Below are 71268 nucleotides of genomic sequence, written 5' to 3' on the forward strand. Positions count from 1 at the left end.
GCAGTTTATAGGAATAAAACCAAGAGGCACTTTGGTTAAGTATACATTTACATTTAGATACTAGAAAACTCTTGCAAAGGCTTTCTTTTGATACAATTTACTTAATTACCTAACTTGCATAAATCCTTCTGGTTTGGTTTTTATTTTCAATGTGTAGTCAGTACTCTTAATTGATCAGTAACTACTGAAAATATTTAGGTTGCTGATTTTCCTTGTATATAAAAAACTACGGAATGCAGTTTGCTCTTGCTTAAAGAAAAGGAACAAAAATATGCCYTTAGACTTACCTCTGCTTCCCTTGTGAGACATAAGTCTGTATAAAGGACATCTTTCCTTAACAAGTCAGACCAAGTGCTTGGGAGACAATGGGTCTGTTGTCATGGAAAGCTGAAATTTATTGTGGACACTTAAAGAAAAGAAAAGAAAAAGAGGGGAGGGGAGGGGAGAGAAAAAGACAAAAGAAAAAGAAAAAGACAAAAGAAAAAAAGAGCAACATAAAAATGATTTCCCTTAATGTTCAAAATTTGGGGCACATAGCTATTTATCCTGTGCAGGCAAATGTACTTTTCAGTGTCCAAACTATGGCATTCATATTCAGACTATCAAGCAGAAAGTGTGCAGTATAGATCAGTACTTTCAACTGGAAAGCAGCTATCAAAGTATTCCTTCCTAGAAGCTGACTCACAATTTAGATATTTACTGGCTTTTTAAATCATAGTAAAATATTAATAAATTGGGCAACCAGTGAAGATTGGAGAAAAGCATATAGGCCACTAGAAGAACTAAACTGACCTACAGGCAATAGTCAATTACAAACTGTTTCCTCCAGTACTATCATCCAATAGCAAGATACTGACACACGTGACATGTTACACACAAAGTTTGAAAYAATGAAAAGAGCAACAATTTTTCTGGAAAGTCAGTGGTTTTCTACAGCAAAACTGATTAGGTGAGGTGTGAGCATCTGGACTATAGGAATCTAACATGCCTGACTTGCTTCTCTATGTATATACCTGTGAATTCTCTTTGCATGTGTCTGGGACGTGTGTCAYGCATTTTAGGGAGAAGTCTTTTTTTATCAAGGGGGGGTCAGTCATTTCTTGGAAGGCAAAATWGGAAGTAAATGGTGAGACAAAAGTCAAAACCAATTACAAAGATCTTGCAAGTTTAAATGATGAAGTATAATAATGGACCAGCTGAAAATCTGAGCTCAGCACTTCCAGTGCGGTTCAAAGATATCATTTCGTACATCTCCATAATCTCTTTACCAGTTTTTCTATGAATGATACTCTGGTCCCTAGTTCTTAACACTCACTCAGGGTTTTTCAAAGACCTTAAGAGTTCATATGAACAGAGGAAGTCTGTCACCTCAATGTTACAAGGTTGTCCAAAGATACTTGTTTTCTGTCCATGAAGACGTGGCCTCTCTTATCATTCGGAAGTCTTTCAGCTTAACATGCACTGCACAGTGGACTAATAGGCCTTTAGAGCATGCTCTGTCTCATTCATGGCTTCCCTTGTAAAAGTCTGTTGGGATTTTTCAGAAAAAAAAACCAGAATAAAAAAAGAGCTGACAGAAAGTCCTGCTACCAATTTGTGTGCTGATCCTTTTGCTGTGATTGTGGGAACCACATATATATTATGCCATCCAAATTCTATCCTACATAGCAGCTCTGATTAAAGCACCAGGATTCTTGATACATTTCTGTAAACTAGAACATAGCATCACCATTTTTGTATCTTTAGCTTGCAAGTGGAATAGAACTYGATTCACATCGTTGAAATGTCCCTAGGGCTGCAAAGACTTAGATTTACAGATCACAAGGATTTCAGGATACTGTAGGGCTTTTCTTTCTGTTCTGTTGAGCAAAGGAGGAAGGCCAGCATCCAAAAGGGCACTGGCGAGATTGATCACAGCTTGCATGGCTATACAGAATATACAAAGCAAAAGAGACAGCGAGGTTCATCTGATCACATTCCCCAAGGACAATACCTACTTCTTAAAATAAATGAACAGAAGCACCTTCCTTTTATTGTGCAGGGCCACAACCTAGAACCTGCTGCTCAATTTTCTACAGTTCTGGCAGTTAAAACTGGGGGATGTACCATATGCAGCCTTCAGAAGGAAAATAGTGCAATTACTTACAGCCTTTTTATAACACTCTATTTTTCAACTGTTGTCTAACAGGAAAAAAATGAAAAGAGGAGCCTATTCACAGTATAATTAATCTAATAATTATAATTAATATAATTTGGCACATGCACTGACTTTGGCAACCCTGATCAGTCCATACCAAGTGAGTTTCGGAACCAGGAGTCTTATGTACTCTTTTTTCTCTCTCTCTTACTCCCCGGATACCTGGATATTGTTTTATGAAATTATCAAGACCAGCAGAAGAAACAGAGTTCTGTGTATGGGTATGACATGGTTTAGGAATGGTGGTCCAAAATTTAGTGCTCCCACTGAGATTCTCCAAAACATACGCCTTTYGCTCTTTTCCCTTTCCTGTTGCAGGATGGAGAGGAGAATTGTAGGCACAAAAAAATGAAGATTGGGGGTTGAGATAAGAACAATTTACTGGAAAGAGCAATGTGATAAGAAAATGAGCAGCAACAATAATAGTAACAGTGTTAAAGATAGGCAAACAGTTCACATGTGATTGCTCAGAATGTGTGTTGGCTGACGACTCAGCCCCAGAACCAGGGTAATATGACCGCTCCATCTGCCACTCCTTATTGACCAGAAGGAACACATTCTCCCCAGAAGAGACTTCCTTACTCCTGCCCCTGGCATGACTTGAGGTGATAGCAAATAATTTCTGGATCCTAACTATACCCATCCCCCAGCAACTGCAAATAGTTAACACAGCCTTGATGGGAACCAAGACATTATCCATCCCTTATCCTAAACTATCAACATCATACCTTGATCCTTCACCTGCCAACTATATACATATATAGAGACACATACACAAGCATAATTTCTATAGTCAGTGGCCATGCCTCCAAGGTGTCTGTCATGTTCCTTGAGTCCATGACTGTGTGTTCTGTCTGTTCTAGATGTCTTCCAGGGCTGGAGAGCTGATGTGCTGTCAGCTGGTTGCTGCATCACGAGCACATGACTGGTGTTATCTGGAGCAGTCCATATTCACTGTCCATGGTAGTTATGGCACACAATAGCAGGGTCATTCAGCTACAAACATTATACAATGAAACATTACAGACTGTTCTCACCTAAATATCAAATCCCCTTARCATATACATCATGTTTCCCCATCCATCAGCATTACTCACCAAGTACACCCAGGTCCTTGAGCAAAATGATTCCACAGATGGGTTTGCCTTTGCTTGAGGCAGGACTAATCCAAACTATCTTCCCAAACACGTTCAACAGATGCACCACACAAGGACTTTATCCCATTCTATGGTATATGAAGATTATTATTGAGCAGGGCCAGCTCAACTAAATTGGTGGCCTTTGCCAAATGAAGATGCCAGTGTGGGCATCTTCCCCCACCCAAGGCTTKCAGGGTGGTTTTTAGCAGTCCGTTATATTGTTAAACTTCCCAGAGGCTACTGTATGGTAACGAGTATGACGCCCACTCAATACTGTGCTCTTTACCTTATRTGTAACCTAAACCTCCTCTGATTCGGTTTCTTGATGTTTCCTTGAGTCCTCCCACTGCTCAGAAGAGGGAAGAGATCTGTACCTACTTCTCCACTTCCTCTCATCAGGATGTTGAAGACCACARTGAAATCTCCACTCAGATCTCCTCCAGGCTGGACAAACCAAGGCACCTCARCCACTCCTCATAAGGCTTCCCCTCTAGTCCCTTCAACAGCCTTGTGGCCCTTCTTTGGGTGCTCTCTAATATCTTACTGCCCAAAGCTGCCCCCAGCACTGGAGCTGAGGCCACCCCAGGTCAGAGCAGAGTGGGACAATCCCCTCCCTTGCCCGGCTGGCCATGCTGGGCCTGATGTCCCTCAGGACACGCTTGGCCCTCCTGGCTGCCAGGACACTGCTGGCTTATGGTCAGCTTTCCACTGACCAGGACCCCCAGGTCCCTTTCCTGGCACTGCTCTCCAGCCTCTCATTCCCCAGTCTATGCACACACCCAGGGTTGTCCCATCCCAGGTGCAGAATACTTCACCTTGTAGAACTTTATGTGGTTGGTGATTGCTCAGCATTGTTACAAGTCAAGATCTTTGCAGGGCTGTCTRGGAGTCGACAGCTCCTCTCAATTTAGTACCATCGGCAAACTTATTTAATATTCCTTAAGAGTTCTACATCCATATTGTTAACAAATATKTTGAAGAAAGCTGGGCCAAGGATGAAGCCCTGCAGAACCCCACTAGTGACTGGATGCCAGCCTGCTGTTTCCCCATTCGYTATCACCCCTTGTGGCTGACCCATGAGCCAATTGCTTACTCATCAGGTAACACAGTTATTCATCTTTGGCCTGGAKGTTTTGTCCAGAAGGATCCTTTGAGAGTGTCAAATGCTTTGCTGAAGTTCAAAAAGATTACATTTACTGGGTTTCCTGGATGAACTRGGAGGATTACACTCTTGTAGAAGGAAATCAGGTTGGACAAGCAGGACTTCTCCTTCATGAAGCTGTGCTGGCTGTCACTGATGACTGCATTGTCCTCTAGGTATTTTTCAATACTTACCAGAATAATCTTTTCCATTATTGTACCAAGGGCTCAAGTGATACTGACCTGTAGTTTCAATGCGTTGACTTCTTGCCCTTTTTGACTGCTCAGCTGGGATCTCTCTGGATTCACAAGACTGCTTGAGAATTGTCAAGAGAGGCTTTGCAATGATAACAGCCAGCTCTTTGAGGATTTATGGATGAATCCCATGTGGCCCCATAGATTTGTAGGGGTCTAGCTGTAGCAGCAGATCCTGCACTAGTTCATGGTCTGTTGGGAATTGATCATTTTTGCAGTTGTCCTCCAGCTCAGGGCACTCAGACCCGCCTTGGTCCATCATCTCTGCTAGGGACAGAGGCAAAGAATGCAGTGAACACCTTAGCCTTGTCCCTGTCCCTGTTAAAGGTGACCATCCTCATCCTGTAGTGGGCCAGTGTTACCTCTGCACTGCCTTTTGCTATTGAGCTCTCTAAAAAAGYTCTCTGTGTTGTGCCACACAATTCTGGCTAGAATACAGTTGATCTTTGGGTGCATGAATTTTCTCCCTACAGTGGCAGCAACATGTCCGTATTCCTCCCATGCCACCTGACCTTGCTTCCACTGKTCAGGTGATGTGCTTTTTTGCCTTATTTTTGAGACAAGATTCCTGTTYAGCCAAGGAAACCCAGTAGATGCCCCACCTGATTGACTTCGGACATTTGGGAATTTCTGCTCCTGTGCCCTTTGGAGGGGRCATTTAAAAAATGGCCACCACTGATGGTCCCCAGCACCTGCAAAAACATTTCCCCATGAGACCTTGCTTACTGATTCCCTAAGCAGCTTAAAGCTTGCTTTCCTTGTGTCCAGAGTTGAGGTTTTGCTGGCACTTTATCTTACTTCTACAGAGATTTTAAATTCGATCACTTCATGTGATCATGATATTTTAAATTCAGTCACTTCACTGTGGACAAGACTTTGGTGGTTGTGGCCAATCTTCACTTTGCTCCCAACATCCACCCTGTTGACAAGCAGTGGATCAAGGAGGGCATCTTTCATACTTAGTTCCTTTAGGACCTGTTCCATAAAGCTGTCATCCAGGTTTTTAAAAAAGTTTCTTCATGACCTCTCTGTGGTCACRCAGGAAAAACCACAGGTTACTGGTAGTGTGCACTCTCTCTCTCACACAGCGGGGTGTTTTGCTTCTGGTCCACACTGGTGGGCCCTGGGATGTTTCTGTCTTGCTCAAGTCCTTTGAATCTGTCTGCAGTCTTTCCACAGCCAAGGTGCAGCCAAGAGAGTGGAACAAAGATCTTGGTATTGCTGAAGTTGGGTAGGTACCCGACACGCTGTTCATTCTGCTTTCATTGACATCAGTACCAGTGAGTTGATGTGTGATGATAATTGCACTCYGTACAAACTCTGGCAAATGGAATGTGTACACTTGACCTCATCTGGGTCTACATTTGCTGCTTGCTCCCTCCCCCCCAGACTCTTCCCTTTCCTTACCCCCTCTTGGAGCTGGAGAGAAGAATTGAAAGCTCAAATGGTGAAGATCACAGGCTGGGGTAAGAGCAATTTACTGGAAGGAGCAATGAGATCCGTATTAATAACGAAGCGTACAATATAGACAAAGGATTCACGCGTGATTCCTTGGAAACAGCATTTCTCAGTTGCATGCTCCAGCTTAGAGCCAGCATTACCTGATGTATCCACTTGTCCTCCTTCTGCCACACTTAGYCAACCAGAAGGGAACCCTTTCTCCCTGGAAGACTCCCTTTCCTCCTCCCCCAGCAATGACATGAGGTGGTAGAGAATAATCTCCGTGTCCTATCCATGCCCTGCCTTGTCTACTGCAAAAATTAAATGTGGCCGGAGCCAGGACARGCTACATCTATCTTCTCTTAACAAGAGTCAGGTTGCTAGGTGGAAGTGAATTCCACTGTGCCTCTCTCCTGATCTCCACRTTTGTTATCTCTGAAGTGATGGCCAGGTTTGTTTTGCATTAGTGAAATAATTTTTACCTCAGCTGTCAGCCAAACCAGATTTTATCTACAAGAAGCTRAAGGACTCCTGAGCTATAGTAGTGCACAGGGTGGCTTCAGCAGACCATGTTGAGTATTTGTTACTTTTACCAAAAAAAAAGAAATACCCAATCAATTTTTTAATTTTATGCTTGTCTTTCAGCAGAATGGTGTTGGTTTTGTGGGAGTTTTTTACTGTACTTCTATGATCAGTTTCTGTGCAACAATTTTGTATAGTTTATTTTCTCTCTAAAGTGCTGGGATGAATTGTTTACATTCGTTATTTCCGTAGTTCATTCTGTGATTGTATGTGTTATAAAATACTATTTACTACTCAGCAAATTAGACTGATGAGAGAATTAACTCACTTAGGAATAAAGCTAATATCCAAATTGTTCAGTGGTGCCAAATTCCTTCCTTTTTTAATGTGGCAGTTTAAAACACAGCAGGATAATTAAGCCCACTCAAGMTACTCCCTTTCCCCCACCCTCTTCTGATAGTGGAAGAAACACTAGGGAAGATTATAAACTGGAATCACACTTCAGTGAAAAATCACAGTAATGACAAAARTATTAATAAAAGAATGTAAAACAGAGAGTTTTGCACAAAAAAAGGGTGTTTTCCACTGAGCAAACAAAACACTTCCCAAAGACAGCACCCAAGRTTTTCCCAGACAAAGTCAGAAATGGTGACTGGCCCCATGCTGGGCCACATGGTATATGGGAAAACAAAGGCAGTGTATGTCAGGGAGAGTCAAGGCTTAACCTCCCTCTCSCAGCACAAAAACATTGGAAAAGCAAGGACAAGGCAAAACCTCGTGGTRCCTGGGAGGGCTCTGTAGCAGGTCAGGGGAGCCTTGTCCTGGGCCTKGCTTCTTGGGAGCAGGAGTGGAGCTCTCAGCAGTTCTGGCTGCAGCTGCTGTGGTTGCAGCTCATCYGGACTCTGCTCCACTCTGCCGCTGTTTTCCTTTTCTGTCTTTAGCACCGACCTGAAAAGGTGCAGCTCAGAGGAACTGCAGTGGCAGAGGGGTGCTGGCTCTGCCAGGCTGACCCCAAAGCTTCCACAACTCGTCCCTTGAGCCCATGAAAGGACAGCAGCCCTGCCACTGCTGGCCCTGGCTCCCTCCTGCTGAAACCATACCCTTCAACGTGATATGGGTGGTACAGAATTAAACAGTGCTGGAAACTCCACCCTTTTTCTCTTTAAACACTTCACTCAAACATATTTATCATCTAGAAAAATAATCTTCCTATTGAACACAGGCAGTGTTTTGTCATGAATGTGCAAATAGGACTTTTCTATGCTCATTGCAGGAARTYTGGAACTAGATGACCCTTTAAGGTYCCTTCCAGCCCWGACTATTCCATGGCTCTATGGTCTATTTGTGTTCRAAGAGTTAAGAAGAAAGCTGGGTGCGTGGTGATCCCATTTACTGAGATTGTATGTTGGTTCAGGCTATTAAGCCAGCTCATCGGACAGTTTCGTGGTCAAAAGGAATCTTAAAATGCTTGGATTTCAGAATCTTAAAATGCTTGTTTTAATCTGTGCTGTAGATGAGTGGAGTTTTCATTTTGTATTTGTTTGGCTCTTGACATTATACTCTTCAACATAAAGTTTTTTCAACTGAGAGTCAGTGGGGTACATTTCTAGAAACAAAAACTGAATATTGTATTAGATTTCTGCAAGAGTTAAAATACTTACATKTTTTTCTGGGACTGAGGTCTCATTACAAAATGTAAATATTGATTAGACTTCTGCATCCAAATTCTGCCTGTCCTGTGTTAGGACCCAATTGTTAAGGGATGCCTCTGCCTGAATTGAGGTACAAACAAGACCATATACCAAAGTCAATTGTATGTATTTTTTTAAACCATAAATGTGAGGTAGAGGCAGAGATAGAAATAGAAAGAAGGGGGAAAGAGAGTGAGGGATTCAGTGAAAGATAGCACCACCGCATGGATTACTGCAGCATCCTGCTCATCCTTCTTCACACGCGTGTGCCGAATGCTGGGAGTTCTGAAATGTTCCGTGAGGTATAGATGCTGTTCCCATACCATGGGAAAGCTGTTCCTTTCTCACAGTTTGCCGTGGTGGGAATTTTGTCTGGATAGGTTACCCCGATCTGCTTCATCCGGCCTTGTGTCTTCTTCTTGTTGCCATCTGCATTTTTCCTGCAGTCTGCGGGGTGGAATTTGCCCAGTGTGCTAATTCCAAACCTTCACRTCCATTTAGGTCTGGTATTAATATCTCCCTATTTGCCATCTGTGTTTTTCTTRAGTTCCTGTTGTGGTGGCTTATTTTATGAGAACTTCCTTCTCTGACAGTGTTTGAGATAGTTCATTGTATTGAGTCCTTACACCCTGAAGCCTGTAGAGGCAGAGCACATCCAACAGGACATACAGTGGGATTTATTAGGGTGCTAGTCAAGTGATAGTTCTTGATCTGAAARCCTGTGTGTCTGTAATCACTGCTCAGTACCAGCTCAGTACTAAATCATGCATCAGAAGGGTATGTAGTATTTGGCAGCAATCTATTGGTTTCTTTCTGACTCATGCAGAACTAATTTTCAGTTACACAAATTAGAGAGGGAAAAGAGGGGAAAAAACCCACTTAAATATTGTTCATTTCTTTTGGCCATTTCTTTGATCCATGTGTTTTATCTGAGAGGAAAGCAGTGTGTCTAATGGGAAACTGTAATATTTTATGAAACAGTGAGACTTGAAGATCTTGTTAGGCAATCAGTACTTCAGCAGAATGAAATGCTGTTGCAACAGAAGGAAAATTATACACCAATTATTTACCCAGTCAAGAAAAATTATGCTCCATAACATCAAAGGGCTTCGATTAATGAAATAACGGAAAACTGCTTTTTACCAGGCCAGGAAATATTTATTCATCAAAATGCCACAGGCCAAGAGTTTGAGACTGTTTAAGATTATAAAGACAATTTAAGATTATAAACCCACAGCAACACATGTAGGCTATATGTGACTGGTTCTAGAAACAGACATGAAAAAAAGAGCTGTGTAATGCTTTTGCAGATTGAAATTAGTTGTTGCAAGTAATGAACTCATCCTGTTCTTTATTATCCCTCAAATAATGTTTTCAGTATTTTTGGGAAAATATCTTTTCAGCTGGAGTATTCCCAGCTCATGTGTTTGTTTTCTGTACATATCCCAATCTCCAGTAATTCTTCTTATTTTCATAAACTTCAAAACTCTCATYTAATACTTCCTTTTGCATTGGATTCTTTATTTAAAAATTTTTCAATTATGTTATCTAATCCAAACAAGCATTCAAAGCAAAGTGGCTGAGATGGCAGTTCTGAACTGTTTTTTTCCAGTAGTGTGCAGGATTAACAGTTTTCTGTATGTATCAGGTGAACTGAATCTTGAAAGTTAAGTCCTCTCTGTTTTATCTTTGGCACAAATTCCGAGGAAATGAATATGCAGCGTTAGTAAGGCAGAACTCTTAGAATCTGAATCAGCCCTTATTCCAACAGTTTCTTTATGCAAAAGGTTAGGGCACGAGAAAACGGATTAAAAAGGAAAGGTTACCTGGAAGTGAAGTAACAATGCAGCAGAATTGATATATAATGTGGAGGTGAAAGGAATTCTTTCTGAGCACAGAAAATGCACAGAGACTCAGAAGGGAAAAGTGAATTAGTGARAGGCAATGCATGTAACATACTAGCTTTCTTGCAGAAGTGGTCTCTTGTTATGTACTCTTTCACTTATTTTATTTTCGACAGAATGCCTGTGTAAAACTTGCATTGTATTCAGCTGCACCACATTTGGTCCATAACAGCCACAGAATGCCTTTGCAAGTGTAACACATGAACCAGGATGCAATTCTAGTCATCATAGAAGCCTAGGGGTGAAAAAAACCCAGTAGTTCCAGGCTCTAAGTAGCTCTGTTAGAGATTGATATGAAGAGCTTACCCCTAAGTTCCCCTTTTCTGTAAAACCTGAGGGCAGCTGGGATTCAATTAATATTCCTTTCAYGTAATGGATGTTCAACAGGAAAAAATCAGACAGGTCTGTCACATGACATTGGAAAACACTGGAAGAAAATCTACTTTTTAGCTCTGGCTGAAAGTATATAGGCAGGATATAGATGTCATTTCACAACATGGGGATTTTTTCTGTAATAATTTGGCATCTTACATCTGCCACTCTAATCCTCTATGTCATAGATATATTTGAAACAAAAACTGATGACAAAGGAAAGCTGAGATTTATTTTCAGAATTTCCAGAAAAAAAGAAATTTAAAATCATTGGACTGAAATAGGAAATTCATACATTAATAGAGTATCAAAAGAAAACATTRTTTCATTACTTAGTGCCTCCAGCAGTCTTCTTCCCTTCTTTAATGAAATGGAACAGTCTGTGCCTTATTACTTCCTCCATTTAATCKTGTTAATGCAGTCTGCTAAGACTCCACTTTTGCAACAGCACAGGTGTAATTGTGAATAAATAGGCTAGTAGGAAGACTACTGTTCTGCTYCTGGAAGTCTTATGTATTTACAACAAAATGTGTGATACTCAAACCAAAATAAAATCTGATGTAACTGGTAAGTTGAAATATTTTTATTCTTCACCTCCTTAACAATATGGGACATTACAGTGAAAAATAAAGAGGGAAATATTAAACATGTACAAGTCCACCCTTGAGACAACTGCACTTGGAGTGTTAGTAAAGATTAATTCTTCCAACTGCGTTTAAAAGATGGCAAATTAAATTGGTAAGTAGACAGCTGGTAAGTAGAACATTTTTTCAAACAGCGACAGATGCAAATCCAAGAATATCTCCAGCTGATTTAAATGCTTATCAAAAGATGGGGCAAAGATTTRAATAGGAATGTGCAAAAGTGAAAATCCATAGTGATTATCAAAAATATGAAGAAATATGAAGACATTAAAAAAGCTCTAAGAAGGCAACATCGGAATTATTTCAGAGTCCTKTCAGACTGAAATCACTGTTTTTGTTTGTTATTGCCTGTGTCTCTTATAATTTTGCCTTGTAGGAGTTGTAATATATCTAAAGGTATTGCAAGGAAAATGTATTGGAAACTGTTCCTTTGACTGTCTTGGCAGTCACACAAATCTCAGACAATGCAAAATAGATCCTTATTTTGCTGGGCTGATATAATCTTAACAGTGCAACAGTCCTCATTTTCCTTGGAGATTTTGTATGGCATAGAATTCTGCGTTTGAGTGGTAACTGGAAGTCTCGGAATTTGTGTATATCAAAACGAAACTGTGCAGGTAAAGGGGGAGGAGAGGAGGGATACAAAGGTTGTCAGTGTGCTGCAACTGCAGTCCAGTAGCAAAGAGCTGGAGAATGAGCATGCTGCCACAGGCAGAAGAGCTAAGAATAGCCACTACACCCTCCTTCTTCTACATGAATTAAGTTCTAAGTTAGTTTCCATCCCATTCCAGCAAGCAGTAATACTTGGCTGGTTGTGAGGAAAGATAAGGTTGTGTGTGACCCCACAGCCTGGAAAACAGATCTTCGCAGCATGTTCCTGCAGCATCTCTCTCTGTGTTGCTCRGCTTTGTGACTGTACAGCAGAGATCTGTGCGTATCTAACACAAGGAATTAACTTTAAGGTTCTGACTACTATACAACCATTTCAGCCAGGTTTGACAGGCAAAATGGATTGTAAATATTTATCATGGTGTCTGAACTCTTCTTTTGCAAAGTTCACTAGTCCATTTACCCAGAAAGGAAAAAAATACAGCCATGGATTGTTGTCTTCAGGAAAGAATAGGTCAGAAATACGTGTCACATTCTTAAGCAGCTTTCTGAGTAAGAAGTAAGGGGGGGAAAATAATTTTTCCTGCTAAATGCCTGATATATTATGAAAGAGTTTAAATAAAACATCCACAAATTACAACAAACAGTTTGCAGAGTAAATACTAAGTATAATTCTCRTAGGAAAGAAGTTTGATATGCAACATTTTCTGTATAGGCTGCCATTTTTTGGCTAAGTGCACTTTGACTGTTTAGAGTTGCGTGGAAAACATGGTCATCACTACTCAGTCATCCTGACCAGCTTATATAAACACTAGCTAAAGCTGCTGAAGATTATTTGCAGAACATTGGATCTGATGAGCTCAAATATAAGATAGCTTGGGTAGTATAATATTTGGGATTACCATAATAATCTCTTTAGGGAAAGTGTGCAGTATCAGCAGAACCATTGCTTGAGTCTTTGAGGGAAGCAGAAAGTGTACAGTAATAATTCAGCATATATTATATACTTAAACCTTTCCCTATGAATATGGCAAATTTCTGAGCTGTTTATGSGGTCCARGATAAGGCCTTGATCATTTGGTTMAGTAACTGTGGTTTAACTCACATGYGGAACCCAAATCATCAGTTAGGCAACATGTTTTTGTTGTGTAATAACCTGTGTTACTGTCGCACCATCCTTTGAAGTTACCCACAAAATTTCCATCAATTTGAGTTAGTAGGGAAAAGAGTTCATAGATTAATACTGAGAAGTCCACATTGAGAAGCAATGAAAGTGCTTCTATATGGATGTGCAGAAGGCTAGGTGAGCTATCAAAGTTTACTGGTCCTTTGACAGTTGCTCACCTCTGTGAGCACAGCCTTTCAGGGATCAWGTTTTGAGCCATAGCTTCTGACAAGGGATCTGAGTTCTGTTTTCTGGGATCTGGGCAATGGGCTGTACTCCATTAGTCATCCCTGCCCTGCAGATGATACAGGCAGTTCTGCTTCTCTTCTGCTTCCTTCCTTGCCTGTGAACCATTCCAAAAAATCTGGGAAAGCCCTGAACACTTGCACATTATGCACTTCCGCCACTCTGTTTTGTCCAAATTGAAGAAACAAATAAGCTTCTAGGCAGCAATCTGACCTTTGTCAGATTCCTAATATCTTTGGTGTTTCACTGAGTGCTGGGCTGACATTCTTGGCCTCAGAGCTGCACAGTATTTTTTTGGAGTCCAGGAAATTGCATCACACCACTGTCTTGTGATAACCCAATGGAAATCCATATTTTCTATTAATTTACAAATTATTTAAATTAAATAATTAGTTCTGCAGAAAATAAAAGATACCTAATACAAAAGATATCATTATCTTTACAACATTATATCACTGCTCTTAAGATCAGTACTTTTATTTTTGCTCACAACTACCTCTGCTGTACAGGGAACCATCCAGCCTTGGAGATCTTGCAGCTTTTTTAGTTGACCRCCAAAACTAATTTCATCTTGAGTAGTTATCTGTAATCTTTTTAAGCTTGAAGTTCTTTTCTCCTTTCTAAGRTATGATAAGAATCTAGGGGTCCAAAAGTATTTTAAAAAGAATGTAGCCCTTGGGAGCRAAAGCAGTTCTTTCAAAAAGAATGCATCCTTTTGTCTAATAAAAGGTTTTAAATCTGTCTGAAAATCTCATTTCATTTGTGTCCCTAGACCATCACAAACATAAGAACCTTTTACTGTTCATTAATGTTTAAATAATAATGTTGATCCAGCATAGTTACACTTGGGAAAGGAAATCAACAGTATTTGTACAAAACATTTTTTCTTATTGGAATGCATATTAGCAGTTATGGAAAAGGTTGGTTTACTGTGTTCATTTATCTCCATATAATTTCACCTTCTCTGCTAAATGCATCATTCTTTCCAGACTTGTTTCAAAATTACAATGTAACAAAAGATAGATAATGTGAACAATTTTAAACTACCTTAATCTTTGGAGCAACCATAATAATTTGAACTCACATTATTCATCTGTTTCAAACCTTTTGACAGAGGTCGGTAAACATTACTGCAGCCATGAAACTCATGAAGGTGTCTTCCAAAGTTTGTATTTACAGTTCACATATAGGTATGTTCCTTCATATGCAAAAAGGCTAATATGTAATGTAATTTTAAAACTTCCCATCACTCTACAGACATTTAAGGTTTGATCTTTCATTTTAATAGATTTTAAATGCAYACAATAAGATTTTAAATGCACACTATGTAAAAACTTTCCATAAAAAACCTTGAGATTTCAAAATATTCTTTTCCAATAGTCTTCAGAATACCCATGCAGTAAAAGGTAGAGTTCATCTGTGAGAAGAGTTGGTATACAATTTTTTGTATTGTATATATATATCTTACATTTTTTCAGGGTATGTTGTTTGTGGKTTTTTTTCTTTGTTTGTTTKGGGGTTTTTTGGTTGAGTTTTTTGATAAGTTTTTTATTTTGTTTTGGGGATTTGAGTTTGGTTTTGCTTTGGGGTTTTTTTGRTTGATTGCTTTGTTTTGYGGGTTTTATTTTTCAATTTCTCCCCATTGGAAAATCATGAAAGAGGAAGGGAAAAAGAAAGTGTATTACCAAATGRCCTTCCAAGTGACACTGGTTATAAACTAAAAGATCTTCAGCTAAGGGTATAGGACGATGAAGGAAATCAGACATGACAGTTGCATGCATTTATGCAAAAAAATCCCTTTTTTTTTGCACCAATGTATCCCATTTCTATTTTGAGCAGTGATCTATCAGGTTTCACRGTATCCAAATTCCAGGACTATGACTTACATTGATATTCATGACWCATTTTTGCATATCATGGACAGATGACATCTGCCTGCTCAGTGAGATAGAGAGCTACACAAGAACTGCTGCTTCTTGGGATTTGTATATCTGCTCAAGAGATGTAGGACTGGCATATTTGAGAATCATCAGTTTTGCTGCTCTAACAAAGTCCAGGGGGCAGATGCACAGTCAGAGTTTAACGTATCACCGCAAAAGTGCTAAGATTTTATAAAAACATTATTTCTCTGAGTGAATTTTGTCATATGACTTTATTCTAATGGCTCATTTGGGGTATAATTGACAGCTGATACATCTAAAGACACATTAATTAACATCATCTGGAGTTAATTAATTTGCTGAGATATTACTAACTATATAGGTCTCACTGTATAAAGTGTGACARAGGCTGTAAACACAACTAGTATCCTCAGCTGTTTATTTTCAGATTATTAAATACAAATGCACAGCACCTRAAGTCTTGCTGTGAAACCAAAGAACATCAATTCCAGTTGCAAAGAGAATGCCAAGATCTATTTGACAGCCAAACTTACCATGGAAACTTTTGTTGACCATAACTCGCAAGGAAAAAAAGCATTTCCTACTCACAGAGGTAGGATAAAAAAGACACAATTGGCAAGTAGGTAAAAATGCTGAATGTACTTAATTTGAAACCACTTAGGGATAGAAACATGAAAATTAACTAGGCCAATCTACCAGCATTTTTCAAGGAGCTCCAACAAAAGGATGATGAGAACTCTTGAAAGGTGAAGCAACTGCTTTTTTCACTGCCAGTTCKCTGATTAGGCTTGATGCTTCCAAGTGCAATCCCTCCTGGATCAACAAATTAGAGAAAGGACTTCCTTTTCAACGTTGATGCCTGACATGTTTTATTAACATTTTTGATCAAGAGCTAAATATTGAATGCTCTTTTTTCTCCCTTAAACCAAAGCTACAGAATAGGGAGATTATAATCCTGTCTCTYCCAAGTGAACTTTTTAGGTATTAAACTGAAATGATATAAAACATGAGTTTTGGTTTTTCCTTTTAGGCATCGTATGCATGTGAGTGACAATTCCCACAAATACACATCAGACACATTAGCTGCCTTGTTGACTCTTTCTTTCAAGAAGAATTCAGAAAATTAACTGTGTTCCATTATGGATTCATTCCTAATTCCCAATATAACATCTTTTGAAACCTGATCATTTTCCTACTTTTAGGATAATGAATTTTGTGCCCAGGAGTAAAATGTTTCACTGCTGAAGAAAAAAAAGAAAAAGACAGCTCAGTGTACTTTGGATTTTTCTTAGGGCAGCATTTGGGCTAATTTTTATTTGAAGATTTTTTAATTACCTATTTGTTTATGTCCAAGTGCTCAGTTCAAATATGTAAGACAATTCTGAATTTGCTTCTCTGATAGAATTCCCCCCTGCTTCCTGTTCTCCTGAGAGAATGAATTTGATTCCAGGTGATTTTCCCATTGGCTGTGGAATATAATTACTAATCATGTCAATTAATTTTTATTAAATTACATTACAATTTGTASAATGTTACATAGAACTGGAGGCAGTTCGCTGTCGTAAAGAGCTTTCAGCTTAAGTATAAATAAGAGACGAGTGCTGTGCATTCTATGGAGCTGAGGAAAGAAGCTACAGCTGGTGGTAGGGAGCAATGTATCCAAACATTATAAAYGTCTGTTTGAACATCTTGGTGATGGTGGTTTTGCAGGCTTTTACTGAGTGATGCATCTCAATGTGTTTATTGAAAAAACTGGACAAATGGACTTAGGCTGAAGCTTGCTCGAAAAGAGGCAGGAGCCACTTTTCTGGCTCATAGTGTCAGAGTAATAAGGGGTGAGAAGGCATCTGGAAAGCCTTTTGAAGTGGACCTAAGAAGTTTGCCCTTATTCTTTCCTCATGTTGACTGCATTGGGAGAAAGTAAGTCTTGTTCCTGTCCTTCTGGAAGTTACCATTGTGGCAACTCTGTTGTTGTTTCTTCATTCAATTTTTGCCTCAATAGGAAGAAAGTGGCTCTTAGTCAATACATTTTATATTTTTTAAGAGTTCAGAAGRAAGGTGCTTATTTTATAATAGCTGTAAAGAGCGACTGGTACACAGCTSCCTGAACTGTTTGTTGGTCTAATAGGTTGAGGGAATAAAAACAATGTAAGATCATAGGTGGACAAACAAAAATGGGATATGCACAAAGTGTAGTAGCTTGTGTCAACCAACAATATCAAAGTTGTGTATTCAGTCATCMTATGGGCCACTCACTTAAGAGTTGAACTTGATGATTCTTCTGGATCCCTTTCAACTCAGGGTATTCTGTGGTCTGTGACCTGTGATTATATCTGCAGAAGAAACATGGTACAGTGTTCATCAGAGTATCTCAAGACTCTTTTGGGAATACAGTGGCTGCTTTTTTTATCTGGCTTCTACAGTCAACATTTTTGTTATGAATCCTGAAATTGTTCTGCTGTTTTATGAAAAAAATACCTGGGGGAGAGTAGCAAAATATAATTTTCCAAACTTACTCATATGCCTTCTGTGTCTTAAGGATGTCTTTTCTGTGAGTTCTTTAAGGCGATATGGTAGGAATTTCCTAGACAATCTGTACTGTACTAATTTATAATGGTTTTGGAATAAAGGTTTGAATTAACTGAAGAGCCGCAAGTCTAAAACATTGTTTACATATTAATTGAAAGTCAGAGCCTAAGCATTTAGGGATTTGATCCACAAATGCAGAGCTTACAATTGTAACTCATGCATGAAATTATTGATTGAGTACAGTAAAAAGTACTGTGCTAACTGCAGTCAGTGTAACAGGATCAATTCATCTTGTTCTGTTCCTATCAGAATCACAAATGGTATATGCAGGTCACAGTAAAAGTATCTTCATATTTTTGTTGTGGTTTTTTCCTGTCTTGTCTTTTCCTGAAGATCATCTTACATTCTTATTTTAGTTCCTACCTCTGACATTGACATGTCTTTGAAACATAAAGCAGCACATGGTCCCAGAGCTGAGACATTGTCCATCTACATGAGTCTGAAGCAGAGACCTGTGAGCAGTTATTCAAACTGGCCTCACAAATAGCAGTGCCTGGAGGCACATGTCTGAATGTTTTTATTATCCCAGTGGCAWAAGGCGTAGGAATCTTTATGCAGGATCAACCTGGAAAAAATTCCAAAGAACTGCAGGTGCTTCTCTGTTAAGGAATTCCCTCTATACAGCATGTATTAGGAACAGTTTTAAAACTGGTTTGCTTGCCTGAGCAAATGGCTTAAAATGTGCTAGATCAGAAATAGTATGTCAGGAAAATGAGCTCACAGTGGTGAGCTGAAACCTCTTCTGCCATCCATGCAAGTTTTTCCTCCCTTGGGAAGTCCCTTGGGATATGCTGTCCCTTGGGATAAGCTGTCCCAAGGGAATAGTTGATTGACTTTGTGCAATAGAGGGCTTTCTAGTGTTCTCCTTGTTCAGTCCCCTATAAGCCTCTACACTAAATAGGAGGATGAAGGAGTAGGGTATGTGATGCACCTTTCAATGGGAACTGTGGTGGTGGCTCACTGGGACACTCTACTGGGTTTTGGTTGTTTAACCACAAAGTGATAGGTAGAGGGAAGTGGTAGGAAGGAAACTCCTGGCTACTGCGTAAAGAGACAATGTAGAAATCWGGCAGAGTCCAGGCTGTATGATCTTATTTTCACAGCATCCAYTGTACAAGCGTATTTAGTGCCTAACTTACAATGTGCAATCATTTTTAAGTATGGGTTTTTTCCAGATTTTTTTAATCTTTTCAACAGCCCAGAAGTTTGAAGTGGGATAGTCTTGGGATTAGCAACTGCACAATAATCTTGTTTTCCTCTCTCACTCCATTTTAGAGTTAAATGTGTCTCATTMAAGTACTAGCAGTTAGCTGTCCTAGTGCTTGGGGTAGCTCTACTAAAAAAGCTTTTCTGCCTGATGAGTGACTTGAGTTCTGGAGAGCTGCTACTGTTCCTGCCCTGGACATGGAGAAACAACATCTGCCAGGGGTACTTTCCAAGTGTAATGCTGCTTCCAAATAGGAGGAGAATAGCAGTAAGGCGTGCATCCTAAATAGAAAAGTGAATGAAGGGGAAACAAAATAAGTTTAAATATTTCTTCTCAATTCATCCGAGAAGGCATAATTTTTCCTTACATTTCAAAATATGTTTTCTGCCTATGTCACGAAAAGAAAGACACGAGATTCAATGTAATCGAGGGAATCAAACAGCTGTGTTAGTAAAAACAAAAAGTATGGAAAATAGTGARATGCTTTTTCCTTCTGAGAATTAAATGACCACTGTTTATAAAAGGAKCTGAAGCATGTCCATATTTAAACATTTTCAGATCATACCTGACTCTCCTAGTACACAGCTACTGGCTACCTGAACTCCATCTGTGGGCCTTGCCTGCCCATGACCGAGTGTTGAAAAAAATAGTTTGAAGAGATGGGGAGRTTGAGCAAGCTTTTACCAACCTGTCTCTGACAGTGCTGTTAGTGACTTTGTGTCTTGAAGATGCAATTTGAAGAAAGTAAAAATGTCATCTTCTCTACTTTGCTTTAAAAAAGGCTTCGAAATACACCATTTATTTCTACCTTAAGTAAAACAGAAAGTCACRAATATTTCAACTGTGTGAGAAAGGACAATCCTGATTATTATGCAGGACCACTGATGACTTGTCTTTAGCAACAACGATGAAATTAACCAGTAAAAAAAAATTATTTAAGAAAGGGAATATGAGGAAAAACTTAGTAATTGTTAGGCATCTTAAAATATTGAAGAGTTTTGTGGGATGTAGCAAAAACTACATAATGTGAAGCATTTAAAATTGGCCAAACCAAAATAGACATACAGTACAAAACAGTTTTGTATTTTTGGGGGTCAACTGATTATCTGCTCTCTCACTCTAAAGATCATCTTTTGGGAAAAAAAAAAAAAAAAAAAAAAAAAAGAAGTTAAATACAATTATATACCAAAAATATCTGTCTTCTTTTCTTTTTCAGCACAAATTGAAGTGATACCATGCAAAATTTGTGGTGATAAATCCTCTGGAATACACTATGGAGTCATCACATGTGAAGGCTGCAAGGTACGAGATTTTAATACAGCACAGTCATCATCATTTGCATTAGCCTCAGGCACCTGTGTACAATGATACACTCTTACCCGCTTTCAAGCAAGTGGTGCCAAAGGCTGTAAAGCCTACTGCTGATAAAGATACATTTCATGCCTAATTTTTCTAGTTGCTTTCCATTTTATCATATAGTCTTTAGAGCTACCCTCCTTGTTTGAAACATGAATTAATTGCATCTGATGCAGTGTAAGCTGAAGCTGGCATCTGTAAGTCACTCCTGTCCTACCTTAAGTCATCTTTGAGAGAGGTGGATTTCTTAACTTGTTTTCTGTACAGCCCATGTGGCATTACTGTTGGCATATGCATTTTAAGAGTTGAGAGGGTGTGCATTTGGTCCTTTTTTATCTTCTTTGCGTTATCTGCAGGCCAAATTGTAATCTCCAAAAGGAAGAATGCCTTACATTAAGAGCAGTATAAACGGATCCTTTGTCTTCTTCCTCATAGGCTTCAGTGCAGGGCAATTGCTGGGAATTGGAGGTTAAAAAAAGAAAAGGGAGCGGGAAATGCATGAAACTCTTCCATGCTGCTTAAATGTATTAATGAATTATCTCAGGCATTAGTTCAAGTAACAGAAATCAGACCCCAAGCAAAGAGAAGAAGAGCTTCAATTTTGATTTTARAAATTGTCTGTAATTTTATTATCAAAGGAATTACATTATTATTCCTRACAAACCAGAATTTCAAACTGCATGTTGGWATTTCAGTTTTAATTGTAAGTGGGAGATTACAAAGATGGAGAGGCAGCATCTCTGATTGCTTCTATGTGGAAATGTAAACTAGGACATTTGAAAATGGATGCCTATTTGCAGAGTGAAATRCAAGTCTGTACTTAATGCTTTACAAAGTATTAGCTGAAAAATCTGAAAATTTGCACCCATTGCAAAAGAAATACTTTAACACCAACCCATTGAAAGCCCATATGCTGGTATATGTCTGTTCTTTCAGGAACATTAACAATTGTAAGCAGAACAATTTACAATGTGTCTTTGTCTTTCTGTGGCACTGGACTAAAAATAAGCATCTTCTTACATCGATCACATGAAACAGGATTAAACTAATTGATCTGATACTTCAAAATCGGCACAAAAGCTACAGAAGAAAACTAAGCAGAAAATTTTCTCTCAGTACTCAGAGCCCAGAGAGTGTTTAGGGGTGTAGTCTCCCACAGAAGTAATTAGGGTTAATGCTGGCCCTTGTGTGTGCCTCAAGAGGAGATGATACCACTGTGCTGTGTGAGTAGACTGCTTATTGAGATAAAAGGATTCTCTTCCACTTTTAACAGTTTTAACCTTGTTGGGTTTGTGCCAGTTTTGCTGTATCAGATCAATTAGTCTAATCTTGTTTTGTGAGCCTGTGTGAAAAATATAGGTTGGTTTTTCACATCAGTTCCACTGGGAGGCATCTCAGCCTGTCAGAGTTGGGGTAAGCGCTGTTTCTGGCAGGGCAGCTCTGCTGTCCATTTAAGTGCCTAGCATTTAAATAACTRAGCACTCGGCCTGCATATGGGGTATCGCTGGATTTTTTTGTCTCAAGGTCTTAGAAATCTGAAATAATTGAAAGTGGAGGCCATGTGTGAAAGAAGGGGAGTTAGAATCACTCCATAAGCATGCACACATGTTGACCCAGGCACCACGCAGCTGCAGCATTTCAARACACAGCACCCCAGAATTACAGTGCCAATGGCAGGGCTACATGCTTCAAGGAAAAGGAAATCCTTTAACTCTGTGTCCCTGTGCTGCTTCAAATCAGTGTTATAAGTGCTTAAGGGCCATCATAAATATTCCTGTTGGTTTGTATGCATGCCTGCCTATGCTGAATGTGCACGTGCAGAGGACCTGCTGCACCCACTGAGTCAGTTTGCAGCTCTGACACTATTCYTCAGGAAGGGGTGAAACCTGAAGATGAGTTTACATCCCATCTGTCTGTGGCACMTTCTCTGCTAAGAAGCCTTTTGTCATTTCTTGTGCCTACATCCAGAGCAAAGTACTTTCTGCCACTCTTTGGTCATGACTTAGAAAGCAGTTCATTGGGATATTTCCTTTCTCAGACTGGCTGTTGGTGCTGGATGAAGTGATCTATTCAAGATGCAGAAAGACTTGCTGTCCATGTTGGAAGCACTGGGAAACCTGCCTTTAAMTCTTTAGCTCCTCAGTAATGTGCTACATCTTTCTTCATGCAAAACGGAATTATTCCATTATTCCATTTTACTACATTTTAGTAAATGTAGCCAAATCTATATAAAGAGACCATAAAAATGAAATTAAAGGATTGTGTATAGATCTTATGCAGGAGAATGAGAGCATCAAATTCTCCTCAGATGGATTAATTACCTCCTGTAAATTAATTTTGTTATGTAACCCYTTGATAGATAATATGGTCCTTTTTTCCCTGGGAGGGCAAATAAGAAACAAATTCCTCTGAGATGAGATCAACCTTAATGGGARCAGAAAGTACTGCAGGAGAAGGCACTGTCATTGCTAGATGGTTGTGTGTGTGTTTTTTAACCTTATTTAATGTTCTCTCAAATCCATATTGACATAGATGCTGCTAAAATCTAAACCTAGAAACAGAAAACCCTTCACAAGTCAAACCAAAATTGGCTGTAAACTTCAGTGAAGAGATCTGCAATTAGCATCCATTTATTCTTAAATTAAATACACCTCCACCATTTCAGGAGCATTTTGGTCAGCTAAGATCAATTAAGTTTCCATCAGAATTTTTCTGAGTTCCCCCAAAGGACACCTATTTTCTAAAAAGTGCAAATCATAAAATTTAATTTATGTTTTAKATACACTGTAATCATTGATAGAGCAAGCTTGAGCCGGTTCAAGTGTGTCTCTATGCTTGACTTCAAGAACTAGCACTGCCAGAGTCCTTGCTGGAACACCATGCCTGTCACCTGTTACTGACACCCCACAGCACCCTCATGCAGTTCGAGTGAGAGTTCACGTGTAACCTGTAGCAAGTGAGTTCAGCCTGTAGCATTGTCACCTTGTGAGTTTTTGCTCAGTATTAACATCCACCATCCTGTGCCGAGATACGCTGTTTTTTCCCCGATACATGAAGTCAGCTGTTGCTTTCTGACTTCATTCCAAGGTGTTTACAAGCCAGCCCAAAAAGGCACAAGAACTTTGGTATAATTTCTGGTGACTGATACAACTGCAGTAATCATATTTCTGCTGTTTTGCTACTCATGGCCTCCTGTAGTGGCCAGGCTATCCTTCAGCTTTCCCGCTATGCAACCRACAGCTGATTGCATTTAAAGTTGCCATACTGATTAAGGAGCTTCTCTATTTTGTTTTTTTTTTTTCTTACTGGACTTGCAGGTCCTCCTGACCTTCTTTTTTTTTTCTTTAATTTATTTAGTATATCTTTTTTGTTTGTTTGTTTTTCTTCATCGCTGGGTTCATTCTTCTTGTCACCTCAGCTTCTTCATGTTCCTTCTACCATAACAGTATCTTTTGATACCACTCTTGGCACCACCTCATAGCAACTGGAAGCTCATAAGGACTCCTATACTTCCCCTCTAGCCCTCAGATCTCTAGACAAACAGCCCATGGAAAATRCCATTACATTCTCATGGTAGTATCTAAAGGTGTTGCTTTCTCCTTTGTGTGTTGGCTTTACTTGATACAGTCATTATATCCTGGTGCTTTTGTGAAGCTTGTATTTGAATTACTTCACTCCTGAAGCATATGCCTGTCCAGATCAGATCAACATTTGCCAGGTTAAAGTGAAGCGCAGATTTCAGCTTCTCATGCTGTGCATAGCCAGAAATAGTTACTAGCAGTCTCTTCATTAAAGGGAGAAATTAGTCAAAACAAGTGCTTTTAGGTCAYCTTTTACACTGAAAAGCTTTTCCTATATTAGGAGCAAGCGTTAGATTATACATGGTCATTATTGCACAATAAAAATGCATTCTCTAACATTACGTGAGTTTTAACAAAATTATATTCTTTACCRAATAATGCACCAGTCTTACTGTAAGTAAATGTTCTTTAGTACAATGCCACCATATCTGCAGAGACAGCATAAGTAACAGTGCACTAAATAAGAGTTTACTGTGGTTGTTTGCATGCTTTTCWGTGTGTGTGTGTGTCCCCATGCACACATGTAAGTGCTCGTGGTAACACTTGGTCTTTCCTGCTCTCTTGCACCAAGGGGTTCTTTCGGAGGAGTCAGCAGAACAATGCATCCTACTCCTGTCCAAGACAGAGAAACTGTTTAATTGACAGGACAAATAGAAATCGTTGCCAACACTGCCGACTGCAGAAATGTCTTGCCCTGGGAATGTCTCGAGATGGTAAGGAGTCAAATTTGTGCCTCACATCTAAGCCCTTTGAAACTTTCTTCACTGCTGACTTACTTGAGCTCCCTGCAGATTTCTGCAAAAAGAGAGAGGAGAAGCTCCGTGCTTTGTAATGCGTGCACTGTGAGACAATCTTTGCCATTCGGTTAACAATGAAGGCTATTTTCATGGAGAGGGGTGGGGAAAATCACAAAATGGAGAACAGCATTAGTTTGGAACAGAAAGTGTTAAAAGCATAATATGTTACTCTAATCAAAAGCACAGATCACAAAAAAAATCACCTCTGGAGAGGTGGGTTTATATCAAGCATTATATTAAACATTAACATTTATCTTAAATATTGATGTCCAGAAGCATCCATTTCCCTGAGATCTCTGAAGGTCTGTGGTAGTATGTGGGCACAACCCTACACAAATTTACACCTTGATAGCATTAGGGGTTTCTGTTGTTTTTTTTTCAAAACACTTGACAAAGTATTTTGTGTTGGCAAAAAAACCCATTTCTTTTACCTGCACATTGCCTCTTGTCCCTGTCTGGGTCCATAGAAGAATGTTTCCTAGTTTAGCACTGAAAATGGATCCTACACCAGAGGAAAACTCCACAGTCTGTGCCATCAGAGGATCCTTTGGTCCTTATAGACCACAGCTGCAGGCAGTAGGAGGCTTGGRCAAGGCTGCCCACAGCTAATAGCCCTAGGCACCACTCCTCATGCAGGGCGTTTCCAGCTCACAAACTGGAGTGAGAAAGTATTAAAAGAAGTGGAAGAACACAAATGTTCTAATTTTTGAAAGTTTATATTACTTTCATTTGCCTGGAAGCAGTTTTCTGTCTTTAAAGGTTTACACAAAATGTGTATTTTGAAACTAACTTGTTGAAGGAGAAGGAACTTAAAGAGCTGTTTCTTTAGAATGTCCACAGATGATAAACTTATTTAAAATTTGGACCATAATGGGTCCTCTTCTGATTCAGTGTGTCATATGTCTCGCTGAAGTGACTTGTTTCCCAGTCTCACCAGACTGGGAGGGGCTTTGCAATCTGGCCTTTAATTTATTAATTCTTTTTGATCCTAGCATCCAGTTTACATGACACCTTAGCTCCTAATTCTTCGTGGTGATTAAAGTAGTAACATTTCAGCAATTTAATAGCGCATGCTTTCCTCTTGAAAGTAGTTTCTTCCAATACAGGGTCATTTTAATGTAACTGGCAGTGCTGTCTTCCCAGCCACTATTCTAGGGACCACTGCAGACAGACAAAATGAGTGATTCTTCCAACAGCATCACTTTATTCTCTCACAGTTTATGTGAGGGTCTTTATGATTATTTGTGATTTAAGAATATTAAGAGCTTTTGCAAATGTAAAATTGGCTGTGTGAATTTTTTTAACAGAAAACTTTAATGTGATTTTTACCTGTCAGTCATATAATAAATTCATTTTTATCATGAAGAGGCAGGATGCTAATTGATGGCAGCTGGAGAATCCAATTAATGAATATATAATGATGATAAACAGTGGATGTTTGGTTTTATTACTGAGGCCCTACATTTGAAGAACATACACAGTTGCATTATTCAAACTTATTTAAAATGCAGTCATTGTGTATTGTCCATAAGGGTATGCAGCAYACCATGGGCTAATTCCAGGGGCAGGCTGAGTTTGTGAGGTAGCTTTCAGCCTGAGTGTAGGGCTGCAACTAAACTGAGATTGGCAATAAGAAAAAAACCTTCTCCGTGTAAAAAAAAAAAGTGAAAATAAATCAAAGCAGCTGGAGGTTCAAACTCTCCTCAAGGGCTAAATGAGAGTCCTGTGCTAATAAATAATAATCAATCTGAATTGATCCAGATTTCAGATGCACTAGAAATACAGTGTAGAAAATCCAGTTCATAATACAATATTTGTATTTCTGGACCAATGTCCTCTTACTTGTTCTGATGAATTTTGCTGAATGTATGTCTCATTTGTTTTAGAGCACAATCAACAACTGCCTCTGCTTAAAGATCCAAAGATCTAGCCCAGCAGAAGACCAGAATTTATAGAGAGATGGGGGTGGAGAGTGATAATCAGCTATGATCTACTGTATATGCAGGCTGTGAATTTACTCCTCCTAGTTCCACAGCAGTCAGCCTGTCACCTTTGAAAATTTCAATCTCGGTGTMATGAACCCTGTTTCTGGGGAAGGCGGTTTGCCCTCTTATATTTTCCCCCCTTTCTCATCAGAAGGAGTGCATGGATTTGTGCATGGAGATTATTAAAATGGAGATTGCATAAATCCCTAAGACTTTCCTCAGTGAAAAAGATGACATTCATTTGTGCTGTTTACCTTCAAATGTGTTACTTTCCTCTAGGTTCTAACCTGTAAGTTTTTTTGTTTTTTTAAGTAGGAAGATAACACCCCTTTCAATATCCATTGAAAGGATGAGATAATAAGRCTTTGGGGCTTGTTTTCATCCAGAATACTAATCTTGTTAGTGCACTGTTTAAAGGTTTGTGGAAAGTTAGTAAATGAATGTGGGTTTATAGACTGTAGATTTCCTACCGCTCTGGGTTGTTGTTCAGTGAACACAGAGATAGAAAAGGATGCATGGTCTTTTTAACATTCGGAGTGGGAATGAGTGAGTGACTGAGGCCCTCCTGTCAAATAGGAGTCATTGCTGTCACCTGGCAAATTCAAGTACGCAGTGTTTTTTCCTTTATAAGATGCACATGGTGTAAAGCTTTACATCCTTTCTCATTTCCACAGAAAAAGATGTTTCCACAGCAAAATTAGCCCCAAAAGTAAATATCAAAAGAGTGGTAGGGTTGAGGGGAATTGAGAAAAATTTAAAGACGATAATGGTTCGCATTGTGCTTTGCTTTTCAGCTGTGAAATTTGGAAGAATGTCCAAAAAGCAGAGGGATAGCTTGTACGCTGAAGTGCAGAAGCACCAGCAGCGACTGCAGGAGCAGCGGCAGCAGCAGAGTGGTGAGGCAGAAGCCCTCGCCAGGGTTTACAGCAACAGCATCAGCAATGGCTTGAACAATCTGAATAACGAAACTGGCAGCACCTACGCAAATGGGCATGTCATCGATCTGCCGAAGTCTGAGGGTTATTACAACGTGGATTCTGCCCAGCCCTCCCCAGACCAGTCTGGGTTAGACATGACTGGAATCAAACAGATAAAGCAGGAACCTATCTATGACCTCACCTCTGTACCAAACTTGTTTACCTATAGCTCTTTCAACAATGGGCAATTAGCTCCAGGGATATCCATGAGTGAAATAGGTAAGGAAAACTCTTATTCCTGTGGTGCAACGCGTATATATTTTTTATTAAAACATCATACGGGTGTTCCATACACAGGTACTTAGTAGTTAGGGGTTCACACATGTGTGCACACATACGGAGAGTAAAGGAAGGAAAATCAGTTTGGGACTAATTGACATAAGGCAGTTCTAATTGACTGAGGCAGTTCTGTTTCTACCAAAATCTGCAAATTAATGCAGTTCTTAAACCCAGCAGTTCATGTTCTGTTTATTAAATAGGAGCATCAAAGCAGGTGATGAGTCAATCATAACCAAGTGATAATTAGGAAGGGGCTTGTTTCAAATGAGCTCRTTACTAGCAGGGTTAAATGATCTCTTCAGCTACCCGTCCGTATTCTTGTCAACACCCAGAATCCCCAYAGCAGTTAATTCTAGGGTACTTACTGTGAAAAAGTACCAGTCCATACTTTGGCTGCACGGATGTCAGTGCAGAGCAAGCTCCCTAAATTCATGAAGTGCACAAACTCTGAATGTATTTTTGTGGATATCCCTGCTTCTCTGCCTGAAGGCCTTGGAGACCTGTCCCTTGCTTTCGGCTTTGAAAAGTTACAAAGGCCTCTGTGTGAGGTGAGACTTTTGGAAATGCAATGACTAATGGTGATTTTTGTCTGAGGAGGGTTTCTGTTCATCTAGTGCTTCCAGTTGTACTTCACCAAAGCCACTGGAAATAGTACTTCTATGACAAATAAATAGCATGAACGAAGAGTGGCTTTCTAATTAGGTGTTTCAACAAGTGAAATATGTTGAATTAGTTGTGGCTGAGTATATAATCGAAGGGTAACACTTTTTGAACGGAATTTAATTAAAAAGAAAGAAGAAGGAAAGAAGTCATTTTGGGGGCACTCGTAACAAATTAATTAATTTCAAATCATAAAAAAACCTCTGTAGTTCTGGCCTGACTTTACTGCCTCATACACACTGAGATCTGTAAATTTGTGTGTGTGCTCAGATCACCTGAGGACTCTGAAGTTATGGCCTCCACTCAATATAGATTGCAGTAATAGTGTATATATAGTAGTTACTGTCCAATAAAACAATGAAGTTGTGGCTCACCATGTTTTCTGCCCATGTATGCTCATGTGCAGGAGGCTCTATAACATGCTGTGTGCTAAAGTTGCAAATTTTGCAAGATGAAGTTCTGCCACTTTGTTTATTAGGACATGTTTAATTACCATATTTGGCCTAGGCTGCTATCCACTAAAGCTGGGCATCCACAGTGGAGGATTAGAGAGGAACACTTGCTCCAGCTTCTCTCTCAGCTCTCATGGCCTCATGAGTATTGTTGGCATGTGGCTTGTGCCTACCTCAGTCCTACAAGAGAAGCTCCCAGCTCTGCCAACCAGCTGAGGGACAATTTACACAGTCCTTACGAGCTGTTTCCCTGCAGACCCAGTATGAAAGAGAAGTGTTTCCAGAGGGACTCAGAGGAGGTCAAGAAATGCAGCAGTTGTGATAGTCCATGAATTCAGGTTTGTGCTCACAGAAATGAGCCCAAAGAGAGAATATGCACATGGCACTATATCCTTAGTGTCCATAGAATCCCCTGAAGTCAATGGGACCTTTTGACTTTTGAGGCTTGCTTAAGTTCATCTCTTGCTGCTTCACTTAGAAATAATGACTTTCTTTTCACCCGTATTTTTTTCTCTCCTAGCTCTAAACCAGTGAGCTCTAAACCCACCCCACATTWCCCAGTCATTCATTCTGTGTGTTATCCAGCCTGTGTTCCTTTTCTCAAGCTCACAAAGCAGGAAAAAGCCCAGAGCACATGGAGCACTACATGTGGCAAAGGGCCTGTCTCTACGCTGACAGCAAGATTCAGAGGCTCTGGGATTTACCTCTCTTCTTTTTGAAATTGAAACTAGGGCTCCTGAATCTAGGATTTTACACAAGTACTGCCGTCTGTCATTTGTGGCACCTCCAGCAGAGGAGTAAGGGTGACGGTGAGAGATCATGTAGTGTAACAAATCAGCTGACACAACTGGAAGAGATGCACCATAAAATATTTGGATTAGTGCACAAGTGAATGATGTATTTAAAAAGAAACAGAAARTGCCTCTTAATGCTGCAGCGGATTGTTGGACCATTTGGAGAACTGCAGTCTTGGAGAGTAGGAGAACACTAAGCACCAGGATGTACTGATTTCGTGTTACAGTGTGCTTGAATTTCGCTGCAGAATTGTGTCTCACTCAGTGACATTTAGGAATAAACTGAGCTCTTGTTAAATAGAAGTTACTACTTTTAACTGTTACATGAAATCATAGAGAATATGTAGGAGATAGAAAAGCTATACTGCATTGATCCTTGTTAGCTGATAGAAATTTCTTTCTATCAGTACCAATATGTCTAGAGATCTAGTGAATCACTAAATATCCCCAGATCATGATAGTTYTTTCCTGCACTGATTCTTTTCTACCAGACAGACATTTCCAGTATTCTTCCGGCCTTTACATTCTTCAAATAAATGTATGTATTTAAGCACAACCTCACTTGCCAGTTGCCTGATCTCGAGTGCAACTATCTTATTTTTTTCCTTATGAATGAATGTGTGGGATCTCCCTTCATCCTTGAGTTACTAGAAGTTGCTGTAAGCTCTCTGAGGAGCAGACTTCTTCACAGGCACAAAGAATGAAAGTAACTCTATGCATCTTCTGCATTACATGTCAGCCAAAATCCAGTTCACTTACTCCTTTGGTGTTAATGCTTTGCTTGATTCAAAYTCACTTCTCTCCTATGTAGGGCATTTTTTATTAAAATACAGTTGGCTGCACATTTCCAAGTTTGAATCTCATTTTCTCTTTTTTATTTTTCTAATCTTTTCAATTCTGTCACATTTTGTCTCAGTCTTCACTGATGTTGAGAACTTCTTTCAGTTTTGAATTGTCTCAACTTAATTGGCATGCTATGAGCCTTCTCGTTCAGATTATTATTAAAATGTTAAAAGTTTGTAAAACAAGTCCTAACAATGGTTCCTGCTGCACCTGACTAAAATACTTGCTACAATTGCATGTATTACTTTAGTATTTACATTTGGCTTGCCGCCCAAAGCCAACTTCTCTAAAAAATCCAAGTAACAAGTCTTCCTTTCCCTGTCAGTTTGATGCAGTTATAAAAATAATATTTYCTATAATATGACATAATTTATACATCTTTTGCAAGCTTTTTTTCACATGTTAATTTTCTAGTTCCACCAAAATGCAATCTAAATGGTTAGAGCTACTTTGATCTTTAACAGTTCTGTGCTTTAATTTGAATGTGAAAGTGTTCTTTTTCACAGACATACATTCATCTACAGAAGACTTTGTAGTGGAAATGGAAATTGTTCAACTTAACAATTTTTTACACAGCAACTGTTTTGACACATAGTATTAGAAAGGAACGKCAAGCAAAATATAGCTTATCTTGCATTGCATGCTTACTAGTATCTGTATGCTGTGCTAGCAAATAGGTGTAGGAGAAAGACATGCCAGCAAAGTTATGTGGGGCTATTTCACACATAGTATTATTATATTTCTCCAAATGAGTTAAATGGGCCAGGATACAACTGCACRTTATCTGATCACTATGAGAAACAGGATAGGCAATGTCTCCTATGATCGGGAGGAGAGGGAGTATAAYCAAAAGCATTTTCAGATACAGGCACAAATTTCTCATGTATCTGTCAAAGCTTGTGATGGGGAAAAGTTGTGCAAAATCATGTAGTTTCCCCTTTAGGTGCATGCTCCAGTCAATATTCCAGTTCCTGAGACCAAAAAAAAATCCGAAGCGTAAAGAAATCACTCCAAAGCTTACGTAAACCTACAGTAGCAGAACCTCAGCTGCATTTCCAGTCAAGATTGCTTTTCTTTAAAGTGAAGTATTTTTGTCCAAAACTCAAGGCATTTTGTTGAACACTTGGTATGGATTTGGGTGGGCTGAGCACAGAATAAGTTGGGTGCAAATGAGTTAGGCAGGCTTTGTCCCTGCCTGTCCTGCTTTCCATGGCTGGCATGATCCAGGTGTGTTTCACCTGGAGGTAGTTCATAAGACAACTCTAGAGTGTACAGGAGGTCACAAATCTCAGCCTCCATAATTACAGATTAAAGTGTTTGCATATCTTTGCAAGAAATTTCTTCGACATCAGGCTTGTATGAAAGTACCTAATGGCTTGGAGAGCTTGTATGTCTACCAAAACTAAAGTAAGATTGGTGAGCTTAGGTTTGCTCTTCCCCGCTCCCAGTCCCTCTGTATCTGCTGTKCTCCGTGTGTCTTAGGGTGGGCAATAACTCTCCAAGCCTAAACTGGAATGCAGGAGGCATCGCCTGCCCTGTGCTGTAAGCACAGCTCCTTTGACCCAGACACACACATTATTAAAAAAATATTACTGAAAAAATGATTATAAAGGAAAACTTTAAAAACTTTTTGAGGACTGACTCAGATAAGGTATGCAAAAGTCCTCTTGGTGACCACAAATTATCTGTGCATTTAGTCATCATTTAACTGGATTCATACATTCATCTCAGSATCACAGTGAACAACTTCATATTTACAAATTTATTTAATTTCCATTGTTGCAATATCATATATGCAGCAGTTACTTCRCTCTCTCTTGAAGGGAGCTCTTCACCCATTCTAAAGTCTTCTGCTGAGGATCTGTTTGAAAGCCRGTCCCACATCTTTCTCCTTTCAGCACAAATCTTCTCATTAACTTTAGAAGAATTTTGTTTGTTCCTGCATGTACTGTTTATGGATGTCCTCAACACTTAATGTTGCATATTCAATATACGAATGTTTATCAGCATCAGACTGATGTCTTAAAATGTCTGCTGTGCTTTGGTTTTGAAAGCACTTCCTTTTGCCAGAGCACCTCTCCAATGTGATAAGCATTTCTTGTTATTCCTTAACATCCTTCTCTTTTTTCCCAAGGTTTATTCCCTGTGCCAGATCAGGTGTTAACAGCCAGCTTACAGCACATATATTTGGTCAATTCGATGCTATTTAAAGGGACACTCCAAATAACATTCCAAGCGCAATGAGCCTGCTAATTAAAGCCTATACYTAAGGTGACAGTAGCATCTATGTTTCCATTCTCTTTACAAAGCCACCACCCAACCTGCAGCGATACTGAAATGATGTTTTTGTAGTCCTGTGTAGTGTTCTTTCCCTTCTCTTTCTAGGCCGTGGTTTAATATTGTTCCTACCACCATGACAGTCAAAAGGTACATGGCTGCTGTCTACACCCTGGCAGCGTATTTAAGAGAAGTAATGTTGCCATCTAGTGAGCACTTAAAATATGCAACTTTAGTATTTCTGCACATACCGTCAGGGCACTGCATCTTACCATCATTACCTGTTCAAAGATGACAATCAGAATACATTCGTATTTCAGTTCTCATTTCAGTTCATGTGACAAAACTCAGAACTTCGGCTTGTTTTGAAAATGAGCTAAAAATATGCATAGAATGGTATTAAAAACAACCTTCTATGTAACCTACATTTTTAACGCATCATAATATAGTTCTTTATTGTGAGCAAATTTCTAATCCTATATATAAAATTACTCCTTTTCTCCAAAGATGAGAATATTTTCTTGCATGACCAAATTTGATGAAATATATTCATTCTACTCAGAATCCAAAAAAAAAGCARTTAGAAATCAACCATTTGTAGCAGTCAAAATATGTAAAATACTGTATCATATATCCCATATATTACCATATATCATGGCAATCTCTTCAGAAATAATATTGTGCTGTGAATATTGTCAGATTAGAAATCGCACAAAAAGATTAATGTAAATCTAATGTTGTGATGAGTACTGAGACATGCTGTTGCTGCCAGAATAGATTTTCAACTGCTTCTCTGTCATCTGCTTTGGAGCAGCAATGTCAATAGCAGAAGAAACTTCTTTTTGCTCAGAAATGCTTAAAAATAGAAGACTGGAGCAGGTGCCAGAGCTGCACGTGTGTGAAGGAAGTATTGTTGTCCAGGGTTGTGACTCACACACAGCCTCCAAAGAGGCAAACAGCCGATGAGTCTCAAGAGGGCAAGGCAGTGATGCTTTAGGAATCACTCTRGTTTATGGAAGAGGCCTGCTAGCTGCCAAAATTGCCATGGTTTGAATTAGTGGTTACTTGTTGCTTTCTTCCTCGTCTGGGTAACCCTTTTATGGATTTAGTGTTATTTTCCCATCCATGTTTTTGTACAGTATTTCCGTGCAGTCAGCACCAACAATGTGCATGTTTACCTTGTACTTTCKGAGAGCTTAACCTGGGGTTCATGTTGTATTTCTTTGTCATCCTGGGCAACACTGGTTGATCATTCCTTAATCTTAAGGCACAAGGAAGGCATCAGAAGTTTGGGGTTACAGTTTTTTTATTCTTTCCCAGTACACATGCAACATCCTAAGTTTGCCTTTCCAAGKCTACAGTCCGGTGCTTCACACTGGGTACTTTCTGTCTGGTAGATTTCAGTACTCACTTCATGCCTTCCMTTACTTTCCACTTTATCCCTAAGCATAAGGTAATTCTGCTTGTTTCACATTTTGTGATGGTATTTCCAGCTTTATGGATAATGATGTCTTTCTTCAGTCCATTCAGCTTTTGATATTTTATTTCACAGAATAGAAACAAATCTTTTATACAAGAGTGAAAACATTTAAAAATATCAAGTGAAATGCAAAAGAGAAGAACTTAGRTGTGTGTAGTGGAAAAATTCAGTGTGACAAGACATAGGGCTCAGACAAATGTTGAAACTGATTATCAGAACACGCATTTTACCGTGCTGTAATCTTTGAGGAATGAAAGTCTCATGTAAATGGGAATAGTTAATGTGCAATATTAAGGCATGGAGCCCTRTCTTGTGTTCCTTTTTGACTGTATGGATGATCTTTCTTTCGATCAGTGAAGGATCTGACTTTGCTTATGATAACCAAATTATTCTGCTTTCTGACACTATACACTAGCATCACTTCCATCCAACTCATTTGCCAAACAACAGGAAAATAGAACCATTGCAGAACATTTTGTTACTACTTTTTAACTTGTTTCTTCAGATAGATTTTATGCAGACTGTGACAGTGAAACAAGTGCTATAAGAGGTTAACCTCTCCCAGTTTTTTGCAGGGTATGGCAGGGCAAACCTTTACAAAGCAGGTTTAAAGACAATAATATTCCAATTATTCTACACATATTTCTCAGTTTAATGGAAAACAAAGTCCACTTCAAGTAATGTTTGCTTGATTGTAAAAAATGAAATCACTTCCTTGTTTCAGAACAGTCTCAATTTTAATATAAAGTTCTCTGTGCAATCCGTGCTGGAAGAAGCTAAGAAACATATCATCTCAATAAATTTGTGGTAATTATACAGTGCCTTTAGAGTCCATTTGAACTCCAGCTATTTCCTTGGTTAGTGCTTTTGCTGCCAGTTATGTGATTTCTAAYTTTTATAAATTGGCTGAGTCCCAGAAGTATTACTAAATAGAGATCATTAAGCATTTATAAAAATCCTCTAGGATCTAACAGAATTCTGGGTCCTCTAGGTTCCTTAAGATAAGGACTTCATTTCATTGTATTGTCATTTCTATTAATTTACTAGCATTTTTTAGAAAGGCAAATGAAGCACTGATTTATTTTGAAGGAGAGAGAGGAAATAGAGAATTCACACACATGACATATGCTCATTGTGCATCACTTCCTGATATTAAGCATTCAATAACTTAAACATAAGGGAAGGTTATTCCTGATTTCTAGTTTCATATGAGTGTTTTTATGTTTCATAATGTCTTTTTAGGCTGCATATTGTGTAGTATTGCAAATTYATTAAACAAATAGGGGTTATGAAATTTTCTCGTTCTTTAAAGAGRAATACTTTTTACATTATAGAATTAGGAATGCCATGGACAGATGAAAAATGAAATTAAGTCTCTGCAACCACTTATAGAAAAAAATGATCCTGTTCTTCTGCAAAAAAAAAAAAAAAAATCAGACTTTTCATCCCAGTCATTTTAAAAAATTGAGACCTGTTATTCAYGTTTAAAAGCAACCAAAGACATATTTTTGACTTTATTCCCAGTATCACTGCCTCTACAACTGTCAAAGTATTTCTTGAGAGTRATCTATTCAATGAAACCAGTTTTCAGAATTTTTTATTTTCTAGCCATAATACCTTTGAATTACTATACCCTGCAAAATAGTTGATTCAGTGCTATCTCACCAAGTTTTGGGCTCCCAGAACAGAGATTTTATTTAGAATGCCCGGCTGGAGTTTTGGTAGTTGTACAAATTGATACGTATGCTTACAGCAGCCAGCCAAAGCTGTGATGATACTACAGCATTAATTCAAAGGGGATCCTTCCAAGAGCTCAACTTAGGATATAAGCYGAGATAAGCTCTTAGCTTCCCAACTTGATCCTAAGGGTAAGTGGCAAATTAAAGATTCATTATTCAGTTTAATTGAAGAAGATTATCAGTGTTTTAGGAGCACACTTCAAAGTTTTTCAGTTTCCTGTGCAAAAGAAGGGAATGCTGAGAAAAACTAGAATCTCTCCTGGGAAAGGAGAGACAAATGAAAGAGTGAAGGAGTCTGTAGGAAGCAAATGCTGCTTGTTAGCAGGCCAAATTCACAGCTGGTGAATGTTGTGTGTCCTCCATGGATTACATTCATCCCCACCAGCATTGTGCTTCRCCTTAAGTTGCAGTTTTTCCACAGTATTGTAGTTGGAGATCTCTGAATGTTGCAAGGAAGTGCCTGAAACAGGCAGGACTGATTTACTAGCTCATACTAGACCCCTGTGAGTCTGTGTGATGCTGATTTTGATTGCTACGATCTAGGTTACACTGTTCAGTTCTCTGTATGTCTTTGTATTTACGTTATTCCTACTCCACTGATGCAATAAATGTTTRAGCAATTGTAGTCTTTGGAGATTGCCTTTTGTGAGGTAATTCCTGAAATCTAAAATAAGAAAGTACAGTAGGAGAGAAAGAAAAAAAGGGGGGAAAAAGCCTGGCAGAGCAAACAAAACTGAAAACTGAAAGGATCATTTACTGTTCTGGAGGTGTTGAGCTGTAGTCTYGAGTTTATGCACAGTTGCTCTTCTCTTGCAACATTTGCTTTTGTCCTGTTTGCTGATGAATTGGGGCTTTTACAGTCTTTCTGTCTCCCCAGTCCTTTTGTCAGAGCTGTCCAATGACTCTGTATCTGCTCTCCAGATCCAGTGAAATGAAGCAGCAGTCTCAGACACTTGAGTTAATACAAGTTTTGGAGAAGAGGCTCAGAAGGTAAAAGAGACAGGTTTAGGGAAAGGCAGAGGCCAGAGCCCAGAGCTGTGTTCACCCTGGAAGGCAGTGGCTGGTGATCAGTCCAGTCCCCCATGCACAGACATGATGCCTATTACCCACCCAGATGTGGGGGATGGAGGGTCAGAGGGGAAATAGCAAGTGATATTTGATGTATTTATAGGGATCCTGGTTTGTTGCACTAGCTTCACTGCATAGCTTACTTCGCTGAGCAATCATCACAGAATCAAGTCTTTTGGTTCTGTATTCTGTTTTAGGTAGGCCAGGCCAAATGTAAAAGCCATTTCTTTTCCTGAAACAGCATTGATCTCTTGTGGCTTCCTGATGTACATTATGTACTTCCTGATGTACTTGAAGTTTTCAACTTCTTCTGGATATCTACTACTATGCATTGATTTTTTTGTTTGTTTGTTTGTTTTTAAACTGCTGTATTGCGAAATCTGAATTGAGTATTCTACCCATCCATCTGGCATCTCTCACAGCCTCGCCAGGTCCTGCCACAGGCAGGGCAGGGGCCTCTGAGGCCAGCCTGACCTCTCAGGCTTCTGCTGTCCAGCCATGCCAGCAGCACTCACCATCTGGGTTTGTCACCCCTGAGAACAGATGAGTCTCCTCTCAGCTGCAATAGTGGGCCATTATAAAAAGCTGGTCAGATACATGCAGGCCAGTAATGAAACGTAGGTGGATATTCCATGGTGTKTTTTGTTTGAGCATTTCTGATTTTTGAAATCCTCATACTGCTTACAACTATTGACAATTTTCCTGATTCAGTGTGTTGTTTCTGGTTTATCTCTCGGGAAACAAATACTTTTCTGTRGATTTTATTTGTTTTAACAAAGCAGAGCATTTGTAGAAAAAAAATGTCTGCTTTTCAAGAAAAAATTAAAGGTACCAATACAGAGAAATGCTCAAATTTAGAATCAAGTTGTCTAATGCAAATGCTTCCGCATCCCAGTGTGTGCCCGAGTTTGGACACTGGAAGCATTATTTCCTGTGGACTGTGTTTCCCAACAGAGTCAATCTGTCAGGATGTGCTGGGATTTTCAGATTCCGTGTGGTGTCATGCAATATTGTGATTGTGATAGGAGATTTAGCCCTAATATAATAAACCCAATATGTAAGCAAAAGTGGAGGAGTAAAGCACCTAGTCTGCATTTGTGTTTCCATATTGTGGCAGATGAGCTTCACAAATCCTGCGGTTTACAGKCTGCTCGTATACTGTCATGCAGGCTTGGGAATTCTTTCCACTAGAATTACTGATTTTCGCTCAACAGTAGGGGCAGTTGATGCTTGAAGAATAAAATGTTGCAGACTTTGATTCTCACACCTGTGTGGCCAGAATAATCTCTGTTGTTCTCCTTTTCATACAGCAACTTCTGGAACTCACGTAAAATGGAAGCTGATGAGATTCCAAATAGAAATGCAGTTCACATTGAAGTCACAAGAATGGAGTTGTCTTTTGTAGACCTTGGAGTCCACCCAAACAGAATTTCTAGTTGTGTACATACAGTTACCCAGTGAAAGGGGTCCCTTGAAATCTGTGGCCCAAGATTTTTTAAAACAAAATAAACTAGAAATCCAGATTTGATATGTGAAGTAATCRTGGTGGATTCTCCTCGACTGGAGAAGAGGAGGAACAGTTATTTGATCATCACCCCAGCAGGGGACCTCCTCAGGCTTAGGCCTCTGCAACACGGCAGTATCTCTCTTCTTGTGTGTAGATGTTTGTTTGCTTTCCTCATTATGCATTTCTTTCTAGTTCTACTAAARGAGCTAATCTGTTGAACTTCATGGTCAGCGTGTTTCAGGGCTGCCAGGTCTCACAGAAATTTGTGTATTTTGGGTACAGCATAATACCTGTGATAAGACAGGTTTACATCAGATGTCAGTATGTTATTTCCAGTGGTCTAGGAATGTCATTCTGTTTGAGACATGCCAAGATGTGTACTGACTSCCACTTCATTAGCAAAAATATGCTAAAATCTGAAAATGTCAGGGAGAAAAAAAAAGGCTGAGGCTGTGAAAGCCTTTGAGAGAGGTGTTCTTTGGGCAGCCTTTGTTGTATCTTCTGTTGCTGRACCATCGGAAAAGCCAAGACAAGTTTCTACTTCTTTTATTTTTTCCATCATGTCAGCTCTGCCACCCAGCATGTGCCATATTTGCRTAAAGCTCCTTCCAGGAGCTCCAGCATGGACTGTAAGCAAGCAGCCTCCTGKGCTGAATGAGCAGTTCCCCTCTCCTCAGAGAGCCACTGTACCCTTTCTGTCACACACTCAACCTCGCCTAGCCTGCAGCACAAGAGTTTCAAGTCTGCCTTGCACCTGATTCCTCTTTGGATGTCTGCTTTCAGAGCTGCTGATTGCTGCGATTGCCCCAGGCCTTTGCACATCTAAATGGGTTTTAATGTCAGCTCAACACAAGCTTACGTATGTAAGGAAAAGATGCATGGGCTAAAACACAGGATGCCATCCTTACAAGGCCCTGGAGAGTTTCTCAGGTAGAGGTAAATACATAAATGCTAGGAAAAGGAATGGAGGTGAGGAGTTCCACAGTAATGTAGAACTGCTAATCAAATATATTTTGAAGTCAGTGAAATCAAAAGATCTTGTTTTCAGATTGTTGGCATCAGATCACCTTATCTGATCACAAACCTGTCTATACAGTAATATAAAATTATGTGAGACATTTATTGTAAGTAAGATGTCATTTATCTTTAAGATTTTTATTATAAAATGCCACAGCTTACCATCACAGATTAAGACCTGCATCTAACCTTTCATGAAAAGAGAGCAAGTAGATCAGTGTACTAGCTAATACACATTCTAAGTTATCTTTAGGCCTGAGTCATTTCTTCCATCAGGAAACCTAAAGATATTGTTGGCCTGTAACGGGATACCTGCCAAAATTGAGGATGTTTTACTTTTCCTACCCAAACCTGCAACTTTTTTATATTCAGCACCTTACCCTGAGTCTCAGTTTATTGACTGTGAGACTATCAAGGCAGCTGTCCTTCAAGTAACACTCCTCTAGCTGTGTTTACAGGGAGCATATACTTGTACATCCTTTTTTCAGCTTTCCGTCTTGCTTTTGTTTCTAAATTCAGTCAGTATTTGGCCAAAGAAGCAGTCTTGTGTTGGAACTCCAGGCACCAGATCCCTACACTCCAGGCAAACTGTTGAGAATCTGAACAAGTAAATGGTGACACACCTAGTTCTTTCTACTTCCCATGCTCAGGTTTGGTTAATGCATTGTCCATGTCCTTTCCTTTTTTTGACAAATGTTTTCTCTGCCATGCCACAAGTGCTTCAGTTCACTTCCATGGTTTCAACCTCGTTCCTTTGTTTGAAAGTTATTTGGCTTAAGCAAATTTTGCAGGCTGATGCGCTGAACTTCTTTATACATGTAGGTCCCAGAGTCACAAAATAGGAATAATCAGTTCTCTGTAATGAGTTTTATCACGACATTTCAACTACTAATGCTAATGAATTCATATTGGAAGTTTTTGTGAAAATCTTTTTCATCCACTCAAGTGGCTTTGAGGGCAAAGGTCTACTTTAAAATAGTTCTCTTAAGAAATTTGTGCATAATTTCAGTGGGTTTCCAGGGCAACATTGAATACTTCCCTTTCTGCTTGTATCCTGCATTCCATGTTGCGAAGTAGTTTCTAAGACAGCAGTTTCAGGGTAACTTTAAGGTAGYTTAGTGCTGTGTGCGCCTTCTATATGTCCTCCATCTCTCCTTCTAAACCCCAGGATACCAGTTCCAGCTTTCACCCTTTGCTAAAACCAATATCCATGTTCTTGTTCATCAAATTCAATCACAAATTGATCCAGCTTAAAACTAACTCTTCTTATTTTATTAGTCACCCCAAGGTAATGCAAATGTTCATGTCAAGTCTGAGTAGTCAGTCGATTTCTGAGAGACCTGACAGCTCTGAAACATGCTGACCACTGAGTTCAGTAGATTAGTTCTTTTAGTAGAACTAGAAGGAAATGTACAATGAGGAAAGCATGTAGACATCTACAAACAGCAGGAGTAGAGATACTGCCTTGATGCAGAGGTTGTGGCCTAAAGCCTGAGGGACATACCCTGCTGGGGTAATAATCAACAGCAGTGTTCCTTCTCTTCTCCAGGCTAGAAGAGTCTACCAGTTACTGCATAGGCTTGGGGCAGACAAAAGCAATTGGATAAACAGGTTCTCCAAATGAAATTTATTTAAATGTATTAAATCACTTTCAGAGTGAAYGTTATGTATAGTTTCACGAAAACCATTGTTATTTTCGTTTGCAGATCCACTGTTTATCATGATCATTTGGCTTTGGGTTGAATCCTGAAACATTTAGCAACAATCATCTTCAGAAATAAAAACAAATGGGAAAGGTAGCATTGGAAAGAAAAGATTAATTTTATTGAATGTGCATTTTTTAACAACTTCAATGTTTTCAGCATTTTGCTGTTGCAGATCACTGCTCACCATTTCATGCAAGCTATTTTTTGTTCTCCTTTTCACAGATCGAATTGCACAGAATATCATTAAATCTCATTTGGAGACCTGTCAATATACAATGGAGGAATTACATCAGCTAGCGTGGCAGACCCACACGTATGAAGAAATAAAGGTTTACCAGAGCAAGGTATAAGCCTGTGATATGCTTTTTCTTCTGCTTGAAATCAATTTATCTGGCAGTTTTGTATAAGTCAAAATACACTTTTAAATATCTTTGAAGAACTGGTTACTGAAAGCAAAGAGGTGACACTTCATAAAAAGAAGCAGCAGCTTTCCAGCCTATTAGGATGTTTGCTAATGTTAAAGCTTAGGWATAATCATGGAATCCAGGTTTTTGTGCTTGTTGTCACAGATCCAACCCTCATGCACAAATTCAGTTGATTTCAGTGTGACTATGATTGGATCATCTATTGTAAGGATTTTAAGAAAATAATACGATGTAACTTTGTTTCCTTGTAATTTTTAAAACACATCTACTTTTTATGTGAATAACAAATACCTGTCACTTACGACAATAGATAATAAACTGAAAGTACTGCTTAAATTGAAGCTGTTCAATATTGGGTGGAAAATGGTCTCATTACACTACATTTTTGTTCTGCTTTTGCAATTCTTAGGTCAAGTTCAGTCTATTTTTCACTGGCACTTCTTCAGATGTAGTCCAGTCAACAGAAGTCTCTGTGCCTCTTGCACCAGTTTCATTAGCAATGAGTCTTTGGTCAGAGTTCAGGCAGCACATTAGGTGGTCCTGTAAGTGACAGGAGAGACTCCAGCTTGTTCTCTGAAATCTGAGGGGCCATGCAGTATTAGCAGGAGCAAAAAACACACCACAGCTTGCCGACCTGTGGCGTGAAACCAAGAACATCCGTATATGTTTACACACGTGTGTGCAAGGAAAATTATTATCAAAAGTCAAAAGTCGTCTTTATGTAATCTGTGTTCAGATTTCAATGATACTTTAATTATGTAATGTTTCAAGTTTTAAACTAGGAAAAATACTGAATAAATCAATAGCACCATGCCAATTCTTACCTAAGACTACTATGAGATGTGTACATTTTTTTTTTTGCTGCTATTAGTCTGCTCTGCACAAAAGCCAGCATTAGAAACACATTTTAACATTCTGCTCCTTTGAAGAGGCAATGCCAGGGATCACATGACTGGAGCAGTGGCTTGTGAAAACAGCCTTCTAGTAAGTATTGTTGGGTACCTAGAGAAGAGGAGTTGCTGCTAGCCCTGCTCGGGTATGGGGAAGGAGTGTGGGGAGTCTGCCTGTCTGTAAGGCCACCTGAAGAACTTAATGCACTGATGTACCTGCTTCTTCACCGCTTTCCTTTTTCCATGTGTGTTTTCCTGGAAGACGAGAGAAGCGCTGTGGCAGCAGTGTGCCATTCAGATTACCCATGCTATCCAGTATGTAGTGGAGTTTGCAAAGCGCATTACAGGCTTCATGGAGCTCTGCCAGAATGACCAAATTCTTCTTCTTAAGTCAGGTGGGTAAAAAACAGAAGCTTGAGGCTGATTTAGCACCAGCACCATAGAAATGTGCTCTCCTGTCTTTTCCTGCAAATCGTTTTAATTTTGAAGGATCCCTGATTTCAGTCTGTTTCATTAGGTACACTAACCTTTCTGTGTTTTTCCACGTTAATCATGTTGCTGCCTTCTGATCCCCTCCCCTCTACAGTCAGTTATTAAGTGCACACACACAGACATAACCATTGCAAAAACTGCAGTCTTCAATCTGACATGTGGTGGAAGGAGCCTGCAAATTGAGCTGGTCGAATCAGTCATCTGCCACCCTGTAAAATCCCAACTTGTCATTAATGAAACAAAYGCAGGCTCACTGGGGCCTGTCTCTGTGGTCATCTTTAATCTTTTTAATGAGACTACAGAAATACTCCACAGCCAGTGCACAGGAGGGAACATCCCTGCTGGTGCCAGTTGGTTTCAGAATACATGAGAGCGGATTACAGCGGTGTGCTCCAGCCACRCTCTCTGTGCATGCCGAGTTTGCATGTGTGTGCATAAGGGCAAGGGGGAAAGGCCTTTCCTTTCTTATCAAGGGACTCGGTAATTTCTATCCTCTGAAAGAATCATGACAAGATTCTTCAAGACTGAATAGTCTTGACAATCAAGACTATTCAGTAATTCTGCCAAGCCCAGGAGGACCAAATGGTATGACTAAATGAACCGCGAGAACCGCAACTGATAATTAACTACATTTACGTGGCATATCAGTTTCTTGCTCCCTCCATGTGTAAAAGGCAGGATGCTGTGTGAGGCAGCTAGTTAAAACTTAAGAAGTGCTTCTATTTGAAGAGAGATCTCTTCACTAAAGCTGAAAGCCTGTGCGATTCAGCACTCTGTACTCAGAAATCACAGAATATTCTGAGTTGGAAGGGACCTCGGTCATCGAGTCCCAGCTTTTCCGTTAATGGCCCGCACAGGGATCAAACTGCCACCTTGGCACTATGAGCATCATGACTGTGTTGGTGTGGGACTGGGCTCTGATGATGGGCACAGATGCAAAGAGACACAGGGAGCACACAGGCAACCTCCTGGAAAAGGTGACTAAAACTATTTTTTTATAATCTTGTACTAATTCTGAGAATTCTGCAGATACTCGTGCATCTCTAGGAAACTTCCTTCGTTTGACAACACAACACAACTTCACCTTCAGGAAAAGACTTATTTGACTCTACGGTTGGAAAATATTGTTAAGCTATAACATGTAAAAATATGTAACAGTTCATTTTTTCTCTTTTGCTGTTAATGCTGAACACAAATTAGAAAATGAGGATTTTTGTCTCAAAACCATGTCTGTGGAAGAATCCTCAGTTCAGAGTTCATATTACAGGAGATCTGGATGTAGTTAAGGGTTCTTAAAAATGTTCCTTCCATTTTTCCAGCTGTGTATTTTTGCAGTTAGGAAATAACATGCAAAGATAAGGAGTAAAATAAAAGTGTTCCTTTCAGACAACAACCAAAAAAGAAAAACAAACAAGAAGTAAAACCTATTTTAAGGGTGCTCTTGACAGMGCTTTAACTTTATTTTCTCTCTAAAAATGCTATGTGATATTCTCCCTCTTCAGCCAGAATTAGCTAGGGTGTTTAYATGCCTTGAATGAAGCTGCTCTTTGTTATTAAAAATTTTAAAGTTGTTTAATTAATAAAAAGGGGATTCAATAAATGTCCAATTTTCAGGATAAAGTATTTCAAACTGAAATTATTTGCCYCGGCTCTAAATTCAGATTCAGTCCAGGCTGCCAATTTTCTGCGAAGGGTGAAAAAGTCAACCTAAAGAAAAGGGGGATAGACTTGACCTGTAACGACCGCTTTCTATACTTAAAGCAGACAGAAATGTTTTCTCTCAGAAACTGATTTCAGAAATTTTTTTCTCTAGTTCATAGGCATATAATCAAGATGTCTTCAAAGAGTGTCTGTCCCTTCTGACTGATGGCTTTCTAAATACCTTCTTGAGATTTGCTGTACTGTGATGTTAGGCAGTAATATCTGGTACCTTTGCTCTTTTTTCTGTCTGATAGGCTGCTTGGAAGTGGTTTTGGTGAGAATGTGCCGTGCCTTCAACCCACTTAACAATACTGTTCTGTTTGAAGGAAAGTATGGAGGGATGCAAATGTTTAAAGCTTTGGGTATGTTGCTCTTCCTCTTCTCAACCACATAACAAGAAGTTTATCTTTACAAAAATAGCGACCCACAATGAAAATCTCCAGTTCACATTGAATCCCCAAGTCTCCAAATGTCTAGGCTGGAACAGAAAAAGAAAGGTTACTTCATTAGCTGCTAGCAAGAGAGGTGTTTTTCCGTAATAGAAAAGAGCAGCAAGAGGGTTTTTTCCAGTAGTCTTTTTGCCATCTGAAGTTTTGATAAACTACAAGTTTATGGCATGGGCCAAGCTGTTTATCTTCACTGTTCATTTGTGCTTGATATATCAAATCCCTCCCACTAATTGTATCCTGCAGAAGACAATTTTGGCTCCAGCAATGAGGAGACTAAAATAATTAACTGATACAAAATACAGAGAAGGACTTGCTTAAAATGCTATTTTGTCTAAAACTTCGAAGTAAGTTTAGATTAATGTATTGAAAAAATTACTTAGTTTCTCAGCATGATGTTGAGTACAATCTGAAATGTTAATAGTGAAATGCTTGTGTTTTGCCCATCTGTGAGACTGATATTATCTGAAACTGATTGAGGACCAAACTCAAAGAGAGATATTTCTTTCAAATGTAAATATTTATCATATAGATCTATGTTTTTCTTAGTGTGTATCATAAAAATAATATTTCTTCAGTAATTTAAAGCATTTGTGAATGTGAGTTGGTTATTTTTATCTCGATGTTTTTGCAAATTTTCGTGCATATTAGAACTGTTAATCACTAAAATGATGTACGAAAATTATTTAGGGATGTCCTTCATCCTCCTTAGATTTAATATTTGTTTAGAAATAGGAATTCTTTCCTCATTGGGAAAAGAGTACTCTCTTCTAAGATGTCTGTGCAATTTTTTTACTTGATCCTAATTCTTGGTAATTTTTTCACTTCAATGTGTATTTTAGTGCCACTTTCAAGTTAGGTGGAGTTTTAATAGTTAATGAAAAGTGTTTGCTTTAGCAGAACAGAAATTCAGTCACAACTTTTTCTGACTCTAAAATAACCCCAGCAGTGAAAGAGCTGATTCCTAGCATTGGTTTTGTCCKCTTTGGTCTGCAGGTTCTGATGATCTGGTAAATGAAGCATTTGACTTTGCAAAGAATTTATGTTCCTTACAGCTGACTGAGGAGGAGATTGCCTTGTTTTCATCTGCTGTTCTGATATCACCAGGTAATTTTTCATTCTAARTATCATGCTGAATTTTTTTCTCTCTTTGTCCACCTCCATTTCTACATACTCAACTAGCTGTTTAAGCTGTATCAAATAATGYTAAGCAATGTATTAAGCAGTGGAAGATTACCTGAATTACCCAAATATACTTCACTCTCTATTTGGTAGACCATCAGGGAATAGCTATACTGGAAGTAGTTTCATGGATCAGGATTGTGCAGGCAAGTAGTGAAGGCTGGCCTTYCTCCCGAGCACATAAAGAATAGTATGTTACTTGAGAGGTGCATGTTCCTCGTAGCTCTTTCAGGGAACACGAAACTCACAGCCCTGAGTAGGTTATATAGTCCRTAATTGTGATGGGCTTTTTCTGTGGGCATAAGAATATAAGGAGTAAAAATCATATGCAGTCCTGACTGAACTTCATTCCGGGTGAGAGTTAGTGATTCTAAGAGCAGCATGCACTTCTTCATGTATTCAAATGTCATAGCTCTGAACAGATAAGCATGAATTTAAGTAAGTGATGGCTGGCTGGCCACAGAGGAGGCTTCTGTGATTGACTCAGAAGGTGTATCTAGTAAACAAGCTCCCACTTTAGTGTGGGATTTCTAAATATACCTCAGRGAATGTAGACACACAGTTTCATCTAAGGGTAAGTTCTTGAAAAGCCTTACAAAAAACCCCATCACAAATTATTTTTCCACCTTTTTTTGCTAAATGCTTCCTGTAGGTCACTTTGCCCTCTTGCACRTTTRTGGTGGTGATTATGTTAGTCAGAATTAGATTATGACATATGGTGTCAACACATTCATTCTCATCATTAATGATACCTACTGAAAGGACTTTACTCCTTTTATTTTCACTTGGAGCAGTTCTTGCCATCATCTTCCCAGAGGTGAAATAGTTGAGCCAGTGGCTCCTCATGGTATTAGGCCAAAATACCGCAGATACAACCCTCCAAACATTGACCATTTCCACCTCAGAGGTGTCCCAACTGTGTGTGGGGATGAGAGCTGCCTCTGCACTATCCCCCAGATGTCCCCACTTTGTCTGGCACAGCAGACTTGCAATGTCCTGATGGCTTGCTGCCCATCATTCCTGCCTCACAYTGAAAAGGCCAAAGCTGGGAGTGTGCCAGAGGGTGCTGACTCCTGGGAAAAGTAGATGGAACCAAAATTCTGATAAATTTCTGCAGTTCTGCATATGTCTCTTTGATTTGCCAGCAGGAGGATGCTTGCAGTGCCTCCTATTCCTTTAACTAAAAAAGAAAAAAATTTAAAAAGAACAAAAGTGTTTGGTGCATGCAGACTGCTTATTTCCATAGTCTGTGAGCATGTGTGACTAGTCATAAGGCAAAAYAAGAAAGAAATGATGGGCTGCAGTAATATATGCATGAGTGAAAGCAATCTTTCTTCTGTAAAAAACCTGCAAATTTGGATTGTGTAAATAACTCCCGTTTCAGCTGGGCTGCTACATTTCAGAGTGGGAAGACAGAGAAAATAGTCCAGAATGATCTGACTTTGAAATTTGCCTTGTATTTGCATACAAAAACAGTAACAGTAAACAATACAGAAAGAAATACTTCCTTCCACACTAGATGTTCTGGTTCTTTCACAATAGGGAGTTTCATCATGTGAACATATGTTAAAATCTAAAAWTAAAGCACTGCTTCACTGAAGTACCTGCACCAGTCCTTTCATCAACTTATATGAGCTTGCAGAGGTCCCCTATGGGAAATATTCATATTCAGGTTTMTTTTCTCCAGAAGTCATCACCTGAAAGGTGGTTCTTGCAGCCTTGATCTCAGTGTTCAGGCAGTTTACAGAAACCAGAGCAGTCCATGGGGAGTAAGGGGACCTAAGAACGTCCACAAGTAACATCTATTAGTAGTTTTGCAAAGGTTGCAAAGCCCAGTGTCATTTTCCATCTAATTCAGAGTACAAATCTGGATTTTTCATTTCATGGTGGACATAACCACACTGGTTGAAGGTGATTCTCTAGCTTGATTTCTAATTTCAGAAGCTAAAACAATGTACGAGTCCGGTAAAGGTTGCAGAGGCATTTCAACCAGCAAACATGCAAAAGAGCCACRGCTGCCCCCATGTGCCAGTCCCTCTCCTGAAGTTCTGACTGCCCATGTTCCTTCTTTCCATCTTCTTTTTTGCAAAAACAGATCTTGTAAGCTCTCATTTTCTTTCCTACTCTGTTTGCTAGCCTAGTGGACTGTGCAGWCTTCAAAGATACACAAGCTCAAAACTCAAGAGGAAAAGTACACTGTTTGAATCACTGCWTCTTACATCCTTCATAGGTTGTCACTGATCTACTGACTTTTTACTGCACCTTTATGAATATAGCTAGAATTACCTGTGAAATCCCAGCCAAATTTACAGATGGTGTTCAGGTAGTAAAAGTAACATTTTGGGAGACAAACTTAGCATCCATTTTAAAAGTTTACCTATCTCTTTCAAGAGTTTGAGAACTCTCATGTAATATGCAGCATGCTTCATTGCAGGTGAGTGATAAACCTGTCCTCCAACTGGCTCAGTCTATTTTTAAGCTTATTCTTGTGACAGAAAGGTAAACCTTTAAGGATTGGTCTCTGTGACAAATCTTTCTAGCTCCAGTCTGCCACAATAGGCATTAATTTAACACTATTGAAAGACCAGRTTTTGCAATAGAACAAAGTCTGACACCTGAACCTGTGAAGTCTAAAGATTACTGTGTGCTTATTGTGTAGAAARTGCATTTTCTCTCAGCTAATTCTGTTTCTATGGCCTCTGATGGCATAGGATCCATTGGCTTACCTTCTGAGAACATGGTTCTCTAAGATTTGCAAAATATGATTGTCTTTTCCTGATGATCTGTTAAATACCTGAGGTTTGTTTATGCCTCTTTTCACAGTATTCGACGATCAGCTCTTTTCATAGACTCCTTCCCAGAGACAGTCAGATAATTGTCAGAATTGTGCTCCTCCTGTGACAAAATGATTCGTTCCAGCGCATGTGGCGTGCACACACGTTGAAGTAGTTCTCTTAACTATWTTCTGTGGCTTATTTTAGTGATGGGGAGTGAGTGAAAGAAAAGTGAATGGGGCTTTTCATGAACTTTTCAATTGGTACATGAAGATTCTGTGATAAAATAAATATTCCTAGTTCCTGTTAGAAAGCCAAAATCTATACCCAAAGATTGGTTTGGATTGAGGGGGGATAAGAACAGTTTGCAGCGTGATAAACAGAAGGTTCAATGGTGCTGCAAGCACAATGAATTACTTGGTTTGGATTGTCTCGGGGTCTGCTACTTCTCTTTCTGAGTGTCTATTGTGAGAATATAGATCTTAAGAACAACCWCCTGCAATTGGAGTTTGAGTCCAGTAGAAGCCAAATACGTTTTAAAATAACTGTGTCTGTAGCTTTTTATTCTTTCTTTTATTCAGAAAATCCTTGGTGTTTTTAAAAAGAGAACATTTATAATAATGAGAAATTTGCACTTCACAATTCTTGTTAATTACTAAAGAAATTCTTTTGGAGGAAACCTTTTCTTTTTTTTTAGAATGTTTTGTTGCAAAATGATAGCCTAATAAATAGAGATATATTTTAATGTTCAAATAATTATCTTATTTTCAAAGAAAGTTTTTATACTGTTTTTATACTATATTTTTATACTATATTTTTATACTATATTTTTATACTGTTTTTATCAGTAAGTTTATTATTTATGTATAAAGACACTGAGGAGATAACATGACATGTTTATCACCTTGCCGTTATGAAATTAGAAGAACACTGCATGTACCAACAGAGAATAATAAAATGGTTGASCCATGTTTCATTTCTGTTCCATCCTTATCCCTAACATCCTGTATTAAATGAAGAGATGCAGAACCAACACTGTTCTGTATGTTTTGTGTGTGTTAATTAAGTGCTCAGGTGATCCTTTAGTGGGTTAAGACACTTTGCCACTGAAACTATGTCTTTMTCTATGGAGTCCTTCCTTGTTGGATTCCTGTGAATACCTGCCAGCAGGGTACCCTGTGCTCACCGTGGGAATGCCCCACATCTGTGCATTCTTTACRTCTTGTTTTCCTTTTTCTCAGATCGAGCCTGGTTGATAGAGCCAAGGAAGGTCCAGAAGCTTCAGGAAAAGATTTACTTTGCACTTCAACATGTTATCCAGAAGAACCACCTCGATGAGGAGACATTGACAAAGGTAAGTTCTCAAGCATGACTCTTCTGTTTTTGCATCTATTTCTGGATGTGTTGCCACATTAATGTAAGCTAAAGTAATGCTCTGTGTGCTTGCCATGCGTAGAAGACCAGCTTGTTTGACTCTTGTCCCTGTTTCCTCTTACTCCATTTTTTGTTCAATATACCGATAATTTTAATTCATACCCTATAAAGAATGAGACTATCTTAAGAAAATACTCAGTGRCGTTCCATGTAAATGCATTTTTGGCCCTTGGCTAAAACATTGGGGGTGGTTGCTTAACGCTGTCATGGTGAGAACAATGTCTGGTCCTTTGGACCGGTTTTGATGAAGCTTTGAGCGTAGCTTTCAGTTACTCTGCAAGATGCTGACAGTTCATTTTGGGAAGTGTAATTTATASAACATTTGCTTCCACCTTCTTCCTTGCTTTTTTTGTTTTAATGTCTTACAGTTAATAGCCAAGATACCAACAATTACTGCACTTTGCAACTTGCACGGAGAGAAACTGCAGGTATTTAAGCAATCTCATCCAGACATAGTGAACACACTGTTTCCTCCATTATACAAGGAGCTTTTCAATCCAGACTCAACCACTGGCTGCAAGTGAAGGGGATAATAGAATTTTCACGTAGTCATGGAATGCATCACTAGTAAGACAAAAAGAAATGTTTTCATGAAGAAATTATTAAAAATGTCACTACTGCAACACTAGGAATGTCCTGCACTTAATAGAATTATTTTTCACCGCTACAGTTTGAAGAATGTAAATATGCAACTCTGAGTGGGGATGTCTTTTTTCTCTTTTGTTTACTTTTTCTTTTTTTTTTCATTTTTGAACTGACAATGAATATACAAATATAGGACACTGGGTGTTATCTTTTTTTTTTAATTTACTTTTGTTGGGGGATGTTTTGGGAGACAACTGTTCTTAGAATTTTATTGTAGATATACATGRTAATAGAGCAGTACTTTGCAGTATTACTCTTGCTGTTTATTGTTCAAATATAATTTAAGAAAATTCCACTATTAGACTGCCTAGTTCTGTGTTTTTAGATAGTTTAATGCATGTGGAAATTTGTAGCTGTCTTGGAAATTATGGTGCATATATGGAAGACACACACACRYATATATATACATATGTATGTATTTATGTATGTGTGTATGTATTATATGCATACATGCTGTAACTTAAAAATCACATGCCTACATTTAAAGGATGCTCAACCCAGCTGTCACGTATTACTCTCCAAGTAATGTTTTAGATTTACTTTGGGCAATCAAGATTTGCTTTGCCAGAGTCAAATTGTCAGCTGCCAATGTGTAATGACAGGATCAATTCTGAGATATGTGTAATGTGGTGCATGTGTGCTGTGTATAAATCAAACATCAGGAATGTATCAATGGTGCAAAAGCCTTGTCTGGATGGTTTTAGTGAAGAGAGGAATAGGATTGGGTGTTTTATTTTATTTTCTCACTGTTACAGGAATAGAACATATATAAAAGTGAACAAAGTAGGACCTGATCTCCGTAAAGTATCTGAAACATGGAGTAAAAATGTAGACAATCCCATATGTACATTTTTATGATTCCACCACACATGATTTTTTTTTTTTTTATGTACACTGTTTTGAAGGTAGCTTAAAGTCTTGGTTTGTTTTTTTGCTGAACTCATTAGAAAGATAGGTAGTAAACTCAGTGAAAACCATAGCAAGCCTGAAGTGTAAGTCTCTGAAGAGGAAGGAAAGTTGGGATGGAGGAGGAAGATCAAAAGTGAGTGAAGTCCATGGTTACAAAGGACAGTATAACTACCACCGTTTCTGACAGTCATCGTCTAGATGGGACTGTTGTGTTCCACTACACACATACATCTGTGTATGTTCTAAACACATGCATATATGTATGTATATATCTGTGTGTATATAACTGTATATATATATACATATATAGGATTTATTTTAGATGCGTTTCAGGAGTGGAGCAAAGGATTGGAACATTCTTTTTGTCTGTCTCTGAATCGACTATCGACTATGTGCATTTGCTTGCAAAACCAAAGGCAAACACAGAGGGGAGTAGAAGGCCACCATGGACTTCATCTTGTGGATTAATTAAGTTTAATTAGCACTCATTATTAATGTATCTGCGTTCTGCCAKTAATACAAAACAGACATTTTATCTATGAAAGAGGGTTTCAGTTTCTGCTGCATCTCTCTTCACCACCACTTTACCCCTTGTGAACCTGCCCATTCACCAGGCTCATCGTAGGGYAGTGTCACAGGGAGCCCAGAGGGACACAGATGGGCCCTAGGGTGGGTGAAGGAACTTGGCCTGTTGTAGAGATAATTTAATGCCTTGTGCAGCTCTGGTTTTAATCTTCTCTTTTCTGCATGAGAATATAACTCACAAGCTATTTCACATACTTTGTGGAGTTCTCCCTTGCTTTCCATCAATTGGTTTGCAAGTTTGCATATGTATTTTGTGGCAGAATGGAGTCTAGAGAAAATCACAATTTGTTCTGTTTTAGCAATGCCAGAACAGGTACAAGAGTAGTTGCAAACTCTCAACTAATAAATGTTTCTCTGTAGGTCCATTACAACTTAGGAAAAAGAAAACWATCTGCTCAGCAAATTTAGTTGTGCCAAAAATTTTGCAAATATGACATACTCCTCAAAATTGCTTAATGCTACTAAATGCAAATACTAAAGTAACTTTTTTGCTCCCAATTCAGAGCACATTTCTCTAGTGGTTGCATTAAAATGTCCTCAACATAATAAAGCATTGATTTTGATGCTTCTTTCTACTGTAAGACGGACATTCTTTACAGGGTGATTGACTTGTTTGCAGCCCTTTTTGCATGGCAAATCCAAGTAAAGGATCCCAAATTTCAAGTATTTTCTAATATCAAAAAAACTCAGTGTACTATATCTATGTACTCTTTGTGTATATTTATTGGGGAAGAAATCAAGTCAAACTGAACTCTGGAAGTGCGCAGTTTTAACTGCAGGGAATTCATGGTCTCCTTGTCTTTCCCAACACAAGAACACATACACATGCATTGTTTGAAATATTTTATAGATTTGTTTTCAGTATATCAAAAATATATATATTGACTAATATATATATTTAGTCAACCCATAGAAATATAGAATAAGTGATGAATACTACTATTCATAGTGCTGCTTAATAAAGAGGTTTGTCATTTTTTAAATAGTCCTTCACAATTGTGTGCTCCATCTTGAAAATGTTGTTCTCTTCTCTAATAAGYTAATTGCTCCTTGTGGTTTTTGAATAACTTCTCAGGCAGGATAACTAAATGGAGATCACCAGTGAAAAAGACACTGATTACCTGCAGGGCTTTTATTCCTTAAAGCACTATTCTTACATCACTACAATGTCATTACCTTTTCAATCAGTAATGATTACAATCACGTTTTAAAGATGTGGAAATGAAAAAGGTTAAGTGACTTGTCAGAGCAAGGTAGCACTATCCAGTTTAGGAATAAAAATGGATYCTTGCCTTTTGCCCTGAAAATTCTAATATTCTGGCATACAATATCTTCATTGCCATTGGTARGCAATAATCTCTACCAAGAATTTCAAATATTGCCAAACAAATTTTTGTTACTATTTGTACAGAATTGAGCAAATAGCACTGTTATTTGGAAAATGAAAATTAATTTTCAAACATTATTTATTTATGAAACTGTACTGTGGTATCTGTAATTATATTATACTTCATTTTCTGTCGTTTTGGATTGGCCACATAAGTATAGTACTTCTGTTGTCCTTCACTACATGTAGAACAACACATAATGATCACGTGCCACTGGCTGGATATTTGTGATTGGTTTTTCCCATAGTCATTTACACTCAAAATTTCAAATTCTTAATACTGGATCTCACATGTTCAAGTTATTCATAGACTTTAGAATAGCATGAATTTTAGTAAATAACTTCACAAGTCACAGTATTAATTCTTCATTTTAGTTCGTTTTCACTTTCCGTAGTCCACAATTGAACCTGAAGCTTTACAATGAAGTGTCTAAAACTAGATTTTGTCACATCTTCTTTCTGTAGAAACTGGATATGTTTGTTKATTTTTTTAGTGACAGGCTTTTCAAATGAGACACACTTTTTTAATGGTTGATGAACCTGGGACCTAAAACATAAAGATATTTAAAACATATATTTAAAGCATGTATTGCATATATTGCTTCTAGCATTGCTCTCCAATAAKTCAACAATATTGCTGTAAATTACCCTTGCATTGAGGAAGCAGATGTGCAGTGTTCYTTACACTACCACAAAGACTATTTTGCTGTAAATATCACTCTTGCCTGTTCTTTGTATAAAGAATTAATTCCAACATTTTTATTTCCTTCTAGAGGAAATTGCTACAAAAGAAACACAGTAGTAGTAGAAGGTACCTCAGTTGAGCAAAGTTTTTTCCAAAAGCAGTATGTGTTTTTGACTGGCTTGTGATAGGCAGCATTTATAAATTGATTCTGCAAGTTGTCTGACACTTGCCTCTAAATGAAGTCACTAAAACTTGAGGCATTTCAGCACCACATAGAAGGTGCTCAGCCCATCGCAGGATTGGAGGCCCTTGGCATTAAGAGRTTCCCCTTGAGCTTTGTTGAGCAGAAGGCAGACGTTATTCTTATATTTGTATTGTAATGCTTTGACTTCGTGCTTGATGGGTGTTCAGTTCAGTTTCACAGAGTTCAGTTTATTCTCCTATAGAGAGCTGCACCTTGGGTACCAGTGCTGTTCCAACACCTGTGCTAGTTTAARGTGCTGCAAGTGGAGCAGCTACCAGACCTTCCCATGAAGATGAGCTTTATTGTGCGATTTAATTTGTYCAGTTTCATGGTGGCAGCTAGCCCAGGTGAGTGTTCCCCTTTGGGATGTAACAACTTTTACACAGAGGATGCAAATCTGTTCTATTTGCTAGCCTCTCAGCCTCCCACCACCAGGCTGTGCCAGCTTCTCTAAGATTGCAAGAGTCTCACAAATTGGTCRGGCAGCTTAGTTAGAGATGTGCAGCTAATGGCTCCTTTCCGTGATGACTTTTCTACCCCTCTGGAGCTGTGCTTCAAAGGTCATTTGAAAGATATTCAGGCTCCCCTACTCCTCCTCCCTCCTGACTCTGCGTTGATGTGCTGTTTCCAGAGGAGCTAAGGTCCAKCCTGGAAGGTGGTTCTTATTTTCAGTCATTGTCTTTTGGACATCCRAGGAACTTAGCATATAAGATCAAACTGAAACATGGAAGATGTTTGTCCAATTCATTATGTCTAAGGACATGTGAAGTGGAACCCTGCGACAGAACAGCTTGGTTTTCCCTGGCTATAAAACAGTACTGTATTTACAGCTAGCAGTCTGTCCCAGCACCTTCTGCCTCCACTCTAAAAACTAAATCCTGTCTCTGACATTCATTAGAAACAGTGTGTTGGAGGTCTTGTCCTCTTCTTTACTCTTTAAGTTTCACGCTTCGTAAATGACAATCACTGCTTGATGCAAATGTTGCACTCTATGCCACTCAGGGATGTTTCATTAYTAAAAATAACCATAAATGTAACGGTGATAATAGGGAAGAGATTGTTAGAGGCATGGAAGGGCATGGGTTGAGCTGCCCAAGTGAACATGACCCAGACAAGGCTTTCAAGCCAGTGATTATAAGTAACATTGGTATAAACTGAATTCACTGTCAGCATTTCCTCAGCTTGATCTGACTTTGCCAGTTGTGTCACAGTCAGCGGAGTCCTACTGACCCGTCAGCTCATGATGTTGAGGACCCTCTGGGAACAAAATGCAAGCGAGCTTTGTACCAATTACTGGATTTAGACAACTGACAAAGTTTAAAAGTATTCCATTTATGTACCATTAATGTGAGCTCATATTCAGACTTGCTGGAGGCATGTAAGAGGAAAGGTTAAGACATGGAATAAGTGATAGTATGTCAGCAGTGACAAGAGCACCAAACTACGACGTGGAGAAGTGACTGTGAAGAACAAGTAGACATGAGCAAGTGGCTAACAGCTACTATTTTCTCTCAGGGATGCACAAAATCATAGCTAGCCCAAGACTCTGTAGCAATACTTCTCCATGGTGTGATCAGTCCCTTCCTCACATCAAAACATTATACCCCGCTTTATACTGTGCTAGTGAAAAGTACTCCCACTTCTTAGAGTTTTGAAATGTGCTTATCCCTAGCTTTACACCACATGTTTTCTTTCGTTACAAGAACACACGCAGGRCGATAAATTGCAGGGGTTTGTATTGCCAGTCATTAATTCCATGTCTTCAACCAAGAGGTTTTCCTCAGCTCTGAATATGATCGTTATTCCTATTATCACAGTGAATATGTATGTTTCTTGACTCCCTCCATCCTCTGAACTTGCTCCACCTAGAAGACTGATGGACATCTTCAGGAGGTGGAGAGGCCAGCATCCCTATGCATCAAGATTTTCACAATCATATTCTTTATCGACCATTACATTGCAAWTTTTATTTTAATCTTTCAGGTTGCTAGGAGCCATGTCCAAGTGACTGAAGTTCTTGTTAGCRTGATACCTTCACATTAAAAAGTTCAGTCTTATGGTCAGAGGACCTTGCCTCTCTTTCCTTTTTCTTTTACTCCTAGCTCCTAGTGAATGAGGCTTGGAGTGGCAAATGATTCACCTTTATTCTGTCTGAAAGYTGATATCTTTACAACCTACAAGGGAAGCTCCACCCAGATGGAAGGAAGCAGGCTCCTTCCTCCTCTTCTTTCATGTTGTCACTTAGCTGTTGTTGTCCCTGCATGCATTGTCCTTGCAYGTGTTGTCCCTGCATGACTGACAATGAGCCCAGCACCCCAGTGATTATCATCCCAGAGGGTGTTTGTAGCTATGAAAGCCACTTGTGTATGCAATCTGCTGACAGAAGTCATTGTGACGAGATCTGAAACTTCTACAGCAGTAGCTCATAGATTAGTAACTCTCCAAAAAACACAGGCTGCATGTCCTGTGACATGGCAGCTGTGTCCGTGTCCTCCAAATGACCTTTGCATTTCATTTCTCTTGGGAGGATAAGGCAATGAACAAAACACTCTGGGAAAGGAAAAGCATTTCCTGGGTGTTACTGCAGTAAGCGAGGATAATACTGCTCACAGTGAGTTCAGTAACATAATGTACTACATTTGCATTATTTCATAATCCTCACAATTCAAGCACAGCACATGGGAAAATGAAAGAAAACATCCTTGGATATAGCAGCAATAAGTAAATTGTGTTTCTTTGTAACTGTGCTTGCAGAAATTATTTGCTTTGCACGTGGTCTTCTGTACATTAACAAAAAAAAATACAACTAATGTAGATATCACAGTGATTTTGCATATTTTTTGATTTGTTGGATATAGCTGCTAATTTGTGAATGAAGAATTGTGAATGAGAATTTTTTTTGTGCTTCAAAAAGATGCTGGGATCCTTGTTTATGACTATACATTCACAGCAGTAAAATTTGTTCAATATAAGACTCTGTCTGGAGAGAATTTTAAAAAATGGCTCCTAGTTTTCAATATTRGGAACACACTGGCCCCTTATTTGGGCGACAAGAATGCAAATGCAATGAAACACAAACAGGAGCAGATGGTTAAACACCAAGAACAGGAAAGAATAGGCTTTACCTTGATGACTGTTTCAGATAAAACCAGCTTATTAAAAAAAAAAAAAAACTAAAAAATTAAAAAAAAAAGCACTTGTCTTGATTAGCAGCTTAATAAGTCAAAGTAACTACATTAGGCTGTTGACTTTGGGGATTCAGATTCAGATGCACTACATTTGTGGTTTTTTTAATGTGTCACTTCAATGTCAGAATCMGGCAAAAAAAGGTGTTTTGTTGTTAGTAAAAAAAGCTAATAATCGTTTAACCCTACAGAGTGTGGACCACACATTCTCGTGCAGTATATGGGGATTTATTCGTGCACTTATTTTTAAGAAGCCACTGAGTAGCATAGCCAGTGATAGCTATGAKAGCCGTGATAGTCTTTGCCTCGTGTGTGACTGCCATGGGAGCTGTGGTACACCTTGGGGAGCGGCTCTGTGATTGTACTTGTGGCAACAAATGAAGCACAACTGAACTCTAAGCTGTTACCAACACTCAGCTAAATCAAATGCATTGGATATTTTGAGATTTATGCTAATTGCTATGAGATAATTCCCTTGTTAAACTACTTAACTTTGGTTGTAATGAGTGGACGATATAAATAATACAGGAATCATAATAGCAACAAAATCCCTTATTTTACAGCTGCACTCTCTGCCTCATTTGATTAACACTAAAGAAGTTACTTAAAAACTAAACAAACAAAACAAGAAGAAAGAAACCTGAGTATGTATTGTAGAAATGTAGAAGACAAATAAAATATTTTTTCATATGTAATTACTTTTAATATATGCTTGTGGAAGGTCCAATACTATGTATGCTGTCTCTATAATTTTTGCTGTAAATAACTTGAGACAGTGAATACACTGATTTTTTCTATGTCTCTGTTTAAACATAAGACTTTGTAATGGTTTTTTTTTAAGAGGAAAAACATCAAAGAGCAAATTATGTACTTGCTTCCTGTAAGTGTAATGTACTCCTCAGTTTTTATGGAAACTGATTGTAATAGCTAAAGCCTTTTGACCAGCAGTTGATATTTAGTGTATGCTTCTGTTCATAATTGGGGGGGGGRAAAAAGGTGGGATTGTCACTGAAATATGGTCCCAGCAAGTCTGGACAGTGAGTACTATAATAATTCCTGCAGACTGCATTTGACTATTATGATTTGAAGAAAAGTTGTTCAAGCAAATTATGCTTCCTTATAGCATATGGCTTTTATGAATTCTTCTGACATGACTTGTATTAATAGAAACATTTCTCTCTTTCCAATGAGCAGAATATTTTTGTATACCTTTAATTTCTTACTCAAATTTGGGGTCAGGTTATTCATTAGCTGTAATCTGAAGCCATAACTGATCTTCACCAAATGCACATTTTAAAGATCATAATGAAAAAAAAAGAAACTAGGTCCAGTTTATCAACAGCTGTAATGCAGGCAGGAGCATAAACAATGAGCAAAGTATTTAGATGCTTTTCTGGCATCCAAATGAGACTTTAATGGCTAGTATTTTGTGATTACCAATTTATAAAAAAAATAAAAACATAATTAAGATAGATATTTAGATTTAAATGAAGCTTTCTAATATTTTTGAAATATCCCTGAAAATGCTTTTAGGATTATGAGAAGAAATGATTTTTCATATACTTCCCACTTTCAAATATCTAATGTTTTTATCCAATTTCCAGTTCATTTTGTTAGTGTGAAATGAGATGTTAAGACCCAGGATCCAAGCCCTGAGCTATTTGGTGCTTGGCTGTAGTTATATTGTTGTAAATCAATTTAATTTGAATTTTAGGGGTGTGTTGTTTTTTATTTGCTAAGCATGTTTACCACTGTTGGTAACACACAAGAGTTGCATTGCCTGTCAAGAAGTATGATAATAAATAATCTAATAAAATAATGAGTAACACTCAAAATTAATCACTCTCAAAAGAAAAATAAAAATTCCTTTCTAAAATCAAATGCCTCATAGAGTCAACAGTGATTTTTTTTTTTCTGTAAGCTTAATTGTGTAATAACTGTGATGTATCTTAACTGGCTTGTAGATGCAAAAAGCAAAACTGCAAATGAATCATGACACATTGGGTAAAAATCTGGCTCCATTGAAACCAGCAACAAACCCTTCACTGATTTCAGCAGTGCCAGGAGTTCATCCAGCATTTTTACATCAGCAATTCTCTTATGATCTTTCTCCCTTGTTTGATATAATTGACCTAATTTGTGTGTGTGAGAGTAAAAAGACAGCCTGATTCATTTAGAAAGTGACAATTGAGGGTTTTGTTTTTTTGGTTTTTTTTATCATGATTCTTGTAGGACCAGCATCCTTGTCAAATGAAAAGGTTCTGTCTTACTTTAGAATGTAATAGATTTTCGTCTTATTTTATGACCTGTAAATTATTAGTTAAATACTGTTAGTATTTCATAATAATGCACACATGATTTTTGAATGTTTTCTGTAAATGACAATCAATGTTGATGAAGTTCCTTTCTTTAATGCGAAATTAAAAAAAAAAAAAAAAAACCTATAAGAAAATAAATTCTGTTGTGGGTTTTGGTTTGGGCTTTTTTTTCCCTGTTCCTTTAAATTACYTGTATCTGTCAGGAAAAGGCACAACGTATGCATTTCCGTAAGAGAAGATAATCCTTTATGTGTCCCTACCCCCAGCYGGGGAGTTTTAACTACATGAACTTTGAGATCTCCTTCCAGCCATAACTATTCCAAGATTCTGTCGTCAGGAGCCTGTACTTACTTTCAGGTTTTTTCTTAACCAAAAGAGTTACGTATATAGAATTTTGAGACATCAGCTGACACTAACAGTGGCTCTGTTTTGCAATTTAAGTTAGAGCTGTGACTTCTGAATATGGAAATTGCTATACTCATTATTTCTCTATTTATTTGGGGGAAGCCACAACTAGAAGAAAAGCAAAGCAACAAAACAATTGTGTGAAAGCAAACTGCACAGCAGTGTAACAGAAAGTTACTGTATTTAAAAGAAACACTATTTAAAATCATATCAAATATTTTTCAGGTYTGTGTATGACTAGCTGTCAAAGCTCTAGTAGTGATACTATCTCTCGATASTATCTTTTCATTTTTAGGACTCTCAATTTAAATCAGAAGTAAATTTTAAAAGGCAGTATCTAAAGACTTCATTTTTAAACTCTTAGGCATATGTTTATCAGTGTACTGACCTCAGAAGATTTAATGTAATGCGTGCACTTAAATCCAACTGTGTAAATGTTTTTTACATCTTTTGGAAAACAACTGAGAGTATAAAGATAACAGTACAGAAATTATAGGGGAAAATACAGTTGCTGYTCCCAGGTGGRATGCAGTCAGCATACCTGACCTCCCAGACACAGCCTTAGGGATTCTAAATGGAGGGTGGGGCAGCGTGGGGATGCCAAGGACAGGCTTTCTCACAGCCCTTCCAGAGGGAAATCCCTGTATTTCCCAGCTGGTAACCTCACAGCAGCTTCAAACCACGGCAGATGGAGGAAGAGGTCCTGCTCTCGGATCAGCAGCTGTGGGGAAAATCACTGACTCGTGTCCCCATCCCAGGATTATCTCAGGTGGTGTCCTGGGATAGCTGCCCTCAAGGTACAGCCACCCCACATTGAGTAAAATCTATAACTTGGTCACTCGAGCTCCACCTGAACATAAAGATATAGTGTCAAAGTGAGGGAAGAATGGAAAGAAATTAGGGAAGACTCCAGTGTAACATCTGGGATCAGCTGGCAAGTTAAACCTGTCTTCCCCACGGGATGCCTGTTGGGTAAGAATTGTGCTCTTTTCACACAGAATCATTAACTCCAGCTAGCTTTTATTAAGGATTAGAGCCAGTTCTARCATATTGCATTGAATTAGTATAATGCTTGGAATACATTTTTGCAGTTTGGAATACAATTCCAGCAATCCTCAAACCTTCACCTGTCACAATCCTGTTAATAGAGTGTTATTCCATGAAGTGTCAGTGTGAGTCTTTGAAGGGTGCTGCAGTCACCAGCAGTGGGTGAAGGTGTGCAGATCTGGGGTRGCAGTGGGGTCTGTCTGTGGTGTGTGACCCTGAGCCACCCTCTGATCTGCTGAGCTGCTCACTGAAGGGGCCCCATAACAGGACACGGACAGACTGGTCAGGCATGGGGGCTGTGGCTTTCATGGGTCACTGATACATGATGACATACTAATTAGGGTTGAGTAAATGTCCCATTTTCATGTGACAGCATCGCAAAACAGGTAAGCGATTTTGTGTTACGCAGGTGCAGCTTAGCTTGRTAAGGTTTTTAAGTCCCAGATATTTAAGGCACGTTTGAGGGTTTCACATCAATCTGAAAAAGATTCAGAAAAATRTAATGAGGAGTTCATGTCTATTTTCTATTTCAGATACCATGAAGCTGAAGAGTTTACTAGCCATATGAAATAAATGGAGTGTTGGGGTTTTTTCAGACACAGATACATGAAGGTCTTACAGGGCATAACTTACTACACTATTGTGCTGGTTAAATGTCATTTTAAATTTCAGTGTGTGCAGGCCCACAGCAGCTCTGCTACAAAATGAACTATTGTATACATTTTGCACGTTGCAGGTTCATGAAGGCAGATGGATGAATATGGGCTTTYTAGAAAGACACTAATGAAATGCATTACACAAAACAACATGAAATAGTGACAGTTGTCAGTCCCAGAAGAATTACATCCTAATAGGTTTTCAATTAGTTACAAACCCATGCATGTACAGCCTTCTGGAGCACGATGTATTATCGGTGTATTCAGTCATAACTTACCATGCATTTTGAACAGCATCTTTGTAACAGCAGCTGTCTCATGAAATGTCATCAACATCCTAAAAGCAGTCCAGTATTTGCATTGGATAAATCAAAATCTGGCTAAGCAATTTTTCTGACTCTGTTCCTGCTTTCTCCTCTTCTATTCATTTCACTTCACATATACCCAGGAGAAATCTTGGAAAAAAAAAATCCTTTGAAAACTGGATTGCAGATCGCTTTGGGAGGACAGATTCTGACTTTTTCTGGTGCAGGTATAGCTGTAATGTTGGTCTTAATGTTGGTCTTTAGGCCATGCGTCTGTTCCTGAAAAATGTTAGTTTACCTTGCTGTTTATGCAGGAGTTTAATTGTGGTTTTAATGGTCTGCATATGTGAGAGAAGTGAAATTTACAGAGCTGTAGGAGCTTCAGTTAGTCCTGATGAAGGGACTCTGATCCCAGAAGGGTTCTCTTCCAATTATATATGAACAGTCTAATAAAAATACTATCTCCCCCTACAGATATGCATTAAAAGTATGCTATGATTCTTAAAACACCCGAGCAAGTCTTTCACCTGAGTGTTCCAGCTGTAAGGACTTAATTCTGTTGGCCAGAGTGGTGGATTGGTCCTGTTTAAATTGCTCTTGGGTACCTTGCATGACCTTCTCCTGCTGCTTGTGGCAGCTTTCTCCAGTACATGGAAATTTTGAATAATCTTGAATAAACTCCAGAGAAGCTGTGTGCTGGTGTTCAGATGTCAATAGAAAGTTTAGGTGCACAACGTCTGTGCTTAAYACAAATGCCTGGAATTTTGTATGTATGAAACTAAAGAGATAGGACACTCAGTGATTTAAAAATAATTGCTGTRACTTCCCTTCAAAATCCTCACAACAGTAACTGCATTACATAGCTTAAGAGCCTACTTCCATGATCAGTAGATTCAGGCTTGTCTAAGATGCTTCCAGGTCCACTAATTAACCAATAGCAAATTTGACCAAATGCTGGGTTAGTTTAGGGTTCTGTCAGACTAATAAAAGGAGCCTTGTCAGAGAGCTTTAAAAATTGCATCCTTTATCCTGCTGGTTTAGTTGCATTTTGACATTCAAAAATGCATTCAGTTACAAAGAAAGCATCACTAAAATTGCAGTTGTAGTTGATCAGCTTCGCATCATTCCTCTAAATGACTCAGTGATTGACACAGGCAAGATTTAGTGTATCCTTTGCTGCTTTGTRACAGCTGGTGATTAATCACTATAAAGTTTTAGCAAATACATGCTGGTATTCCTCTTTTACCAATAAAAGTTTACAATTGGCTTACAAGTTAGGTCTGTCATTTACTGAGCTTGTAATTCCAACCCTTCTCCCAATTTTTCTTGCAGCAATGCACTCAGGAGCACTGTTACATCAAATGCAAGGTCACCAAATGACACACTGAAGGGCTAGTGGTATTAATTTGTAGGTGCTTTTTAAGCCCATGCCATATACAAACAAATCTCTACTTCATRAAAGTGAAGATGTGTGCTCAAGTAACTGAAGGTAGCTGCCAATGCACCTTCAGRAAGTGCATAACATTTTAGCAGCCAAAAGTTGTATGGAAAAATTCTGCCTTGAGAAATCAATAAATTAATATTTTATATCCAAAAACAAAATGAAAATAACTTTATATAGATAATTGAGAGGCCCGTTGGAAAATGGCAACACCACCAAGTTTAAACATTTTATTTTGGGGATGCTGATTCTGGTCATGGATTACTCATTCCTAGGCAAACAGATGGTTTGACATGTATACATACATTTAGCTATTTCTTGTCACATTTGAGGAATAAGCACTGATTTCATCTTTACTGTATGGCTTCCAGATGTTATCACATAAATTACTGCCTCATTCTCTTGCCTCCATCTGGATTATTAATGAAACCCACTCTTCTCTGAGCAATTGTTTCAGTGTCTCAGATTCTGTGCAGGTTAGTCAGAATTGTAGCAGCCTTTCCATCATTAAGGGAAAATCCATCAATTCTGTGATTTCACTGAAACAATTTTCTGAGAAGATGTGGCTATTTACAAATCAGGATTTAAAGTCCTCACTCCTAACCTTCAATGCTGTATGTTAAAGGATATCCAGCTGTTCCAAAGCATGCACCACTGCTACCTTCTCCAAAAGCTAGCAAAGCACAGGTATCATGCCTTTTACACACCAGTGAATCAAATCAATAAATTTTAAAATCTTTGTATGAAATAGGAAATCTAAATTTGTTCATTTTCTTTTAATTTGATAACATTTAGTGAGTGGACTCAAAATGTGCATTGCACTTTCAGAGGTGTTGAACCTTAAGGTCCCTAAATGAGATACTATCCACCAAAAAGTGCCTGAGAGCATTTGAGTCTGAAGCTAGTGAAAGTATATACAGTCACAGGATTACTAAAAAAATATGATTAGTATTGGATCTAGTATTCTAAATTCTCCTGTAGGCWTAGTTTTCCTATGAGGAATTGTGCCTTGAAAAGTAAAAGAAAATTATATAAATATGGTACGTTATTCTGTTAAATTTAAAAGAAAATGGTATGTSTTTTATGGAAGCCAACAGAACACGCACCACAGAAGACTAATACTAGAAGTTCTGTTTAAACTTCTTTATTCCTTTGATGACTGTATACAAAGTCACTATTTAGTACTAAATGTGAACCAAAATGTGCCTGTCAAGTGCCTACTCCAAAGCACAGACAGTAACTCTGGTTCTATTACAAATTTACATACTTCAACCTCTTGAACTAATGACTGATCTCTGTTAGCTGTGTTTGGGGCATTAAAAGCTGTTGCCACCATCTTTTTAGGCTGTTTTCCAAGATGTTCTGTTTCCAGTACTGCGTTGAACTGGGTTCTGTTTTTCAACTCCTGCAATGTTTCTTTCAATACMGAACAGCATTGCAACACAAAAAGTTGCTGACATGTTACTCTCAACTCATAATAAAAATGTTTATTTCATCCTGTGTCCAGCAAAGTGATGGAGGTGGGAGTGCTCTACATTTGATGAATCCATTCTATCCCATGACAAATTGTGGTTTTCCAGAATTGAGTACAAAAAGCACCCATTCAATACTATGCCCCAAATATCATCACTRTGGAGTAAGTAGAGTTTTTAAAATAATTTAGTTTTACTTGGATTCCCTTAGAAAACATTTGTAAGTAAACTGCAGAATCATAGACGTGCAGAAAAACAAGGAAAGGATGACATATTTGAGTCAAGAGCCATCTTTTTATAGGGGTATTAACCCATATTTCTCTGAAATCAGCAGGTTTACTGGACAGTGATGGAACTGGGGGCAAAAAAATCATCTGAATGTAAGTTTACCTCAGTAAATGCGTACAGAAACTATGGAACTTCWAGTGTAAATTAAAATAACGGCAGGCTAGCATTTGTTTATAACTGCTACTAAACATTCAAGATTTTCTGCATAMATTCAGTCTTTTTAAGCAAAAAACCTCCCACTAAAGTCCAGTCTTGAGATACTGGTTCCACAAACCCAGAGTGAACAAAAGAACATCACTATCTTCTGAAGGTTGTTCAATGAATTTTACTTATCTGCCTCTGAAGACTCTGATATGCCCCAAGGGATCTATTGACAAGAACCCTCTCCTGCAGGATTGTAGCAGTCACATATGCTGGTCCTTTGTCACAGATTTGAGCTGTCAAGAACTGTGGATTAAGCAGGGATTTCCAGCCCATGGATTGAACACAAGCGTTTCGGAGTGCTGGCCTGTGTTACTGCCCYTGTGGCAGTGCTTATCAGCCTTGGCAGTAAACAAAAGGTCTTGAGATAGCATTCACTGATGCTGGATTAAATTTTACTGTTTCTGAGATTTATATTAAGTCAATAGGAAGTTTTCCTAGTCACCTAAGTCTTACTGCAGCCCTGGCACCCACAAAGGTAGGGTTGTGTAGCATCATTCACCTGAAACTGGGAGAAATATTCACCACACGTGAATGGCTGAAGGTCTTCATGCACATGCTGCAGCCCAAGCAGCTGGAATGTGTGGGTGGATCCCCTTGGAAACTGCGGGGTAAATTCCAGAATTAACATTTTATTGCCAGGAACCGTGTGCCATGTAGCTCAGTCAGCTACMGGCCTAGCAGTGCCATGTGGCATTCCTGAATAGGGCGCTACCCTGTTTGTTCAGTTTGTTGAGGAGTAGCCTGTGGAACTGGAGCTGTTTAGTTTGGTGGAAAGAAGGTTCACGTGGGACCTTATCATTCCCTACAACTAGCTGAAAAGAATTTGTGGCGAGGTAGGGATCAGTGTCCTCTCCCAAGTGAGGTGAAGTGATGAAAGGAAATGGCAATAAGCTATGCCCGGGGAGGCTCTGATTTGACACTAGGATAAAGTCCTTCCCTGAAAGGGTGRTGAGATATTGGCTGCACAGGCAAGTGGTGAAGTCAGTTTCCCTGGAAGTGCTTAAGAACTGTRTGGATGTGGCATGTGGGGACACGATTTCATGATGAGCACAGTGGCGCTGGGTTATTGGCTGGACTCAATGATCTGAGGGGTCTWTTTCAACCTTAATGATTCCATGATTTTATGTTGCCCGCTGCTGTCTCAGAGGGGAAAGGTGAATTTGCAGTTTTTGAATCAACATGTATTTCGTTCTTCTCTTTAACATGAGAATTTTGTCTTTGGTCATAACCTTTTGACAAGGGCAGCTGTGTGCATTTAAACCTCTCAGGTCAGCAGCATCACCTGCTAGGGGTTATTAATTGTGGGAGTGCAGCAGTGACAACATGATGGTGTGAGAGACTGGACATGGTTCATGACTTGGTTAATTMACAGTCCTGACCCCTGAACTGCCCAGGGGCAGAGGGGGTGCCCACCCGTCACTTGAGGCTGCCCTGGGTATTGAACCCCATAAGGGAAGAGGCTGGTGAGAGGCAAATCCTGCGGGTGGGATAGGGCTTTTTATCAAGTCTGTCCACAGGCAGCTCAGCTGTGAAAACTCGCTTCTAGAGACGAACCAGACAGAAACACGTAGCCTGAAGATATTCATCCCTGCTAATGAGCCTTAAATGACTCAACTTTGATGATGTGAGAGGCAGCTGTAATGTCTTTGAAGATGTCATAAACCATCAAAGGCTCCTCAGGTGTCCCATGATCCAAAGTATTAATATCATCCAGTGTAAAACTCCCTCCCYCACAGGAGGTACCTGGACTTTCTCACCTGAATGTGAGCAAAGGTAAATCTGGTGGACTCTGTTTGATGGGCTTCCCCCAATCCCGATGGATCAAGATTGACACCATCAGGATCCACAGTGGTGGTACTTTTTCCACTCTTGCTTTCTCTCCGTCATCTCTTTCTATATCTCCCTCTCGACCTCACTTCTATTGCTAAATATAAATCCATCAACTTCAGCACATGAACTCATTCACACTTTAGTTCAGGCAGAGACATYTTTCTAATAATTTTAATACCTGGACCTTAACATATGGTTCACAGGCTGACAAATAAAGTCTCTGTCATATCTCACACTGGGATTTGCTAGGGAATGCCAGCATCTGGAATGCCCTGTGCCAAGAGAGGCCCCTCCTAGAGTATAGAGAGACCTTGCAGGTGCCCCAATAAGCCAGCGAGCAGTAGTTCTGAAAATCAGGGCACAATAACTGCTTCCTGTGGGTCCAAACAGTGGCCTCTTCTGACCACAACATCTGTGGAGGAAGCTGATCCCTCGCTGATCCCTCTGTTAAAATCTTTCAGTCTGAGAATGGCCAAGTCATTATAAAGACTCTCAAACTGCTATTCTGTATTCATCCCATTTCCTAGTCAGTCAGAAGTAGACGCCAGCATGAGAGGGCATTGGAAAACAACTGGCAAATAAGGTAGGAAACATAGTATCTGGAAAGCTGAGGCCTCTAATTTGTCCTCCCAGTTGTGGGATGGACAGTTTCACTGTCTGCTCTGATTTCTTTACCTTTCACTACCAGGGAAAGAAAACTTTCACTGCACCTTCATTAGATTTCACCTTCATTAAATTGCTTCCAAATTCAAGGCAGTCCACACTCAAGTAAGTCTGCCTGAAGATAAGAGGAAGCGGGGGCTTTAAGGGAAAARAATGTCAGCCTTTTTTAGTCATAGGCTTGCAATTAATAAAGAAATAAAGGTGTCAGGGTGACTACCACCTTCAAAAGCCTTGCAGGAAAATAGGCTGCATTCATAGAGGTATTAATCAAGCTCAATCTATTTCCCCTCTCACTGCGAATCAGTGCAGTTCTTCAGCTAACAAGAATGGGTGCCCTACTTGAGCAGACAAACGTGGCTAGGAGAGGCACTTAGCATGGCATTACCATCATTCCATCCCAAGGTTAAAGGCAATGAAACTCCAGGAGCAGCGGAGTCAAATCAGTGCAATTGTATGGTTGTTCATACTCATGAAGTGGTGAGGCTGGCAGGGGATCCAGCATAAAACKTAGGACTTTCCAGAGGAGCTCCTTTAAGGTAATTCATTGCCCTGTATAGTAGCTTAAATCAGAAGGGCTGCAATGGTCTGGCCAGCTGCTAGGCCAGATGTTAAAGGTGCATTAAGAGCACTTGATTTTAATCTAACTCATTCCCAAGAAATTGAATGGATTTGGCTTTGAGCAGTGCAATAAAAGATAGTTGGTGATTAATGAAGCAGTACAACTTAATAACCTAAGTTGACCCTCACTTCCTTCTCTCCAGTATTATCACTGTCCAAAAGCAGTTCTTTTGCTTACCAGCCTTACAAGGGACATGTGAATAGTTAATTATCAATCTATGGACCATTAAAGATGTTACTTCTGCTTTCTCAGCTTGAAAACGGAGGGGGAAGGATAATAGGTTTGATAAGCAGAGCTGTTCAGATAATGGGGAATTCAAAGGAAAGCAGCATGGGAGCTCAGTGCTATAAGACTTCTGCTAACCTGGCTTCAGCACATTCAGTACTGCAGTTCAGGACTGAGATAAAAGAAAAGGAGTCTCTTCATGGAATGTTCCAATTCAGCATGGCCTAGAACAGCAAGAAAAAGTGTATTTTCCCTTTTGCCTTATGATTTGAAAAATGCCAGAAATAACTGGTTAGTGTCTGCATTTTTGGACTTTACACTAGGTAATGAGAGTTCATGGAGCTGCAAATTCAAGATAGAAAAATAAATAGGATACAGTATCCCATAAATGGTGCAGTGATCATCTAGAGTTCTGTCCTCATTAGATGGATTCATAGAAAACATTTTTGCATAAGCTTGAGCTTGGAAAATTGAAGAGACTTGACAGCATTCAGAACAGGCTTCATGTTGTTCTATAAGCCATTTTGCAATCTGTGTATGAAGGGAAGTTCTGTTCTTCCAAGGAGAGGAAGGGGATGTAATAATTCCAAACATCAAGAATTACTGAGAGGCAATTGCTAAGCTGTGACMGTCAGAGGGCCCTGGAGGGTAATGCCAAAATCAGGGAAGCTGTCAAAATCTCGGTCCATCTGGGACCTCAGGCTGGATTCAAATGAAAGGAATGTCCTCATATGGCATCTCAACTTGCYTTAACTATTGTGTCTGACCCCTCAGCTTCAGGCATGCTCTAGTAATAGATGTAGTTCTGAAAAAGAGTAGAAAACAGACTTTTCACACCTACCACCTGCTCTTTAAAGGGGATTTATTTATTTTGTGTATTATGCATCACATTTCAGAGCTCACTAGCCAAGCAATAAGCTTCAGCTGCTCAAAAAAAAAAAAAAAAAACAAAAAAAAAAAACAAAACCAAAAACCAACCCACACCTCTGTAGCCTCATTTTGAAAGCTGCTGCAGTAAATTATTCTGAAAATACAAGCATTTTATTCCTTAAGCCATTACAGAAATTCTGTCACCAGAGCCAAAGAGTTGCTTTAGCATGTCCCTGTATGAAAGGAGGCTTACAGGATGGGGAGGGTTTGGGTTCAAGTGGAGTTAGCTAACTGCAAGACTGTGCTTCCTAATGTTGCAGGGTTCAACRTAAAAGATCTTCATCTTTTGCCTTCACACGCACTTTGCTTTCTTATTCTTTCCAGGTTTTTGGGGTTTTTTGG

General features: G+C 39.0%; 1 protein-coding gene across 1 annotated transcript; it reads left to right on the plus strand.

Moving 5' to 3' along the window:
- Positions 1-8608: 8608 nt before the first annotated feature.
- Positions 8609-60721, plus strand: RORB (RAR related orphan receptor B). The gene is given in 13 exon segments (XM_057373145.1): positions 8609-8686; positions 16256-16268; positions 20238-20323; positions 24530-24671; positions 27535-27936; positions 41762-41883; positions 43117-43249; positions 45302-45409; positions 46490-46600; positions 50691-50803; positions 51252-51311; positions 60488-60674; positions 60677-60721. Coding segments are annotated over 13 exon segments (1593 nt in total). The 3' UTR covers positions 60715-60721.
- The last annotated feature ends 10547 nt before the right edge of the window (positions 60722-71268 follow it).

The sequence above is a fragment of the Malurus melanocephalus genome, unplaced genomic scaffold (assembly GCF_030028575.1).
Source record: "Malurus melanocephalus ecotype Western Australia unplaced genomic scaffold, MMel_1.1 scaffold_7, whole genome shotgun sequence".
Classification (NCBI taxonomy): domain Eukaryota; kingdom Metazoa; phylum Chordata; class Aves; order Passeriformes; family Maluridae; genus Malurus; species Malurus melanocephalus.